This window comes from Hordeum vulgare, chromosome 6H (assembly GCF_904849725.1).
Source record: "Hordeum vulgare subsp. vulgare chromosome 6H, MorexV3_pseudomolecules_assembly, whole genome shotgun sequence".
In the NCBI taxonomy this organism is placed as follows: domain Eukaryota; kingdom Viridiplantae; phylum Streptophyta; class Magnoliopsida; order Poales; family Poaceae; genus Hordeum; species Hordeum vulgare.
The window spans coordinates 86,894,707-86,966,795 of NC_058523.1; the positions used below are offsets into that span (position 1 = coordinate 86,894,707).

Genomic DNA, 72,089 nt, shown 5'->3' on the forward strand with positions numbered 1-72,089 from the left:
AAAGGATTAGCCAGCAGTTTCTCAAGCATACCCGAAGGAAATTCAAAGCAAATATTTTCAGTAGGTGCAGCAACTTGAGGAGAAACTATTTGTGCTTCCGTTCGAGGTGAAGATACCCCGAACAAGCCCCTCAAAGGATTAGTATCCATAGTGACAAGTGACAATAAATTTCAGCACACTATATGAATGTTTCCTTACCAAGTTCCACTTACCAAAGGCGCTTCACTCCCCGGCAACGGTGCCAGAAAAGAGTCTTGATGACCCACAAGTATAGGGGATCAATCGTACTCCTTTCTATAAGTAAGAGTGTCGAACCCAACGAGGAGCAGAAAGATCTGACAAGTGGTTTTCAGCAAGGTAAAATCTGCAGGCACTGAAATTGTCGGTAACAAGTGATTGTGTTGTGAGATGATTCGTAGCAAGCAACAAGTAACAAAAGTAGCAATGGTGCAGCAAAGTGGACCAATCCCTTTTGTAGCAAGGGACAAGTCTTGATAAAGTCTTATAGGAGGAAAAACGCTCCCGAGGACACACGGGAATTTCTATCATGCTAGTTTTCATCATATTCATATGATTCGCGTTCGCTACTTTGATAGTTGGATATGTGGGTGGACCGGCGCTTGGGTACTGACCTTACATGGAAGAACATCCCACTTATTATTAACCCCTCTCGCAAGCATCTGCAACTACGAAAGAAGAATTAAGACAAAGTCTAACCATAGCATTAAACTAGTGTATCCAAATCAGCCCCTTAGGAAGCAACGCATAAACTAGGGTTTAAGCATCTGTCACTCTAGCAACCCACCATCTACTTAGTACTTCCCAATGCCTTCCTCTAGGCCCAAATAATGGTGAAGTGTTATGTAGTCGACGTTCACATAACACCACTAGAGGAAAAACAACATACAACATATCAAATTACCGAATGAATACCAAATTCACATGACTACTATTAGCATGACTTATTCCATGTCCTCAGGAACAAAAGTAACTGCTCACAAAGCATAATCATATTCATTACCAGAGAGGTAATGAGTAGCATCAAGGATCTGAACATAAACTCTTCCACCAAAAAATCCAACTAGCATCAACTACAAAGAGTAATCAACACTACTACCAACCTTACAAGTACCAATCGGAGTCGCGAGACGGAGATTGGTTACAAGTGATGAACTAGGGTTTGGAGATGAGATGGTGCTGATGAAGATGTTGATGGTGACGAGTCCCCTTGGATGAGAGGAGTGTTTGTGATGACGATGGCGACGATTTCCCCCTCCGGGAGGGAAGTTTCCCCGCCAGGATCGTCCTGCCGGAGCTCTAGATTGGTTCTGGTCAAGTTTCGCCTCGTGGCGGCAGCGAAACCAGGAAAAAGCTCCTCCCTGATTTTTTCGTGGATGAAACCCTTCATATAGCAAAAGAGGGGGGCAAGTGGGCCTGCAGGCTGCCCACAAGCCCTCATGGCGCGGCCTGGGGGGTGGCCGCGCCGTGCAGGCTTGTGGCCACCTACACGCCCCCCTCTCGCACTTCCTCGGCCCAGTATTTTTGATAAATCGGGAAAAAAATCCTCGTTGATATTTACGGCGTTTGGAGTTGCGCAGAATATGTATCTCAACTTTGCTCCACTTTCAGGCCAGAATTCCAGTTGCCGGCATTCTCCCTCTTCATGTAAACCTTGCAAAATAAAAGAGAAAAGGCATAAGAATTGTACCATGAAGTGAGATAACAACCCAAGAAGCGATAAATAACAACATGAAAACTTGATGCAAAATGGACGTATCACCAACATTCTCCCTCTTCATGTAAACCTTATAAAATAAGAGAGAAAATGCATAAGTATTGTACCGTAATGTGTAATAACAGCCCATAAAGTGATAAATATCAACATAAAAGCATGATGCAAAATGGACGTATCATGGGGTAGCCCAAGACCATGACTGCACTCTTATTGAAGTTAATTTTGAGACCGGACATCTGCTGGAAGGAGAGAGGAAGGAATTTTAGGTTCGAAGTGTCATCGTTCGATCCCTCAACCATGATGATCATTGCTACGACAACAGACAAGAGCGCCAGAAATTGACACGTTGACGGAGACTGGCCTTGCGTTGGTTTTTCCCTTGAAGAGGAAAAGGTCATGCAGCACAGGAGCAGTAAGTATTTCCCTCAGTTTGAGAACCAAGGTATCGATCCAGAAGGAGGGTCTCGTCAAGTCCAGAGTACCTGCGCAAACGCAAACAAGCTTGCACCCAACGCTTCAAAGGGGTTGTCAATCCATTCAAGATTGTTTGCAAAGGGAGATCTGAAGGCGGAAAGTGCAACGAAGTAAAAAGTGTAAGGATGAAAATATGGTGTGGAGTAGACCCGGGGGCCATAGTGTTCACTAGGGGCTTCTCTCAAAATAGCAAATATCACGGTGGGTGAATAAATTACTGTCGAGCAATTGATAGAACCGCGCAAAGTCATGACGATATCTAAGGCAATGATCATACATATAGGCATCACGTCCAAGACAAGTAGACCGATACTTTCTGCATCTACTACTATTACTCCACACATCGACCGCTATCCAGCATGCATCTAGTGTGTTGAGTTCATGACGAACAGAGTAATGCCTTAAGCAAGATGACATGATGTAGAGGGATAATCTCAAACCAATGATGAAAACCCCATCTTTTTACCCTTGATGGCAACAACATGATGCGTGCCTCGCTACCCCTTCTGTCACTGGGTGAGGTCACCGCACGGTATGAACCCAAAACCAAGCACTTCTCCCATTGCAAGAATCATAGATCTAGTTGGCCAGACAAAACCCACAACTCGAAGAGAATTACAAGGATATGAAATCATGCATAAGAGAGATCTGAAGAAACTCAAATAAGATTCATAGATAATCTGATCATAAATCCACAATTCATCGGATCTCGACAAACACACCGCAAAAGAAGATTACATCGGATAGATCTCCATGAAGATCATGGAGAACTTTGTATTGAAGATCCAAGAGAGAGAAGAAGCCATCTAGTTACTAGCTATGGACCCGTAGGTCTATGGTGAACTACTCACGCATCATCGGAGAGGTCATGGTGTTGATGAAGAAGCCCTCCGTATCCGAATCCCCCCTCCGACAGGGCACCAGAATGTGCCCCAGATGGGATCTTGCGGAGACAGAAGCTTGCGGCGGCGGAAAAGTACTTTGGATGATCTCCTGATTTTTTTTGGGATTTTTAGGGAATATATAGGCGCAACCCCTAGGGCAGAGGGCGTCCAGGGGGCCCACAAGCCTGTGGGTCGCGGCCTCCCCCTGGCCACGGGGTGAGGGCTTGTGGGGCCCCTGGGGGCCCCCTGCCTTGGCTCTCAAGTCTCCTGATCTTCTTCCGATACGGAAAAATTCTTTTCGGGGATTTTATTCCGTTTGGACTCCGTTTCAAAATCTCCTCTTAAAGGGGTCAAAAACATGGAAAAAAATAGGAACTGGCACTTGGCACTGAGTTAATAAGTTAGTCCCAAAAAATATATAAAAGTTATGCAAAACATCCAAAGTCTGACAAGATAATAGCATGAAACCATCAAAAATTATAGATACGTTTGAGACGTATCAAGCATCCCCAAGCTTAAGTCCTGCTCGTCCTCGAGTAGGGAAGTGATAAAGAATGAATTTTTGATGTGGAATGCTACCTAGCATAGTTGTCCTTTGCAACTTCTTTCACGTGACATGAATGTTCAGATCCGTAAGATTCAAAACAATAGTTTTCTATTGACATGAAAACAATAATACTTCAAGCAAACTAGCAAAGTAACCATGAACTTTCAAAATAACAAGGCCAAGGAAAGTTATCCCTACAAAATAATATAGTCTGGCTATGCTCCATCATCATCACACAACTAATGTAAATCATGCACAACCCCGGTATTGGCCAAGTAATTTTTTTCGCACTCTTACTTTCTCAAACTTTTTATAACTATCACGCAATACATGAGCGTGAGCCATGGATATAGCACTATAGGTGGAATAGAGTGTGGTGGTGGTTGTGAGACAAAAAGGAGGAGATGGTCACATTGACTCGGCGTATCAAAGGGCTATGGAGATGCCCATTGATAGATATCAATGTGAATGAGTAGGGATTGCCATACAAGAGATGCACTAGAGCTATAAGTATGTGAAAGCTCAAAAGGAAAACTAGTGGGTGTGCATCCAATTTGCTTGCTCACGAAGACCTAGGGCAATTTTGAGGAAGCCCATCATTGGAATATACAAGCCAAGTTATATAATGAAGATTCCCACTAGCATATGATAGTGACAAAGCAAGAAGCTCTCAATCATGAAGAACATGGTGCTATTATGGAGCACAAGTGTGGAAAAAGATAGTAGCATTGTCCCTTCTCTCTTTTTCTCTCTTTTTTTTCATTTGGGCTCTTAGGCATTTTTTTATTTTTTTATTTTTTATTTCCTCACATGGGACAATGCTCTAATAATGATGATCATCACACTTTTATTTACTCACAGCTCAAAACGATGATGACTCTATAGGAAATGCCTCCGGCAGTGTACCGGGATGTGCAACGATCTAGCATGGCGTATGACATTGAAACATCTCGCTAGCTATCTTACGATCATGCAATGACAATATGCGAGTGACGGCACAAGTCATGAGACGGAACGGTTGGAGTTTCATGGCAATATATCTCGAAATGGCTATGAAAATGCCATAGTAGGTAGGTATTGTGGCTGTTTTGAGGAAGGCATATGGTGGGTTTGTGCACCGGCGAGAATCGCGCGACATTAGAGAGGCTAGCAATGGTGGAAGGTGAAAGTGCATTTATACCATGGACTCACATTAGTCATGTAGAACTCACATACTTGTTGCGAAAGTTTTTATTAGTAATCAAAACAAAGTGCTAAATGCATACTCCTAAGGGAAGGGTTGGTAGGTGTTAACCATCGCGCGATCCCGACCTCAACACAAAGGATGACAATCAAAAGATCAATTATGCTCCGACTTCCTAACATAGAGGTTCACCATACTTGCATGCTACGAGAATCACTAACTTCAACACAAGTATTTCTAGATTCACAACACCCTACTAACATAGCTCTTAATATTACCAAATCCACGTCTCAAAACTAATTGAGAGGAATCAAAACTTCTCTTTCTACTCAATGCACATGAAGATGGAGGTTTTTGCATCCTCTTTGGGTACCTATCACATTTGGGACTACTTTCATAGCATAAGGAAACTACCAAATCACGCATCGCCGTGCTCTAAAAGATATAAGTGAAGCATAAAGAGCAAAAGTATCTAGCTCAAAAGATATAAGTGGACCACTATGAGCATTCTAGCAAAATCACGATGAGTGCATGTCTCTCTCTCTGAAAAAGGTGTGTAGCAAGGATGATTGTGACACAACAAAAAGAAAAGACTCCTAAGATACAAGACGCTCCAAAGAAAACACATATCATGTGGTGAATAAAAATATAGCTCCAAGTAATGTTACCGATGGATTGAAGACGAAAGAGGGGATGCCTTCCCGGGGGATCCCCAAGCTTAGGCTTTTTGGTGTCCTTGAATTTGGCTTGGTATGCCTTGGGCATCCCCAAGCTTGAGCTCTTTCCACTCCTTATCTCTTTGTCCATGAGAACATCACCCAAAACTTGAAAACTTCACAACACAAAACTTAAACAGAAACTCGTGATAACATTAGCACAAGAAAACAAACTACCACTTCTTTTGGTACTGTAGCAAACTTGAATTCTATCTATATTGGTGTTGGGATACTGTATTCTCACTTTTCCATGGGTAGTACCCCCCCCCCCCCGATACTAACCATACTTTCATCAAAACAAGCAACCAACTCAACAAAAAACAGAATCTGTCAAATACAGACAAGTGTGTAGCAATCTGTATACTTCTTATACTTCTGGTACCTCAAAAAATATGAAAAATTACGAAGGCCTGGGAAAAAGGCATATCAACCAGAAGTAAAAAGAATCAACTCAAAAGCTCTTTCTCAGTAAAAATGAAAAATCATCTTGTGAGCAAAAAGTTTCTGTCTTTTTCCAGCAGAATCAAACAACCATTACCAAGACTAGTCATAAAGGTTTTGCTTGGCTCAAACACAAAAATAAACACAAAAGACACAATCATAACAGAATTATGATAGTGTGGATGCAACAAAACAAAAAGAAAAAGAAAAATTGATTGGGTTGCCTCCCAACAAGCGCTATTGTTTAACGCCCTTAGCTAGGCATTGATAATTCAATGATGCTCACACAAAAGACAAGAATTGAAGCATAACGAGAGCATCATAAAGCATGTGAAAATCACATCTAAGTCTAACATACTTCCTATGAATAGGCATTTTATAGGAAAACAGATTGTCAAGACAACCAATAGTTACCAAATGCAAGGAAGAAGAAAGAGACAATAACAATCTCAACATAACGAGAGGTAATTTGGTAACATGAAAGTTTCTACCACAATATTTTCCTCTCTCATAGCAATTACATGTGGGATCATAATCAAATTCAACAATATAGCTATCCCATAGGATATTCTTTTCATGATCCACATGCATGCAAAATTGACGCTCTTCAAAAAATAGTGGGATTATCATCAACTAAAGTCATGACTTCTCCAAACCCACTTTCAATAATATTGCAAATATCATAATCATCATGAGACTTAAACAAATTTTCAAGATCATAAGAAAAATTGTCACCCCAATCACGATCATTGCAACAAGTAGTGGACAAAGCAAAACTAGCATCCCCAAGCTTAGGGTTTTGCATATTTTTAGCATGATTGTCACTAATAGAATTCATAGTAAAACCATTGCAATCATGCTTTTCATTCAAAGAGCCCTCGAGAATCACTTCATGAATTTCTTCATCACAATTTTCAGATTCACGCATCTCAAGCAAAACTCCATAAAGAAAGTCTAGTGCACAAAACACACTAGCAATTGGTTCAACATAGTTGGACCTCTTGAAAAGATTAGCAAGTGGATGAGGATCCATATCACTAGATTTTCAACAAGCGAAGAAGCAAGCATATTGAAGGCACATAGCACACAAGCAAACAGAAAGCAAGCGAGAGAACAGGGCGAACGAAAAAGGCAAACGAAAAAAGGCAAATTGGTGAAGTGGGGATGAGGAAAACGAGAGGCAACTGGCAAACAAAGTAAATGCAAGAGATGAGTTTGCGACACCTACTTGGACGAGTTCTTGACTTGATCTTCCTCCCTGGCAACAGCGCCAGATATCCTTCTGCTACGGCAACAGACAACAGCGCCAGAAATTGACACGTTGACGGAGACTGGGCTTGCGTTGGTTTTTCCCTTGAAGAGGAAAGGGTGATGCAGCACAGGAGCAGTAAGTATTTCCCTTAGTTTGAGAACCAAGGTATCGATCCAGAAGGAGGGTCTCGTCAAGTCCAGAGTACCTGCGCAAACACAAACAAGCTTGCACCCAACGCTGCAAAGGGGTTGTCAATCCCTTCAATATTCTTTGCAAAGTGAGATCTGAAGGCGGAAAGTGCAACGAAGTAAAAAGTGTAAGGCTAAAAATATGGTGTGGGGTAGACCCGGGGGCCATAGTGTTCACTAGAGGCTTCTCTCAAAATAGCAAATATCATTGTGGGTGAATAAATTACTGTTGATCAATTGATAGAACCACGCAAAGTCATGCGATATCTAAGCCAATGATCATACATATAGGCATCACGTCCGAGACAAGTAGACCGATACTTTCTGCATCTACTACTATTACTCCACACATCGACCGCTATCCAGCATGCATCTAGTGCATTGAGTTCACGACAAACAGAGTAACGCCTTAAGCAAGATGACATGATGTAGAGGGATAATCTCAAACCAATGATGAAAACCCCATGTTGTTACCCTTGATGGCAACAACACGATGCGTGCCTCACTACCCCTTCTATCACTGGGTGAGGTCACCGCACGGTATGAACCCAAAACCAAGCACTTCTCCCATTGCAAGAATGATAGATCTAGTTGGCCAGACAAAACCCACAACTCGAAGAGAATTACAAGGATATGAAATCATGCATAAGAGAGATCAGAAGAAACTCAAATAGGATTCATGGATAATCTGATCATAAATCCACAATTGATCGGATCTTGACAAACACACCGCAAAAGAAGATTACATCGGATAGATCTCCATGAAGATCATGGAGAACTTTGTATTGAAGATCCAAGAGTGAGAAGAAGCCATCTAGTTACTAGCTATGGACCCGTAGGTCTATGGTGAACTACTCACGCATCATCGGAGAGGTCATGGTGTTGATGAAGAAGCCCTTCGTATCCGAATCCCCCTCCGACAGGGCACTAGAACGTGCCACAGATGGGATCTTGCGGAGACAGAAGCTTGCGGCGGCGGAAAAGTACTTTCGATGATCTCCTGATTTTTTTGGGATTTTTAGGGAATATATAGGCGCAACCGCTAGGGCAGAGGCTGTCTAGGGGCCCCACAAGCCTGTGGGCCGAGGCTTCCCCCCTGGCCGCGGGGTGAGGGCTTGTGGGGCCCCTAGGGCCCCCTGCCTTGGCTCTGAAGTCTCTTGATCTTCTTCCGTTACGGAAAAATTCATTTCGGGGATTTTATTCCTTTTGGACTCTGTTTCAAAATCTTCTCTGAAAGGGGTCGAAAACATGGAAAAAACAGGGAGTGGCACTTGGCACTGAGTTAATAAGTTAGTCCCAAAAAATATATAAAAGGCATGAAAAACATCCAAAGTTTGACAAGATAATAGCATGAAACCATCAAAAATTATAGATACGTGGGAGACGTATCAATCATGTCATCTGCATACTACATAAGAGATACGCCAGGATCACCCATGAAGTGTGGGATGATGCCGCGTATGTGCTCGGCCTCCTTGGCCTTGTCCAGGATAGAGGTGAGCGCATCAACCACCATGTTGAACAAGAATGGGAAAAAGGATCGCCCTGTCGAACGCCACACAAGGTGGGGAAGTAGGGTCCGATCTCTCCATTGATGTTAAGAGCGGTACAACCAGAGGATACCATATGCATCACCCGCGTCACCCACCTATCGTCGAATCCCTTGCGTAGGAGAACTTCCCAAAGGAAATCCCAGCTAATAGTGTCGTAAGCCATATGAAAGTCTAGCTTGAGAAAGACTGCCTTAATGTTCCTAGAGCGGACCTCGTGCATTGTCTCATGGAGGACTAGCAACCCATCCAGGATGAATCGGCCGCGGATGAAGGCCGATTGATCAGGATGGGTGATCCTATCAGCGAGAAGGTTCACCCTATTGGCGTACCCCTTTGTGAGGATGCAAAAGATGACGTTGATCACCGTGCTCGGCCGGAATTGACTGATCTCAACGGCACCTAGAACTTTGGGAATGAGTGTGATAATCCCGAAGTTTAGGCGGGTGAGGTCAATAGAGCCCACAGCGAACTCGTCAAAGATGACCATGATCTCCGGTTTAATGGTTTTCCAGAAGGACTGGAAGAACTTGACCGGCTAGTCGTCAGGACCCGAAGCAGAGGTCGGGTTCATGCCCTTGATGGCTAACCACACTTCCTCCTCTAAGAATGGAGCTGTCAGGGCTAGGTTCTCTTCCGCAGTTACGCACCGATTGGACACCCCTCCCCGATGGGAGGGACAAAGCAAGGCTTTATAAAAGCCATGTACATGAGGGCGGACATTCGCAGACCACAGCAACAGAGCATCCCCATCCCAGAGCCAGGGAATGGAGTTCCGGCGGCGATGACGATTAGCTATGGCGTGTAAGTAAGTCGTAATGGCGTCGCCCTTGAGGACCCACTTTTGGGTGCCTCACATCCTCCAATACGCCTCCTCATCAGCATATATGACGGACAACTGGTCTTCAAGATCGTAACACAATAGCCATTCGTTGGCAAACAATCCCGAGCCATCAGCCCGAAGGTCAATAAGGTGGATGGATGACAGGAGAGTCTGCTTCCGCATCCGTAGATCCCGCCCGAGGATCGTGCCCCATACCTTCATGAATTGGCATGAGCGCTAGGCGCAAATCTGACAGGCATCTACAGCGGATGGAGTGCGAAGGGAGGTTAGATGGGCCTCCCTCCATTTATCGCCCACCGCCTCAACAAACCCATTCTGGTTGAGCCAGAATACCTCGAAACGGAACCGGGGAGGCTGCGGCGGCCGCTCGTCCTCGGAAGAAAGGAGGAGGGGGACATGGTCCGATACAATCCTAGTGGTCGCCTTCAGCGAGGCAAGGGGGCAGCGCAGCTCCCATTCAGGGGAGATGAGGACCCGACCGAGGATGGAGCAAGTTGGATAGGCCTGACGATTGGTCCAGGTAAACCTGTCGCCTACCCTATCGACTTCGCAAAGTCCCAAGTCCGCGATGTAGTCGTTGAACTGTTGCATCCGCGGAAATTGACCAAGTTGTTGCTTTTATCCGCGTCCAAACGAATGAGGTTAAAGTCGCCCTCGATGACCACCGGAAGCTGGGCCGCTTCCACTTTCCTCTTTAATTCTGCGAGGAAAGCCGTCGAGTGGTGGTGGTCAGCCGGACCATAGACGACGATCACATCCCACTTGAAGTTGAGGGCCCGCTTAAAGAGTTCCATGCTAATATAGAACTCTCTTGGGTCCATACTATCTATCTCAAAGGTGGCATGTGTCGTGGGAATGAACCTGACAGTAGAGGTGTAGGGTACGAATGGAGAGGGCAGAGTCCTAGTTACGGCAAGCTTGTACACAGGATGTATGAGTTCAGGCCCCTCTCTTAGAGGTAATAGCCCTACGTCTCAGTGCTCGGGAGCTCGTGCAGTGTGGATTGTGTATTACAGGGGGTGTGAACCCTTGTGCCAGAGGGGAGGGTGGCTTATTGTAATGCCCAAGATGCGATCCTATCCTTATTTTTGCACGAGGGCCTCGACAGGGATAGAAGTGCATCTTGTCGTTTCGCAAGAATGGATATCGTTACAAGTACATGTACTGAAGAGAATAGTATATGGAATTGGCTTACACTCGCCACAAGCTACATCAGAGTCACATCAGTACAATACATAAATATCACAAAGAAGCGCAGGGTTCGACTACAGATGAAAACAAACGAGAAAAGAACGACGTCCATCCTTGCTATCCCAGGCTGCCGGCTTGGAACCCATCCTAGATCGATGAAGAAGAACAAGAAACTCCAAATGAACAATCAACGCACTCGCGTCAAGTAACCTTTACCTGTACCTGCAACTGGTGTTGTAGTAATCTGTGAGCCACAGGGGACTCAGCAATCTCATTTCCAAATGTATCAAGACTAGCAAAGCTTATTAGGTGAGGTATGGTTAAGTGGTGAGGTTGCAGCAGCGACTAAGCATTTATTTGAGGTGGCTAACTTACGAGTACAAGAATAAAGAGGGGGATGATATACGCATTACAAACGTGTACTAATAGTGATCAAATGAATGATCCTGAACACCTACTTACGTCAGACATAACCCGCCGTGTCCTCGTCGAAGAATGATACGTCTCCAACGTATCTATAAATTTTGATGGTTCCATGCTATTATCTTGTCAAACTTTGGATGTTTTGTATGCCTTTTATATCTTTTTTTGGGACTAACTTATTAACTCAGTGCCAAGTGCCAGTTCCTATTTTTTCCGTGTTTTTGACCCTTTTCAGAGGAGAATTTTAAACGGTGTCCAAACGGAATAAAACTTCCGAAAAGATTTTTTCTGAAACAGAAGATACGCAGGGGACGTGAGAACCAAGGCACAGGCCACCAGGGGAGACCACAAGCCCCCTAGGCGCGGCCAGGGGGGCGCGCCTAGCAGGCTTGTGGTCCCCCTGTGACTCGTCTTCCCTACCTCTTCCGCCTATAAATTCCCAAAAAATCTAAAACTACGCGAGAGATCCACGAAAATACTTTTTCACCGCCGCAAGCTTCTGTCTCCGCAAGATCATATCTGGGGCACATTCTGCTGCCCTCCGGAGGGGGGATTCGGATACGGAGGGCTTCTTCATCAACAACATGGCCTCTTCGATGATGCGTAAGTAGTTCACCATAGACCTTCGGGTCCATAGCTAGTAGCTAGATGGCTTCTTCTCTCTATTAGATCTTCAAGACAAAGTTCTCCATGATCTTCATGGAGATCTATCCGATGTAATCTTCTTTTGCGGTGTGTTTGTCGAGATCCGATGAATTGTGGATCTATGATCAGATTATATATGAATCTTATTTGAGTTTCTTATGATCTCTTATATGCATGATTTCATATCCTTGTAATTCTCTTCGAGTTGTGGGTTTTGTTTGGCCGACTTGATCTATGATTCTTGCAATGGGAGAAGTGCTTGGTTTTGGGTTCATACCGTGCGGTGACCTCACCCAGTGACAGAAGGGTAGCGAGGCACGCATCGTGTTGTTGCCATCAAGGGTAAAAAGATGGGGTTTACATCATTGGTTTGAGTTCATCCCTCTACATCATATCATCTTGCTTAAGGCGTTACTCTGTTCGTCATGAGCTCAATACACTAGATGCATGTTGGATAGCGGTCGATGTGTGGAGTAATAGTAGTAGATGCAGACAGTATCGGTCTACTTGTCTCGGACGTGATGCCTATATGTATGATCATTGCCTTAGATATCGTCATGACTTTGCGCGGTTCTATCAATTGCTCGACAGTAATTTGTGTTGGAATTATGCCCTAGAGGCAATAATAAATGTATAGTTATTATTATAATTCCTGTATCAAGATAATAGTTTATTATCCATGCTATAATTGTATTGAATGAAGACTCGTTTACATGTGTGGATACATAGACAAAACACCGTCCCTAGCATGCCTCTAGTTGGCTAGCCAGTTGATCGATGATAGTCAGTGTCTTCTGATTATGAACAAGGTGTTGTTGCTCGATAACTGGATCAGTTCATTGGGAGAATCACGTGATGGACTAGACCCAAACTAATAGACGTAGCATGTTGATCGTGTCATTTTGTTGCTACTGTTTTCTGCGTGTCAAGTATTTATTCCTATGACCATGAGATCATATAACTCACTGACACCGGAGGAATGCTTTGTGTGTATCAAACGTCGCAACGTAACTGGGTGACTATAAAGATGCTCTACAGGTATCTCCGAAGGTGTTAGTTGAGTTAGTATGGATCAAGACTGGGATTTGTCACTCCGTGTGACGGAGAGGTATCTCGGGCCCACTCGGTAATACAACATCACACACAAGCCTTGCAAGCAATGTAACTTAGTGTAAGTTGCGGGATCTTGTATTACGGATCGAGTAAAGAGACTTGCCGGTAAACGAGATTGAAATAGGTATGCGGATACCGACGATCGAATCTCGGGCAAGTAACATACCGAAGGACAAAGGGAATGACATACGGGATTATACGAATCCTTGGCACTGAGGTTCAAACGATAAGATCTTCGTAGAATATGTAGGATCCAATATGGGCATCCAGGTCCCGCTATTGGATATTGACCGAGGAGTCTCTCGGGTCATGTCTACATAGTTCTCGAACCCGCAGGGTCTGCACACTTAAGGTTCGACGTTGTTTTATGCGTATTTGAGTTATATGGTTGGTTGCCGAATGTTGTTCGGAGTCCCGGATGAGATCACGGACGTCACGAGGGTTTCCGGAATGGTCCGGAAACGAAGATTGATATATAGGATGACCTCATTTGATTACCGGAAGGTTTTCGGAGTTACCGGGAATGTACCGGGAATGACGAATGGGTTCCGGGAGTTCACCGGGTGGGCAACCCACCCCGGGGAAGCCCATAGGCTTTGGGGAGACACACCAGCCCTTAGTGGGCTGGTGGGACAGCCCCAAAGGGGCCTATGCGCCAAGAGAAGAAAATCAAAGGAAAAGAAAAAAAAAAGAGGGAAGAAGTGGGAAGGGAGGGGGACTCCTCCCACCAAACCAAGTCCAACTCGGTTTGGGGGGGGAGTCCTCCCCCCCTTGGCTCAGCCGACCCCTTGGGAGTCCCTTGGACCCCAAGGCAAGGTCCCCCTCCCTCCTCCTATATATATGGGGCTTTTAGGGCAGATTTGAGACGACTTTCTCACGGCTGCCCGACCACATACCTCCATAGTTTTTCCTCTAGATCGCGTTTCTGCGGAGCTCGGGCGGAGCCCTGCTGAGACGAGATCATCATCAACCTCCGGAGCGCCATCACGCTGCCGGAGAAATCTTCTACCTCTCCGTCTCTCTTGCTGGATCAAGAAGGCCGAGATCATCGTCGAGCTGTACGTGTGCTGAACGCGGAGGTGCCGTCCGTTCGGTACTAGATCGTGGGACTGATCGCGGGATTGTTCGCGGGGCAGATCGAGGGACGTGAGGACGTTCCACTACATCAACCGCGTTCTCTAACGCTTCTGCTGTACGATCTACAAGGGTACGTAGATCACTCATCCCCTCTCGTAGATGGACATCACCATGATAGGTCTTTGTGCGCGTAGGAAAATTTTTGTTTCCCATGCGACGTTCCCCAACAGTGGCATCATGAGCTAGGTTCATGCGTAGATGTCTTCTCGAGTAGAACACAAAAGGTTTTGTGGGCGGTGATGTGCGTTTTGCTGCCCTCCTTAGTCTTTTCTTGATTCCGCGGTATTGTTGGATTGAAGCGGCTTGGACCGACATTACTCGTACGCTTACGAGAGACTGGTTTCATCGTTACGAGTAACCCCCTTTGCTCAAAGATGACTGGCAAGTGTCGGTTTCTCCAACTTTAGTTGAATCGGATTTGACCGAGGAGGTCCTTGGATGAGGTTAAATAGCAACTCATATATCTCTGTTGTGGTGTTTGCGTAAGTAAGATGCGATCCTACTAGATACCCTTGGTCACCACGTAAAACATGCAACAACAAAATTAGAGGACGTCTAACTTGTTCTTGCAGGGTATGATTGTGATGTGATATGGCCAACGATGTGATGTGATATATTGGATGTATGAGATGATCATGTTGTAATAGAAATATCGACTTGCACGTCGATGGTACGGCAACCGGCAGGAGCCATAGGGTTGTCTTTATACTAACATATGTGCTTGCAGATGCGTTTACTATTTTGCTAGGATGTAGCTTTAGTAGTAATAGCATAAGTAGCACGACAACCATGATGGCAACACGTTGATGGATGATCATGGTGTGGCGCCGGTGACAAGAAGATCGTGCCGGTGCTTTGGTGATGGAGATCAAGAAGCACGTGATGATGGCCATATCATGTCACTTATGAATTGCATGTGATGTTAATCCTTTGATGCACCTTATTTTTCTTAGAACGACGGTAGCATTATGAGGTGATCTCTCACTAAAATTTCAAGACGAAATTGTGTTCTCCCCGACTGTGCACCGTTGCTACAGTTCGTCGTTTCGAGACACCACGTGATGATCGGGTGTGATAGACTCAACGTTCACATACAACGGGTGCAAAACAGTTGCGCACGCGGAACACTCGGGTTAAGCTTGACGAGCCTAGCATGTGCAGACATGGCCTCGGAACACATGAGACCGAAAGGTCGATCATGAATCATATAGTTGATATGATTAGCATAGGGATGCTTACCACTGAAACTATACTCAACTCACGTGATGATCGGACTTGGGATAGTGTAAGTGGATCATGAACCACTCAAATGACTAGAGAGATGTACTTTTTGAGTGGGAGTTTAGCATATAATTTGATTAAGTTGAACTCTAATTATCTTGAACATAGTCTAAGTCCACTTTGAATATATTTGTGTTGTAGATCATGGCTCACGCAAGTGTCATCCTGAATTTTAATACGTTCCTAGAGAAAGCTAAGTTGAAAGATGATGGAAGCAACTTTGTAGACTGGGCTCGTAATCTTAAGCTAATCTTACAAGCTAGAAAGAAGGATTATGTCCTTAATGCTGCGCTAGGAGATGAACCACCCACTACGGCTGATCAGGATGTTAAGAACGCTTGGTTAGCACGTAAGGAGGACTACTCAATAGTTCAATGTGCAGTCTTGTGTGGCTTGAAACCGGGACTTCAACGTCGCTTTGAGCATCATGGAGCATTTGAGATGTTCCAGGAGTTGAAGTTTATCTTTCAGAAGAACGCCCGGATCGAGAGGTATGAGACCTCCGATAAATTCTATGCTTGCAAGATGGAGGAAAACTCGTCTGTCAGTGAACATGTGCTCAAAATGTCTGGGTACTCAAACCGTCTAGCTGAACTGGGGATTGAACTCCCGCAAGAAGCTATCACTGACAGAATCCTTCAATCACTGCCACCAAGCTATAAAGGCTTTGTGTTGAACTACAACATGCAAGGGATGAACAAGTCTCCCGGCGAGTTGTTTGCGATGCTGAAAGTCACAGAGTCTGAACTCCGTAAAGAGCATCAAGTGTTGATGGTGAGCAAGACCACAAGTTTCAAGAGAAACGGCAAAGGCAAGAAGGGCAATTCGAAGAAGAGCGGCAAGCCTGTTGCCAATCCGTCGAAGAAACCCAAAGCCGGACCTAAGCCTGAAACAGAGTGCTTCTATTGCAAGGGTATGGGTCACTGGAAGCGCAATTGCCCCAAGTATCTGGCAGATAAGAAGGCGGGCAAAGAGAAATCAGGTATATTTGATATACATGTTATTGATGTGTACTTAACCGTCTCTCGTAGTAGTGCCTGGGTATTTGATACCGGTTCTGTTGCTCACATTTGCAACTCGAAGCAGGAACTGCGGAATAGACGAAGGCTGGCGAAAGACGAAGTGACGATGCGCGTAGGAAACGGTTCCAAGGTTGATGCAATCGCCGTCGGCACAGTGTCACTTCAACTACCATCGGGGTTAGTGATGAACTTAAATCATTGTTATTTAGTGCCTGCGTTGAGCATGAACATTATATCTGGATCTTGTTTATTGCGAGACGGTTACTCTTTTAAGTCTGAGAATAATGGTTGTTCTATTTCTATGAGTAACATCTTTTATGGTCATGCACCGAATGTGAGAGGATTGTTCATATTGAATCTTGATAGCGACACGCATATACATAACATTGAGACCAAAAGAGTTAGAGTAAACAATGATAGCGCCATATTTTTGTGGCACTGCCGGTTGGGTCATATTGGTGTAAAGCGCATGAAGAAACTCCATGCTGATGGACTTTTGGAGTCACTTGACTTTGATTCACTTGACACGTGCGAACCATGCCTCATGGGCAAGATGACTAAGACTCCGTTCTCCGGAACAATGGAGCGTGCAAGTGACTTGTTGGAAATCATACATACCGATGTGTGTGGTCCAATGAGCGTGGAGGCACGCGGCGGATATCGTTATTTTCTCACCTTCACTAACGATTTAAGTAGATATGGTTATGTCTACTTGATGAAGCACAAGTCTGAAACATTTGAAAAGTTCAAGTAATTTCAGAGTGAAGTGGAAAATCATCGTAACAAGAAGATCAAGTTCCTACGGTCTGATCGTGGGGGTGAATATCTGAGTTTCGAGTTTGGTACTCACTTAAGACAATGTGGAATTGTTTCGCAGTTAACACCGCCTGGAACACCACAGCGTAATGGTGTGTCCGAACGTCGTAATCGTACTTTGTTAGAGATGGTGCGATCTATGATGTCTCTTACTGATTTGCCGTTATCATTTTGGGGTTATGCATTAGAAACAGCTGCATTCACTTTAAATAGGGCACCATCGAAATCCGTTGAGACGACACCATACGAACTGTGGTATGGCAAAAGGCCAAAGTTGTCGTTTCTTAAAGTTTGGGGATGTGATGCTTATGTCAAAAAGCTTCAGCCTGAAAAGCTGGAACCCAAAGCGGAAAGGTGAGTCTTCATAGGTTACCCAAAAGAGACAGTTGGGTACACCTTCTATCTCAAATCCGAGGGCAAAGTGTTTGTTGCTAAGAACGGAACTTTTCTCGAGAAGGAGTTTCTCTCGAGAGAATTGAGTGGGAGGAAAATAGAACTTGACGAGGTTGTCGAACCTCTCATCCCTCTGAATGGTGGCGCAGGGCAAGGGGAAACCTCTGTCGTTGCAACGCCGGTTGAGGAGGAAGTTAATGATGATGATCATGAAACTCCAGTTCAAGTTTCTGTTGAACCACGCAGGTCGACGAGATCACGCACTGCTCCAGAGTGGTACGGTAATCCCGTCTTGTCAATCATGTTGTTAGACAACAATGAACCTGCAAATTATGAAGAAGCAATGGTGGGCCCAGATTCCAACAAATGGCTAGAAGCCATGAAATCCGAGATAGGATCCATGTATGAGAACAAAGTGTGGACTTTGGAGATACTGCCTGAGGGCCGCAAGGCTATTCAGAACAAATGGATCTTTAAGAAGAAGACAGATGCTGACGGTAATGTGACAGTTTATAAAGCTCGACTTGTGGCAAAGGGTTTTTCACAAGTTCCAGGAGTTGACTACGATGAGACCTTCTCACCCGTAGCGATGCTTAAGTCCGTCAGAATCATGTTAGCAATAGCTGCATTTTTCGATTATGAAATCTGGCAGATGGATGTCAAAACGGCGTTCCTTAACGGTTTCCTTAAGGAAGAGTTGTATATGATGCAGCCCGAAGGTTTTGTCGATCCTAAAAATGCTGACAAGGTATGCAAGCTCCAGCGATCCATTTATGGACTGGTGCAAGCATCTCGGAGTTGGAACAAACGCTTTGATGAGGTGATCAAAGCACTTGGAATCTTGTATTTACAAGAAAGTGAGTGGGAGCTCTGTGGCGTTTCTAATATTATATGTGGATGACATATTACTGATTGGAAACAACGTAGAGCTTTTGGAGAGCATAAAAGGTTACTTGAATAAAAGTTTCTCTATGAAGGACCTAGGAGAAGCTGCTTACATACTAGGCATTAAGATCTATAGGGATAGATCAAAACGCCTGATAGGACTTTCACAAAGCACATACCTTGATAAAGTTTTGAAGAGGTTCAAAATGGAACAGTCCAAAAAGGGTTCTTGCCAGTGTTACAAGGTACGAGATTGAGTAAGACTCAGTGCCCAGCAACTAATGAAGCTAGAGAGCATATGCGCTCCGTCCCCTATGCTTCAGCCATAGGCTCTATCATGTATGCAATGATGTGCACTAGACCGGATGTTAGCCTGGCCATAAGTATGGCAGGTAGGTTCCAGAGTAATCCAGGAGTGGATCACTGGACGGCGGTCAAGAATATCCTGAAGTACCTGAAAAGGACTAAGGAGATGTTTCTCGTGTATGGAGGTGACGAAGAGCTCGCCGTAAAAGGTTACGTCGATGCAAGCTTTGACACAGATCCGGACGACTCTAAGTCACAAACCGGATACGTATTTATTCTTAATGGGGGTGCAGTAAGCTGGTGCAGTTCCAAGCAAAGCGTCGTAGCAGATTCTACATGTGAAGCAGAGTACATGGCTACCTCGGAGGCGGCTAAGGAGGGTGTCTGGATGAAGCAGTTCATGACGGATCTTGGAGTGGTGCCAAGTGCACTGGATCCAATAACCTTATTCTTGACAACACTGGTGCCATTGCCTTAGCAAAGGAACCAAGGTTTCACAAGAAGACCAGACACATCAAACGACGCTTCAACCTCATCCGCGACTACGTCGAGGAGGAGGACGTAAATATATGCAAAGTGCACACGGATCTGAATGTAGCAGACCCGCTGACTAAACCTCTTCCACGGCCAAAACATGATCGACACCAGAACTGTATGGGTGTTAGATTTATTACAATGTAATTCACATGGTGATGTGAGGGATAGATTATTGACTCTAGTGCAAGTGGGAGACTGTTGGAATTATGCCCTAGAGGCAATAATAAATGTATAGTTATTATTATAATTCTTGTATCAAGATAATAGTTTATTATCCATGCTATAATTGTATTGAATGAAGACTCATTTACATGTGTGGATACATAGACAAAACACCGTCCCTAGCATGCCTCTAGTTGGCTAGCCAGTTGATCGATGATAGTCAGTGTCTTCTGATTATGAACAAGGTGTTGTTGCTCGATAACTGGATCACGTCATTGGGAGAATCACGTGATGGACTAGACCCAAACTAATAGACGTAGCATGTTGATCGTGTCATTTTGTTGCTACTGTTTTCTGCGTGTCAAGTATTTATTCCTATGACCATGAGATCATATAACTCACTGACACCGAGGAATGCTTTGTGTGTATCAAACGTCGCAACGTAACTGGGTGACTATAAAGATGCTCTACAGGTATCTCCGAAGGTGTTAGTTGAGTTAGTATGGATCAAGACTGGGATTTGTCACTCCGTGTGACGGAGAGGTATCTCGGGGCCCACTCGGTAATACAACATCACACACAAGCCTTGCAAGCAATGTAACTTAGTGTAAGTTGCGGGATCTTGTATTACGGATCGAGTAAAGAGACTTGCCGGTAAACGAGATTGAAATAGGTATGCGGATACCGACGATCGAATCTCGGGCAAGTAACATACCGAAGGACAAAGGGAATGACATACGGGATTATACGAATCCTTGGCACTGAGGTTCAAACGATAAGATCTTCGTAGAATATGTAGGATCCAATATGGGCATCCAGGTCCCGCTATTGGATATTGACCGAGGAGTCTCTCGGGTCATGTCTACATAGTTCTCGAACCCGCAGGGTCTGCACACTTAAGGTTCGACGTTGTTTTATGCGTATTTGAGTTATATGGTTGGTTGCCGAATGTTGTTCGGAGTCCCGGATGAGATCACGGACGTCACGAGGGTTTCCGGAATGGTCCGGAAACGAAGATTGATATATAGGATGACCTCATTTGATTACCGGAAGGTTTTCGGAGTTACCGGGAATGTACCGGGAATGACGAATGGGTTCCGGGAGTTCACCGGGGGGGGGGGGGCAACCCACCCCGGGGAAGCCCATAGGCTTTGGGGAGACACACCAGCCCTTAGTGGGCTGGTGGGACAGCCCCAAAGGGGCCTATGCGCCAAGAGAAGAAAATCAAAGGAAAAGAAAAAAAAAGAGGGAAGAAGTGGGAAGGGAGGGGGACTCCTCCCACCAAACCAAGTCCAACTCGGTTTGGGGGGGGGGAGTCCTCCCCCCCTTGGCTCGGCCGACCCCTTGGGAGTCCCTTGGACCCCAAGGCAAGGTCCCCCTCCCTCCTCCTATATATATGGGGCTTTTAGGGCAGATTTGAGACGACTTTCTCACGGCTGCCCGACCACATACCTCCATAGTTTTTCCTCTAGATCGCGTTTCTGCGGAGCTCGGGCGGAGCCCTGCTGAGACGAGATCATCACCAACCTCCGGAGCGCCGTCACGCTGCCGGAGAACTCTTCTACCTCTCCGTCTCTCTTGCTGGATCAAGAAGGCCGAGATCATCGTCGAGCTGTACGTGTGCTGAACGCGGAGGTGCCGTCCGTTCGGTACTAGATCGTGGGACTGATCGCGGGATTGTTCGCGGGGCGGATCGAGGGACGTGAGGACGTTCCACTACATCAACCGCGTTCTCTAACGCTTCTGCTGTACGATCTACAAGGGTACGTAGATCACTCATCCCCTCTCGTAGATGGACATCACCATGATAGGTCTTCGTGCGCATAGGAAAATTTTTGTTTCCCATGCGACGTTCCCCAACAATTTGTTCACCCACCGTAATATTTGCTATTTTGAGAGAAGCCTCTAGTGAACACTATGGCCCCCGGGTCTACTTCACACCATATTTTCAGCCTTACACTTTTAGTTCGTTGCACTTTCCACCTTCAGATCTCACTTTGCAATCAATCTTGAAGGGATTGACAACCCCTTTATAGCGTTGGGTGCAAGCTTGTTTGTGTTTGCGCAGGTACTCTGGACACTTGGCTTGATTCTCCTACTGGATTGATACCTTGGTTCTCAAAACTGAGGGAAATACTTACTGCTACTATGCTGCATCACCCCTTCCTCTTCAAGGGAAAAACCAACGCAAGCTCAAGAGGTAGCAGAGAAGAGCTCACGAAAGAGACAGTCATGGTTACACACTCAGTTGGCATATTTTAATTAAGTTAATTTCAAGTTATCTAGAACGAGTGTTAAATAAAGTTTCCATGTTGCCACATAACCGCGGGCATGGCTTTCCGAAAGATTTAATCCTGCAGGGGTGCTCCAACTAGTCCATCACAAATTATCACAAGCCGCATAGAAATCCTTGATCACGAAACTTGCGATCTCGTCGGACTCCTTAGTGGAAAACCTCAACTCTGAGATTACCCAAAGCTTCACTGGAATCCCGATGGACAACATATTTCGTAAAAGGTAAAACTAATCCAGCAAGGCCGCCTGACGTGTCGACGAACCCGATAGGAGCCGCGTATAGGACACGACCGGATGGGAAAGCCTACATGTACCAAACCTCGAGTTGCCCCGTGGTGGCCCCGCAGTCTGCCCTTTTTGGACCAGCACTCATGAGGAGCACTGGCCCGGGGGTTGATTAATTACTCCACGGGTGCCGGCGGGTCATATGCATTTATTAGTTATTAGGCAAATGTAAAAGCAAAGTTGGGCCTTGCCAGACCAGCTTTAATCTAAAACGAATTATCAAGGGGGTCCCCATAACAACCCCGATCGTGTTAGGAGCGCTCAATTATGGAACATAACACCGGTAGCCAAAACTAAGGGGGAAAAGGTGGAACAAAACACCAGGCTAGAAAGGTCGAGCCTTCCACCTTTTACCAAGTATATAGGTGCATTAAATTAATTAGCAATAATATGGTGATATAACAAGGAACCCATGTTATCACATGGAAGCAACTGGACCTGCAACTAGCAATGCTAACACATGGTTAAGCAAGCGGTAACATAGCCAATCAGTGGTTTGCTAGGTTGTGAACAAGTTGAAGGTTTTCATGGCAATGTTGGGAGGTTGATATTTAACAGGTGGTAGGCCACGAGACATAACGATAGAGACGGTAAAACTAGGATGGCAATGATAGTAATGGTATCTGGGGAAATGGTCATCTTGCCTGAGATCCCGCTTGGAAGAACAATGACTCCGTGAAGCAGACGAACCGATGTAGTCGAACGGATCCTCACACTCCGAAGCGGTCGGAACTCTATCGAGACGAAGAAACCCGGAAACAAGAATCAATCACGCGATATTCACCATGGCACATGCACGACAAGATGCAATCCACACATGATGCATGATCAGTTGAATACATGCAAGACATGGCATGACAATTCACAACAATCAAACACTACACATTAAGTGAAGTTCAATATGCAACGAGTTGCATATTGACGAAACTCCACATACGAATTATTTAGTTCTATCCTGATTAGGTACACGACAATATTAATTATGGTTAACCATGGCAAGAGGTGAAGCGTAATTAATCTACCTATCTAGGCATTTTAAATGAGGCCGGAAACGATTTATAGCATCTCCAGACTGACCTCATGCGTTGATTTATAATTTTGTCCAGATCTGAACTAACACGTTTTAATAATTGTTAAACAGCAAAAACAAACAGGTTCACATGATTCTACGCATCGTTCCAATCAATTTACACATAGAGAACATCTCCAACGGAGCTACGGTTCAAAAGATATGGTCACCGCAAGGTATGATGGCATGAATGCAATATGTATGCAATGACAGTCACAAGCACCCCAAAACATACAAACAGCAATATAATATGAACCTACACAAGATTCTAAGCAAGTTTCATATAGGACACTGATGACCCACAAGTATAGGGGATCTATCGTAGTCCTTTCGATAAGTAAGAGTGTCGAACCCAACGAGGAGCAGAAGGATCTGACAAGTGGTTTTCAGCAAGGTAATCTCTGCAAGCACTGAAATTATCGGTAACAAGTAGTTGTGTGGTGAGATGATTCGTAGAAAGTAGCAAGTAGAAAGGGTAACAAAGGTGCAGAAAAATGGCCCAATCCCTTTTGTAGCAAGGGACAAGCCTGGACAAACTCTTATAGGAGGTAAAACGCTCCCGAGGACACATGGGAAATTCTGTCAAGCTAGTTTTCATCATGTTCATATGATTCGCGTTCGCTACTTTGATAGTTTGATACGTGGGTGGACCGGCGCTTGGGTACTGCCCTTACTTGGACAAGCATCCCACTTATGATTAACCCCTCTCGCAAGCAGCCGCAACTTCGAAAGAAGAATTAAGACAAACTCTAACCCTAGCATTAAACTAGTGGATCCAAATCAGCCCCTTACCGCATAAACTAGGGTTTAAGCTTCTGTCACTCTAGCAACCCATCATCTACTTACTACTTCCCAATGCCTTCCTCTAGGCCCAAATAATGGTGAAGTGTTATGTAGTCGACGTTCAAATAACACCACTAGAGGAAAAACAACATACAACACATCAAATTATCGAACAAATACCAAATTCACATGACTACTTATAGCATGACTTATCCCATGTCCTCAGGAACAAAAGTAACTACTCACAAAGCATAATCATATTCATGGCCAGAGAGTTAATGAGTAGCATCAAAGATCTGAACATATAATCTTCCACCAAGTAATCCAACTAGCATCAACTACAAAGAGTAATTAACACTACTAGCAACCTTACAAGTACAAATCGGAGTCGCGAGACGGAGATTGGTTACAAGAGATGAACTAGGGTTTGGAGATGAGATGGTGCTGATGAAGATGTTGATGGTGACGAGTCCCCTCCGATGAGAGGAGTGTTGATGATGACGATTGCGACGATTTCCCCCTCCGGGAGGGAAGTTTCCCCGGCAGGATCGTCCTGTCGGAGCTCTAGATTGGATATGCTCAAGTTCCGCCTCGTGACGGCGGAGAATCCTCCGAAAAGCCTCCTCCTGATTTTTCTAGATCGAAACCCTTCTTGTAGCAAAAGAGAAGAGCCAGAGGGCCACCAGGGAGTCCACAAGCCCCCTAGGCGCGGCCAGGGGGGAGGCCGCGCCTAGCAGACTTGTGGCCTCCTGCTGGCTCCCCTCTGGTACTTTTTCGGCCCAGTATTTTTTATAAAGTCCAAAATAAATCCTCGTTGATTTCACGGCTTTTGGAGTTGCGGAGAATAGGTATCTCAAACTTGCTCCTTTTTCAAGCCAGAATTCCAGATGCCGGCATTCTCGCTCTTCATATAAACCTTGCAAAATAAGAGAGAAAAGGCATAAGTATTGTACCGTGAAGTGTAATAACAGCCCAAAAAGTGATAAATATCAACATGAAAGCATGATGCAAAATGGGCGTACCAGACACGACCAAAACGGAGCAACGGTTCAACAAATACAAGGTACACAAGAAATAGTCATAATCTGTCAAAAACAGCAACATGGCATTTTCCACACCCTAAAACAACAAGCTACATAAATCTAAAATGCTCAAACAAGGCATGAGCCAATAGTGGTCCAGATGCACTACAACATTCTACTAATAACATCTATCATGGCAGCATGGATCACTAGGAAAAGAACTCTCAAAATGGCATCTCACACACGACCCCCTGTGGGTCCGCTCGACATCAATCGCGTCAGGCCGACGAGGCCGGGTATCCCATGGCCACGTGTAGCCTGAACCCATCCGCTATTCCCGGAATTCCTTATTTGACGCTCTGTGCGTTGCCGTGTCGAGGCTTCGCACAGGGCACCCAACTAGCGTTTGGTAATGGGTCAGCCCGTTTACATGCCAGCACCTCCGGTTTTGGGAACCTTCTAGAGGTTTTCATCCGGTTTTGGGAACTTTATGGAAGATTCCCTAAACCGGTTTTTTATGTTTTCTTTTTTCTTTACTCTTTTTTCTTTAGTTTCTGTTTTAAAAAGGTTCTGGATTTGCAAAAAATGTTTTGAATTTTTCTAAAAAATCGGAATTTGAAAAAATCTTTCGGAATTTGCAAAATGTTCTGAAATTTAAAAAATGTGCCAGAATTTTAAAAATGTCCAGGAACTTTTAAAAATGTTCCAGAATTCATAAAAATGTTCTGAATTTGAAAAAATCTTCCAGAATTTTAAAAAATGTTCTGATATTTTTAATAAAATGTTTCGAATTTGTCAAAAGAAATGTTCCGAAATTTGAAAAATCTTTGAAAACTTTATAAATTTTATGGAATTTGAAAAACGTTCCAGAGTTTGAAAAAATGTTCCGGAATTTGAAAAATGTTCCGTAATTTAAAAAATGTTTCAGAATTTGAAAAAATGTTCTAGAATTTTAAAAATCTTCAGGATTTCGAAAAAATGTTCCAGATTTTAAAAAATGTTCCAAAATTTGAAAAGCGATACGGAATTTAGAAAACATGTTATGATATTTTTTATTGAAATGTTTCAGATTTTTCAACTGCTCGTCGCTAAATTTTTTTTTTTCCAGATTCGCTACTGGTCGCTAACTCGGCCGGCCGAGTCGGGGCGACCCCCTGTGCGTCCGCTCGGCATGAGTCGTGTTGGGCCAGCGGGGCCGGGTATCCCATGGCCACGTGTAGCGTGAACCCATCCGCTATTCCCGGAATTCCTTATTTGTCACTCTCTGCGTCGCCGTGTCGAGGCTTCGTACAGGGCACCCAGCTAGCGTTTGGTAATGGGTCATCCCGTTTACATGCCAACACCTCCGGTTTTGGGAACCTTCTAGAGGTTTTCAGTCGGTTTTTGGGAACTTTATAGAAGATTCCCTGAACCAGTTTTTTTTGTTTTCTTTTTTTCTTTACTCTTTTTTTCTGTTTATGTTCTAAAAAGGTACTGGATTTGCAAAAAATGTTCCAATTTTTTTTAAAAAAAATCAGAATTTGAAAAAATGTTTCAGAATTTAAAAACTATTCTGAAATTTGAAAAATGTGCCAGAATTTTTAAAATGTTCAGGAATTTTTAAAAATGTTCCAGAATTCAAAACAATGTTCTGAATTTGAAAAAGTATTTCGGAATTTTAAAAAATGTTCTGATATTTTTAATAAAATGTTTCGAATTTTTCAAAAGAAATGTTCCGAAATTTGAAAAAATATTTGAAACTTTTATAAATGTTCCAGAATTTGAAAAAATGTTCTAGAATTTAAAAAATGTTCAGGAATTCGAAAAAATGTTCCAAAATTTAAAAAATGTTTTGGAATTTGAAAAAGCGTTACGGAATTTAGAAAAAATATTATTATATTTTTGTTGAAATGTTTCAGATTTTTCAAGTGCTGGTTGTTAATTTTTTTTTGTGTTTTCCAGATTCGCTACTGATCGCTAACTTGGCCGGCCGTGTCGGGGCGACCCCGTGTGGGTCCGCTCGGCAGTTGCCGCAACTAGCGGCGCATAGGAGGTCCCGCGATTCCCCTCTTCCGCCTCTCCCACTCTGCCGCCTCCTCCCACTCTTCCAATCTGAGCTCGCCGTCAGCCGCCGCCCGCCTGTCTCCGTGATCCACTCCTCGCCGGCCACTTGCCGTCGCCGCATCCAACCCTTCGCGTCTCTGTCCCTCCGTGCCTGGATGCGCCCTTCCCAGCACTCTGCTGCCGTGCCCGCGCAGTCCACTGCCCCTAGCGGCCAGTCGCCCAGTCCGCGGATCAATGACCGGAATTGTGAAGGTGTGACCACGTGAGGCGTGCACCCTGCCCTGCAACTACAGCAATAGCCTGCAGCCACCAGCCAGCCCTCCGACCATCCAACGACTGAACACAACACATAGGTACAGCCGTACAGTTAGCTCCATTCCCCAATTTTCTGATTCAAACTTTATATTGACCAATTCATTTGTCCTTGTCCAATTATATGATTGATACTTGATAGAATGCAGGGACTGATAGAACGTAATCATTTTTGTAGAATTGTTCAAGAATGCAGGGGATACGAGACATTGCTTCTCTTTTCCGGAAACATGTTGCGGAGAAGGCTATGCCTAACCCAAATTTCGTTGAAGGGCAAACCAAACAACCTGCACATATTCTTAAAGGTCCACTCAAATCTATGTGCATGAATTTGAAAAATAATATAAATAGGAATAGAGTTCGGAAATTCAGTCTGTTTTGGTTTCACAAACATACTTGGATGAAACTTAAATAACATGCTTGGATCGAATATATTACCAAGGATGAAGCTGCATTTTGCCTTTTATGCTATTTTTCCAAAAAAAAAAAGGCGGACCACCCTGTTTTAAAACCATATGTCTGCCAGTTGTCTGTCTTATTAGTGTTCTCGCTTAGAAGTTGGGGTAGAGTTAACCGCAAGAAGAGGTCCAATTTTTATACCAGCAGCCATATTCGTACATCTCTTAACAAACCTGCTGGCTAGAGAAACATACATCATGTACCTGTATTATTCAGCAAGGTACCAATGTGCAAACTACCTTATCCATGGCATACATCATACTAGACTATATTACAGTTGAAGTGGGCTTAGCCAAAATATCTGAAAAATACTAACTGATCATATAGCACTCCAACCCCAAAGAAAACACCAAATGCAATCACGAATATGACCTTATTGCTGCATTGTTGTGCAGAGATGATGGAGACATGAGCTGCTTCAACTGAACTGCAATGGTTAATAAGCACGGAGCCGCACAGCTTTGGGTTCCCGTGAAAGCTAGACGTCTGAAAGGTGCTCAGCTGGCCTTTTGCTGGAATATATCCTTCTAGATCATTGTTAGAAACGTTGAATCGCGAAAGGAAGTTAAGATTCTCCAATGCCACAGGGATTGCACCCGTGAGATGGTTATTAGACAAATCTAGCCCCTGGAGGTTCGTGAGGCTGCAGATTGATTGTGGGATCTCTCCATAAAAGTTGTTGAAACTCAAGTTCAGGTAAAGGAGTGCTTTCAGATGACCAATCTCTTGTGGGATCACACCTGTGAATTTATTTTTACCGAGATTCAGCACTTTAGGCCAATAACTGCCCATGCGGTACTGAAGTGAGGGGTACATATAAATTGGTAGATCAGGGAGGCTTGGGTCCAAATAGATGGCAGGCTTGTCTGATTTTAGCATTGCCATCTCCATCAGGGCGATTGGGATTTCCCCAGAAAGACTGTTGTTTGATACATCCAGATGGAAGAGGTGGTTTATGGAGTTGTTCCAGCTTGGCATTGGTCCAGCGAGTTGATTATTAGATAACACTAGTATCTTCAGATTTGTGAGCTTTGATAACCAAGTAGGTATCCTTCCAGTAAACGAGCACTGGTGCATGGACAGAAACTGAAGATTCTGAAAACCGTCAATGGTTTCATCTTGTGGCATGGCCTCATCCATGAAGTTTGTGCCAATAAGCAGAGTGCTGATGCTCCTGCAGTTCTTAAGGGCATGCAAAGCTTTTGTGATGTTTGTGAAGGAGTTTCTAACAAGTGATAGGAAGGACAGGTGCTTCAGATTGCCTATTCTCGGTGAGATCTCACCATGGAAATGGTTGGCCGACAGCCGCAGTGCAGTCAAATTGCTGCATGAGTAAATGCTTTCTGGAATTATGCCACTGAAATTATTCCTCATGAGATCTAAACTTCTTAGATTCTGCAGGGCGGAGAAGTTTACCTTGCCTAGATCTCCACTGAAATTGTTGATCTTCAGATCGATGGTTTTGAGATTTGTACAGTTGCCCAGAGTTGATGGCAGCTCCCCAGACATGTTATTGCTACCTAAATGCAGCTCCTCCAGCCTCTTGAGCAGGGCTATCGACTCCGGAATCTTGCCACTGAAGTGATTCCCCCCAAGGTCAAGAGTAGCTAGATTACTGACTTTGACAATATGTGCTCCATCAAGTTCTCCTTGTAAACCATTGTTGGGGAAGGAGAGGTACTCCAGCGAGGTAGCACGGAAGGTTTCAGCAGGGAGAATCCCACTTAGGTTGTTGTTGCCAGCCTTGAGCACTTTGAGGTTGGAACAATTACCCAACGTGTTTGGTATGTCACCACTCAATTGGTTGTAACAGAGGTCAAGCAATGCTAAATATGGTGACCCAAGGCAGAGAGAAGATGGTATGTTCCCAGTGAAGCTGTTATTGCTGGCGTTGAGGGCGATCAGATTGTTCATCACCTTCCATGTGGCTGATGGAAATTGTGAGCTGAACTGGTTGCTTGAGATGTTGAGTACCTGCAGAGGCCGGTCGGTGGTAACCAAAGGCGGAAGCTCGGGCAGCGGTCCGTTGAGCCGGTTGAAGCTGACATCGAGGACGATGATGCTTCCGGAGAACATGAGCTCCGCCGGAAGACCACTGGAGAACGAGTTGTGCGAGAGGTTGATGCGCAGCAGGCTGGTGAGGTTACTGAGGAGCGGCGAGATGGGCCCTTCAAGTCCTTTAGACTCCAGGGAGACCCCAGTGACGGCCCCATCTCCATTGCAGGAGATGCCTTCCCACTCGCAGCAGTCTGCACCGTTGTTACGCCACGACGTGGTGAGGCCACCATCACATGACAGCCCGTCAAGGAACCGGAGGAGGTTGTGCTTCTCCTGCTCGGTGCATGCGGTGGCGGGAGAGGCCAAGAAGAGCAGCAGGAACAGCTGCAGCACGACCGGAGGAACAGTGAATGAACACATTGGTTAGTGTTCCTTCCCCCTTCTTTGTTTGCTATTGCTTGGATAATGTATGCAGTGCTCAATACGTTATCACCTAGCAGTGGATTTAGTTGCACATCGGAGCTACTGAACACCATTCATAAGATTCTCTATTTCTTGTCATGGGTGCACCTCAGGGCCCGGGGCCACGGTCGGTCGGTCCACAAAAGGACAGTGCCACCAGCATAGGAAAGCAACATCCGTGACTATCCATTATAGCTATAATAAAACCCTATAAACAAGTTTATAAAGATTTCACTTAGTTATGTATGGATTAAATAATAACCAATTAGTCCAAAAATTTCAAGTAGCAAGAAATCAATCTATTATCTCACTGCCCAAGTTTCATGTTTAAGCGTAAATGCCTGAAGAGAGTAAGGTTAATTACTACATTAGTCATCTTGCCTGACCTATTCATTGCATTGCTACGCAAGAGTGTATAGATATAGGTGGTGGTCTTCCTCCAGACTTATTACCACGTGTCTATGGCATGTGCTAGTGACAGCTGGCATTGGTACCAAGGGCCCAGGGGCAACGAACCTAGTTTTTGGCCCAGGGGGTACCACCAACCTAGTTTTGGCCAGGGGGTACCAACCTAAATTTTGAAACATGTTTCATGTGTATGGGAGATATTCTGCTCGACAATTATTATGTGAGGTTGTTTTCTGTCAGCTGTATGAATTAATACCCATCATTTCAGTTTGAAAACTCCTTTATGGTTGTATTTTTTCTCATGCTTATTTATGTTAATTCCTTGGGAGATGTCCTGGAACAAAAGCAAGGCATTTATGCATCATCCATATATTTCAGATGCACAAAGAGTGCCCATGGATTACTCATCTGTTCTTTTGTGGCAAAGAAGCTTTGAGCTTCAACTCCCTATGTATGTTTTTCCTCTTTTTATTTTTCTTTTTGGACAAAAAAAAAATACTGCATGCAGATGTCTGCACATGAGATAGACATTCCTGCTTTCACTACTTGTCAGCTCCAGTTCACCTGTTAAACAACTGTTCTTGATTAAGTCCTTTTCAGGACATTGTAATGACAATTCCTTTTCTTTAATTTGCTTCATGCACTGCCTACCTCTCTTGCTAGCTAATTATTTTCAGGCGGCTAATTTGGCCTCAGATGCAGTCTTCAGCACTCATGGTCGACGAGTCGACATGCGACGAGTTCGACGTGAGTTAAGCAGCAGCAACCAGGAGAGGAGGCGATGAGCAGACCAGCAGCAGCAACAACTAGGGGAGGAGGAGACGAGCAGCAGCAGCAACCAGGGGAGGGGACAAGCAGCAAACCAGGGGTGGCGGCGGCTGGCAAGGAGAGGGTTGGGTCGCGGCGGCGGGGGGTGGGGGTGGGGGGGGATGGGTTGGGGTGTGTGGCTGGTTCAATCTAGGTTTCGGGGGGGGGGGGGGGGGGTGGGCAAGCAAATACAGTAAGAAAAACATATGACAGGTGGGGCTAAAAAAATAAATCGTTCGTCCCGAGAATCGAGTCGACCTTGGAAGTGCGACTCATCGTCCCAAGAGTCGAGTCGAGAGGTTGAGTCGACCTTGGAAGTGCGACTCACTCATCGACTAGTCGACGACTAGTCGCAACTAGTCGAGCGACTCAAAAATAGAGATTGCCGTGTTGGCATACCAAAGAGTTGGTTCCCAACCAACAAAGACCAGCATTTTGATCATGGCAAAAAAAAAAAAAAAAGATAAGGGTACACTTTGATCGCAATCAAAAGTTCCACACATACCTTAAAACTAGTTAGAACGCCAAAACAGGGTTGTTTTACTCCGCCGTGTTGTTCACATGGATGTGAACTTGAGTGTAAAGCTACATGGGTGTTTAGTTAGGCTTTGGTTGTGACTTTCCGTCCGGGTTTATTGGTCACCTTCGTATTTTGTGCCCAATTTTGATCATATATTTGACTAACAAAATATAAGTTGTATGTCATAAAACTTATGTTGTCGGATTCATATTTAAAAGTGGTTTCCAATGATATTAACTTATATTTTGGTAGTTAAATCAAAGGTCAAAGTCTGATCCAAAATACAATGGGGGCTAAGGCCAACTCCAACGTGGCAACCCAAACGGACGTTGATTTTGTCCGTTTCGGCCGGCTAGGCAGACGCCGATGTCCATTTTTGTGCGTCGAACGTGGACGGATGCATTTCACATTTGCACTCGCGTATGGGCACATTTCATTTTTTTTAAATAAAACAGCCAGCAGATAAAAACATAAAAACAGCCCGCAGAAACTCAAGTTCAGGTAAAGGAGTGCTTTTAGCTGACCAATTTCTTGTGGAATCACACATGTGAATTTATTGTTACCGAGATTCGAATTCAGCCCTTCGGCCCAAGCAATGACTATGGCCCTGTTTGGAACCAATCAGATTATATAATCCAGTTTTTATAATCTATTATGTCTTCAAACAAGACAGATTATGGTGTAGATTATAAAAACTAGATGGGCAGATTATCAAAAACTCACAATCTACTCTACCCGAGCTAAAATCAAATTATGAATTGCTAATGACCCATTACCCTTGTAAAGTTGGAGATAATTACATTTCTGTCACCGCCACCCTCCTTTTTCTTTAAAAAACAATGGGCAGATAGGTCATTATGCAATGTAAAATCTGAATTACAGTTTATATAATCTAACTTCCAAACATGTTCATCTAGATTATTTTAATAAACCAGATTATATAATCTATCTTCATAATCCAGATTATTATAATCTATTGTGGTTCCAAACAGGGCCTATGTGGTATTGAAGTGTTGATGGATCCACAGCATAAATAAGTATACCAAGGTCAAGGAGGCTTGGATACCAACAAATGGCGGGCTGGTCTGATTTTAGTATTGCGGTTCCATCAAAGTGACTGGGATTTTTCCTATAAGGCTTCGTTCGGTTACGCCCACCCCCGCCGGAATCGAAGCTGAAACCCGGTCAAACCCCGGGGTTTTTGCCCCGACCGGGATTAAATCCCCGTGAACCAGTTAACTGTCTTCGGTTAAACCCGACCGGGGTTAAATCCCGTCCGATCCCTTCCAAAACCATGGGATTTACGCGGGGAATCAACCCCCACCTCTCCTCCCGTGGAATCAACCCCCGCCTCTCCTCCCAAAAAAAGAAGGCGCCTCTCCTCTCCTCTCCTCGCGGCCGTCGCCGCCGCCGCCAACCCCGCTCCCCGCAAGGCTCCGGGGCGATGGCGTCCTCGATCCTCTCCGACTGCTCCTCCTGAGCCACATCCCGCCTCCTTCCCCTCCGCCGCGCCCTCCACACGCCGCCGCCCTGCTTCCGCCCGTCCCCCGGTCCGGCGCAGAGGCCTCTCCTCGCCGCCGCCGCCCCGCTTCCGCCCGTCCCCCGGTTCGGCGCAGAGGCCTCTCCTCGCATGGTCGCGCTCCCCGCCGCTGCCTCCTCCGCCGCGGAAGCGGCTGTGTGGTCCTTGTGTATTAGTCAGCAGGGAAGAAACCGAACGGAAGCGATTTTATATGGATGTGGGAATGGTGGGGATTGGGTGACAGATCGGGATCACCAATTCCCTGGGAGGTTAGAAACCACAGGTGGATTCTACCATGAGACAACCGAACGAAGCCTAAGACTGTTGTTAGACACATCCAGACGGAAGAGGTGGTTTAGGGAGTTGATCCAGCTTGGCATTGATCCGGTGTCTATTGCGGAATAAGTCTAGGATCTTAAGATTTGTGACTTTGATAACCAAATAGTTATCCTTTCAGTCAACAAACAATGGTCAATGGAGAGATATTGAAGATTCTTGAAACCGTCAATGGTTTTTCATCGCGTGGCATGACACTGATGTTCCTACAGCTCTTATGGGCATGCAAAGTTTTTGTGATGTTCATGAAGAAGTTTCTAACAAGTGATAGGAAGGACAGGTGCTTCAGATTGCCTATTCTTGGTGAGATCTCACCATGGAAATTATTGACTGACAGCCGGAGTGCAGTCAGATTACTGCATGAGCAAATGCTTTCTGGAACTATGCCACTCAGATTATTCATCATGAGATCTAAAGTTTTTTTATTGTGTAGGGTAACGAAGCTTACCTTGCCTAGATCTCCACTGAAGTTATTGATCTTCAGATCAATGGTTTTGAGATTTGTGCAGTTACCCAGAGTTGATGGCAGCTCCGAGACATGTTATTACTACCCGGATGGAGCTCCTCCAGCCTCCTGAGCTGACCTATGGACTCTAGGATGTTGCCGCTAAAATGGTTCCCTCCAAGGTCAAGAGTAGCTAGATTACTGAGTTTGACCATTTGTGCTCCATCAAGTTCTCCTTGCAAAACCATTGCTGGGGAAGGAGAGGTACTCCAGCAAGGCAGCGCGGAAGATTTCAACAGGGAGAATCCCACTTAGGCCTCGTTCGGTTACGCCCAGCCCCGCGTGGTTTTGAGTCGAATCCATGGGGTCCACGCGGATTACCCTCGCTGGGGAATAAACCTTGCCTGACCATATTCCTTCGTTCGTTTAAGCCCCGCGTGTTCTTTCCCCGACCGAAACCTCTTCAAATTCACGCGGAACTAATCACCGTCTAGCACCCCATGGAAGGAATCCCCAGCGAAGCGCAACTCTCCTCTCTCCCATCTCTGCAGAGCGAGGCGACAAAAACGAACGCGTATTTGTAGCAGTGGGTGTCTGCGGAAGGGGATAACAGGGATTAGCAGGGAAGGGGTTCACCCAATCCCTGCAGGGATTGGACCCCCTAGTGGATTAAATTCATAAGAACCGAACAAGGCGTTAGGTGGTTGTTGCCAGCCTTGAGCACTTTGAGCTGGGAGCAATTACCCAGTTTGTTTGGAATGTCGCCGCTCAATAGAGATCAAGCAAAGCTAAAGATGTTAAGCCAATGCAAAGAGAAGACGGTATGTGCCCAGTGAAGCTGTTATTGCTGGCGTTGAGCGTGATCAGATTCTTCATCACCTTCCATGTGGCTGTTGGAAATTCTGAGCCGAACTGGTTGCTTGAGATGTCGTGTACCTGCAGAGGCCGCTCGGTAGTAAACAAATATGACAACTCGGGCAGCAGTCCGTTGAGACGGTTGAAGCTGGCATCAAGGACGATGCTCCCGGAGTGCACGAGCTCCGGCAGAAGGCCACCAGAGAAGGAGTTGTGCGAGAGGTTGACATGCAGCAGGCTGGTGAGGTCGGCAAGGGACGGCGAGATGCTCCCTTCGAATCCTCTAGATGCCAGGGAGATCTCAGTGACGGCCCCATCTCCATTGCAAATAATGCCTTCCCACTCCAGCAGTCCGCCTCATGGCGCCACGACACAGCGAGGGCGCCATCTCCCGACATCCCAACGAGGAACTGGAGAATTGCATGCAGGACCAGCTGCAGCATGGCCAGAAGAACGGTGAAGGCACCCATTTTCTCCACTTGTTGTTTTGCTGTTGCTTGAAGAATGCATGCAGTGCTGGTACTATTTAGAGCATCTCCAACATAAACAAGCATCGCGCCGAAAGTTAGGCCATTTTAGCGCCCGCAACCCGGAGGGTGGCTCCAGCGGGCGCGCAATAACCGCGCGTGCGTTATAAGGAGTTAGACGAGCGGTCGGATTCGCTATCTCGCGCGGTGTATTTGGGGCGCCCGCTTTCGTGCGCGCCACACTCGAGCGCTCGCGCCGCACTCTCTCCTCTCCGCCTCCTACGTCCTGCGCGCGCCGGCGCCGGCAAACTGCACCCATGGACGTACGCGCCGGCACCCCGCTCACCCCACTGTACAGCCGCGGCCCCTCCCCCGCCGCCGCCGCCGCCGGAAACCCTAGCGCGGGGAGCGGTGGCCTCGCCACCGCCAGAGCTCCGCCGAGCATCGGCCTCGCGCGCAGCCTCTTCTTGCCGCCGCGGATGACCACGGCGACGGGTGGCATGGGTGCACCTCCGGCCGCCATGGGCGGAACGTCTTTCGATGTGCCTCCTAAAACACATTCCCATGAAAATGCCGTTGAAAATCTTGCCAACAGCGTCAGAACTTCACGTGATGCGGTGCGTGATGAGGTGAGGGAGGAAGATTCATCTTCGTAGACGGAAGAATAGTCTTCGGAAGATGAGGACGAAGACGAGGAAGAGGATTGATGTGTCTTTCATTTGTGTCTTGAACTGTAGTTTGTATTTTGAACTTGGTTGGATGAACTTGTGGGCATGATTTTGAACTTGCGGGCATGAACTTTTATTCATCAACTTGTTTGTGTCAACTTTCACATGTTCATTGCATTTTGATGAATGTTTCAAACTCATTTTGTGTCCAAAATGCCATATATGTGAAATGCCAGGCGAGTCGCGCGCGCTGTATTATTTGCGCGCTGCTGGAGCGGCGCGCGCTGCATTTTAGCGCGGCTGTTGGAGCCAGCGCTGGCGGCCGCGCTAAACCGGCCGAAGCGCGCGCGGCAAACAAGTTTTTTGCCGGCGACGCGAAGCGCGGCTGTTGGAGATGCTCTTATATCATGTAGCATTTTTTATTTTTTTTGCAGGAGTACACCATTCAGAAAATTCTGCATGTCATGGATGCAGCCGGCTGCACAAAAGACGGGGACACTAGTGTTAGAGTAAAACGAGATTGAATAAAAATGAATGGACGATTAGTCCTGTTTCTATTGATTCTCAAGTATATATACATCTTGAAGAGGTGCGAAGAAGAGGTGTTTGTTCGGAGGCATCCCTCCAGAACAGGTGCCTGTTGGCAATAGAGAGAGAGAGAGGAGACACGGATGTTCGGGGTTGTACACATCCCTTTGCTAATTAGGTAATCTACTAATTAGTTTCTAACACTCCCCCTTGTACAACATCGCTCCTTGAATGTTTCATCGTTGAAAGCTTCTTGTATATAGATCTTCCATCTTGAAAAATCTTTCAGATAATCTTGAGAGTCTCCCCCAAAAACCCTGTGGAAAAAATATGAGGAGAATAGAGTAGATATGTTGCTAAAACTCTTTAAACCCAATAGGAAAAATAAGAAGAAAATGATGCAACATATGATGATCATTGTCTCTTGATAACTCATATGAGAAAATCTTTGAAGAAGGAGAAAACTCATTGATAAGTTTACAGAACAATTAATATGTCTTGAGTACTTCCTTAAAAAATCCCGGTAGGGAAAATAGAAAGTATGACATATGATCTTGGAGAAGATATTGCCTCACTAAAAAACCATTATGGTAAACTTGAGAGAAAACTCATAAGGGAAAAGAGTGCAATCGTATATGCCATTGAAAACTCCTTTAAAACCCAGTGGGAAAATACAAGGAGAAAATGATATGGCATATAAAGACATTTGTGTTTATATTATCTCGTTAAAAACCTTTCATGAGAAACCGTTAGGGAAAACTCATCAAGAAAAAAGAGTACAATATATGCAATCTGATGATTATTAATAGGTTATAGGTTGGGAGATTACTCCCCGTGAACTTTGCAAATATGGAGGATGTCTCATACCAATTCCATTGACATGAACATGAGATTGTGTATAATCTGTTGGATTATAACAATATTTTGTTTGCAAATTATTTCCTCATTTTTCTATAATCCGTGAGGATAAGTAATTTCCGAGCAATGTGATTTATGATATTGCTCTTCATATATATAACCTACAGGTATTGAGTAACACAAGTGGAAGTATCTTGATAAATCAAGTTATGTGATTCTCATGAATCTCAACCACATGATTTTGAGTGTGGCTAATCATTCTACTAAGTTATGCATATTTTGCAATGCTTTTAGATAAATCAATTATGTTAGAGTGATAACTGAAAATAACCATTAAAATCCGTTTAGATGACTTCCATGTGAAGGTTGTTCCAGCAAATTCAGTCATTGATATGGCATTGTTGGGATCAAATAAAGAGCCAATATCATTACATAATATCATGGTCATATCTTCTATTTCATCATGGAAATATTCAAGATTTACTGTAATTTTAGATGTAAGATGATATTACTTATATCAACCATATACCTTTTGTTGGGGGTTGCACTCCGAATAAAGATAGCAAATATAGTGCCAGGCCTGACGTAGTTTGCAAGTATATGAGTGCTTTGGCATTAGTGAGATATAGAACTTCAGGTCCTAGTATCACTTCATTATTACCCCTAGGTATAAATGGATTTGTACCTTATCAAAGGTAGTATGATCATACATGTCTTTTGTTGTTATGATATATCCACAATGAACTTCTCGTATATGTTTTGTATATATGTAGACTGATTTGTATTCTTGAGAGAATGCTCAAGTTGTAAACTTAAGCTAAATTTGGTTGAATCCAAATTTTCCGTCTTGAGATGATTTTGTGTATGTTTATGTCTTCTAGAGACATTGATGATGAAATCATCGATATTCACTGAGGTGATGTAAGGAAATCAATTTTTTTGGGATTCCTTTATTAACACATAAAAAATATTATCACCCTTTGAGTAATCTTTTAAAGAAGGGACGCATTTAGTCGGTAGTACCATATGATTTCCGACTATTTTAAGCCATAGAGTGACTTCTAAAATTTTACACAAATATGTTGCGATTTATTGTGGATTCAGAATTGTAAGCCCTTCAGGGACTTCGTTATAAATTTCCGAAAGAGTGACCCATATGAGTATGTAGTCACTGCATCCATTAACTGCATGGATAATATTATTTCTACTACCAATGATATTTATTATCCAAAATTAATTACACTCATACCAAGAGTGTATGTTACATCATAATTTGATGTCGGGTTTCTACGTGAACCCTTTTGCTACAAGCCTAGCTTTCTCACCACCTCATTGACTTTGTCTATAAATGAGAAGTTTTTAATATTCCTTATGGGAGATACTTATGAGGAGTAGGTATTATTGTGGTAAATATCACTCGTTTGTAGAGCGAGACTATTCTTCATTACTTGCTTCCTTTTATGTGAACCAATATGAGTGCAAGAGACACTCTACCATGGATTTTGGTTCAGGGCCTAAAAGGTTTTAGCAATTTTGTGAAGAAATATATGTCGATAAATGTAGTCTTTATTTTATATGATTCTGATGGAATCGATGAAATTTGTGGAAATGTATTTATTCCTTTTAACTCCTTGTGATTTCCTACAACAATGGAGTCAAGGTGTTTCGATATCCCGACACCAAAACATTTGTGCACATTTATGTCGGGCTTTGGATGATGAGCATCGAGTGAGGTGTCTTTCAACTTGATGTCGAATTACATTTACTGGTTGAGGATCTAATTTCCTTTGTTTCCGCGGAAGCATATGCGAGATTATATTTCATGTGGTCGGATTTGTCCCCCTATTGCTCTTATTTGGGAACAAGAGTGGTTTATCAGGTATCTCCACTCTTTCTGACACTTTACTGCAGGAATGTAAAATTGAGTGACACCTTTGTCATCAGTAAACATATGTGGCAGATTTGTAATGAGTTGCAAATATGTGATTCTAAACTTCTAGTTCAGATTCTTTGAGTACGTGGATATAAGGACTGAATGTAAATAACATTTCTAATTTATTTCTCGGCATTCATTGTGGTACTAATCTCCCCCTAATGCCAGAAATGTCTTTATTGCTGATGCAATCAGCATATGGGCTATGAATAATTTCGATTGATGGATAAATTGTTATCCTCACATAGTTCCCTAATTTTCTGTGAGAGCCCATTGATGTATGCTGGAGTGGTGATATCGGTATGTAACCGAATTATCACAGATAGGAAATACTTTGTTGATTTCCAGGTAATTACTAAAAGAGTAAAGTAGTATGCTATGTAGTTGATATGATTTATATCATACTTACGGTGTGTAATGTCGTATTTGTCTAGCATGAGGCTAGTAAATTACGATTATATAAGTTTGGTCATATTATTAATTCACTATCTTTAATAAGATATTGAACTAAACCATTATGTGTATGTACATAAAGTATTATGTATAATCAGACATTGCTTGTGAAATGAGTTCAACGAAGTTGTCCATTCGAATGGATTTATCCCTTGTTTAGGATAACTTGCTCTTACTTTGAGAATTTGAGCAACTAATTTAGTTATATCATTCATGGTTTGTGTGACAAGAGACACACTGGAAACCATTTTATAAATGTTTCCATGAGTACCATGAAGTATCTATATAATACCACATAATGATTGAGCAAACCACATATCTTCTGAATGTGTTCAAAGAAGAATGAGTTGGCTCATTTAGAATTGTAAGGTGAGAGTTCTTAAATTAATTCCCCGTATGGCATATGTGGTTAATACATTTAAAATTTATCAAATATAATGTCCAAGAAATAGGATATTGGGCATTGGAGTACATGTAATAGTACAAGCATATGCAAACAATATTTTGGAAATAATCGGGATATTACATGAGGTCTCCCATATTACTGAAAATGAATTACACAAACATATCATAGGCGCAAAAGAATTGATCATTCTTTTATTGCACTATATTTTTGGTTCTCCTTCTAATGAAGATTCGAGAACATTATTTACCAGAATAGTTTCTGGTCGTATGTTTGCAAATTTTCAAATATCCCAACGAATTTATTTGCCTTTTAATAAATTCATGGTGTGGTTTGACCATATGTTTGAGGGTTTGATATTCATATGTACGACATTTATGTAACCACACATTTGACAAACTTGAGAGTTGTCTTTGTAATCATTTGAAAATGATCAATTAGCAATTAAAAGGTAATTATGTCATTGGTTGTCTTTGTCCTCCACTTTACTTTGAATTCCTCATGGTTCTATTCTGTGACCACTAACTTGCATAGTGTTCTCAACGCTAGCAAATATTTGAAGCACCCGTTGGGTGAATATGATGATTTTAAGAAATAACATGTTTCTTTGTCATGGAAATGGTAATACCATCATAAGGAGATGTAAAGTGTATCAAGAGCTTTTCAACCCGGTCTGCATATGAAAATGTCAGATCATGAGATCTCAACTTCAAGTTGATTTTATAATTACCAAAATTTTAAGTTGCGATAGACTTGAGGCCTTGAAAAATTATTGGGTGATCATTCCAAATGTGCTCATGGCAGCATGTTTCTCTTAAGGGAAATATTCAAGGTGAATAAATATTCGTCCATTATGTACTTAGTTTGAGAACTAAGTGAAGTTGGTGACAAACGAAATACATATGAACATACTTAGCTATTAAGAGAATAGCCATGACACATATTCCAAAGGTGGAGTTATAGTGGCCACAAATGCCGCATGTGGATACAATGACTCATGTCATGAATCATCTTACAATAAATACTCCCACCAAATCATGCATTTACTGTATTTGGAAATGTCAGACGTGTATTACATGAAAATTCTCATGCATTTATTCAATTTACTTTTAAGAGTAAACGATATATATGGATAAAATGATTTGTTTGAGAACAATCATGACCAAGGTGATCCTTAGTGAACCTGGTTGTATCATTCAATATAACGCATGTGATGAAATCTGCGCTTACATTTTGGACTTTATTCTCTAGGAAATATGTAACTTTAGAGTCACTCCCAAAAACATAGGCATTGCATATTTAACATTGGTTAGCCACTATGAAAGTAAACCACAATGTGATGTGGACATTGCGACGTTGTTTGAGACACTTGCTATAAATTATGGTATCCATCTTGATTGATGGATGACGCTGTAATTATTAATAGTGACATAGACTCCACTGCCATGTATTCTACTAATGTAATAGAAGGTAATCATTGGAGTATGCAAATATTTGGATAATTTTCCAAGACCGATTCAAGCAAATTGAGGCTTGATACGTCTCAAACGTATCTATAATTTTTGATGGTTTCACACTGTTATCTTATCTTCTTTGGTTGTTTTATGTACCTTTTATATCTTTTTTGGGACTAACTTATTAATTCAGTGCCAAGTGCCAGTTCCTGTTTTTTCCTTGTTTTTGACTCTTTTCATATCTGATTTTGGAGCGGAGTCCAAACGGAATAAAAACCCCGAAATGATTTTTTCCCGACCAGAAGAAGACCAAGGGGCCTTTGAGCCAAGCCAGGTGGGCTCCAGGGAGCCCACAAGCTCCCACCACGCCACCAGGGGGAGGCGGCGGTGGGCAAGCTTGTGGCCACCCTGGGCGCCCCCTGACCTAGGTCTTTGGCCTATAAATTCCCAAATATTCTGCAAAAAATCAGGGGAGCCTCGAAAATACTTTTTCGCCGCCGCAAGCTTCCGTTTCCGCGAGATCTCATCTGGAGACCCTTCCCGGCACCCTGCCGGAGGGGACTTTGGAGTTGGAGGGCTTCTTCATCATCATCATCGCCCCTCCAATGACTCGTGAGTAGTTCACTTCAGACCTACGGGTCCGTAGTTAGTAGCTAGATGGCTTCTTCTCTCTCTTGGATCTTCAATACAAAGTTCTCCATGATCTTCATGGAGATCTATCCGATGTAATCTTCTTTGGCGGTGTGTTTGTCGAGATCCGATGAATTGTGGATTTGTGATCAGATTATCTATGAATCTTGAGTTTCTTCTGATCTCTCTTATATGCATGATTTCATATCCTTGTAATTCTCTTCGAGTTGTGGGTTTTGTTTGGCCAACTAGATCTATGATTCTTGCAATGGGAGAAGTGCTTGGTTTTGGGTTCTGCCATGTGGTGACCTTTCCCAGTGACAGAAGGGGTGGCGAGGCACACATCAAGTAGTTGCCATTAAGGGTAAAAAGATGGGGTTTTTATCATTGGTTTGAGATTATCCCTCTACATCATGTCATCTTGCTTAAGGCGTTACTCTCTTCTTATGGACTTAATACACTAGACGCATGCTGGATAGCGGTCGACGTGTGGAGTAATAGTAGTAAACTAGTGGGGACAGGGCCTATAGCCCCGACCCGTAAGGGGCTTTAGTCCCGGTTCACCAACCGGGACTAAAGGGGCGGGACTAAAGGCCTAACCTTTAGTCCCGGCCCTGTTCCAAGCCGGGACCAAAGGTGCTCCATGTGGGCGCCTCGGAGCGCCCTCAGGGGCAGGCCCTTTAGTCCCGGGTCTTAACACGGACCGGGACTAAAGAGTTTCTGCAGATTTTGTTTATTTTTGGGTTTTAGGGTTTTAAGGTTTAGGTGTTCGGGAGATTAACGTGATGCCTCGTTTGGTGTTCGGGAATTAGTTTTCATATAATTCTAAATAGAAATAATTATGCATATATATATAAGATTAACTTATCTTACAAGCGAGCATATATATACAATTATATGGAGATCTGAATTATCGGGACTAGAGCCCGTCTATTCGATTACATGGACCAACATCAGTAATGGCCCCTAGCTACACTAAATCGTCATTTATCATCTATAGCTTCCGTCCTCAGAAAGGTTGCAAGCTCCTCTGCAACAGCAATCGTGTGTTGCTCTGGTAGGGACTTCTCCCTCATGGCCATGTACTATATAAGAAGAGGAGATGAATATGAATATCAATCATGATAACAAAGAATGACGGGTAAAAATAGAGGTGTGAATGTTCATTGCTTACGTCGTATCTGTGATCCTTGTGCTCAGAGGTAAACGTGTGAATGGTCTCGCAAACATAGTATCCGCATAGATGCGTCCCCCGTGGCTGCTGGTCGCACTTTACGAAAATAGAATATATATAATCAAAATAATAATCTAGCATCATAAATGTATTGAAAATAGAAGTATATCATACTACTACTTACCTGAGCCGCTCTAAAGGTCAGCTTCTCAGGCTCGATACTGGGAGTCACGCACTTGAACTGCTTCCAAACCCTGCCCGACAAGGAAAATGATTTGCTAAGTTTTTCATTAATTGATATATCATAAAATCATCGAAAGAGACCGATAGAGCGCAAGAATGATTGAAATTACCCTTGGAGCATGTCGTGCAGGCTTTGGAACTATTCCAAGGGTCTCGATAATGGGTCGAAGGCATCAACTCTTCCCTTATCAATTTGAATGTCCAACAGAATCCAATGGAAGCTGCACATGTATATATATATATATATATATATATATATATATATATGTATATATGTGTCAGTAACTTATCAATTACACTTATAAGTGAATGGACACAACAGAGTAAAGACCCTCACCTGAAGTTGTATGGAAACAGTATGTGGTCACAGAAATTTTGATATGTTAGAAACCTTAGAAGGTTTTCCTCCGTCTCCTTGGGTTTATCAGTTAGCGTCGCTATATGTATTTTATCTGGGTCAATAAACCCAATATTTAGGATGTTCCTATTTTTACAATCCAGAATCTTCATTCTGCATAATAGAGTACAAGTTATATGTAGACAATGAATTGAAATAACTAAACAAGTTATATGTAGACAACGAATTGAAAAACTTACAGACAATAGCAACTCATAAGCGATTTGTCGAGGGCGTCGGCATTGTACATCTGGAAGAGTTCATCAAAGTCGATATGGATTTCTTCGGGGCGGTCGTAGTACTCCCGTGGGACACTCACCACGATCATCGTTCTCCCATTCTTTGATTCACTTAAGTACCATGTATGCAAGTAACGCATATTTGTTGGGAGATCATCTTTGCTGACCAAAGGCGCTCCCATGACAAACTGTGGCTTAGGGGCTACCACAGCCTTGGGTAACCTGTCGTCTTGGGAAGCCAGAACGTCTTCAACCGGGATACCCCATTCATCCGCCCACTTCTTTGCTAATTTCAAATCTTGCCCCTGCACCAGAGGGGGGACATTCTCGGGTAACATCCTGAGGGGTGGGATCGACAGTTTAGCCTGTTGTGCAAGCTGAGGAACGTCTGATCTTTTTTTGCTTGTAGTTGAACTTGATTTGCTCCCACTTGCACTTGCACGTGATCTGCTCTTTTTCACTTCCTTCTGCAATGTGCGTGTATAGTCATCAGGCTTATGGTGTAAGTCATACTGTGATGGAAGGTTCGTGAAGTATTTTGCAAATGCTATTTGCTTCTCGGTGTATTCCGGGCGGGGCTCGGGTTCCTTCTTTTTCATCTGCGCATCATGATTTTCCTTTGCTATCCTGGTGTTTTCCTCGGCGGTACGATCATAAGGTCTGATAGGAAGATTAGCATGAGGTACCTTTGGGAGGGGCGACAGTTTGTGCTTTGGGGAGCTCCATCGCTTAGAAATCATCGGCGGAGCGTTCTTGCTGGCACGCTTCCGCTTAGTATCCGGAGCGGGCGGCGGCGGAGACGGACGACCCAAGTCCCGCGGCGGTGATCAAGATGGACTCGTGTTGTGCTGGCCGTCGTCATGTGGAGGGCTTGGAGGTGATGAGGTGTAGGTGACCTGCGATGACTCAGAGGCGGTGTTGTCCTTGGGGCCGAGCCTGGAAGCTTGATGTAGTTCTTGTCCCATAGGATGACTCCACCGAGTACTTCTCCGAGTGTCCTCTCATCTTCGGGTCCAGCTATGTCGAGCTCCATATCATGAAACCCCGCCATGATTTCATCCACCCCGACTTTAGCAAAGCCAGCTGGAATCTCACGGTCATGCCAGCGTGCATCAGGGCCAGAAGGTAAAGCTTGTCCGACGGCCACCTTCATGGATATGTTCTTGAATTTTTGATGGAGTTCACATGATGTTGACTCCTTGATTCCATCCACGGGGTAGCCGGGACCGCCCTCTATCATTCTTCGTGCATCGTCGGGCGGGGCCTCAAATTCAGCCACGCTGCTTTTCCGCTTAGATGGGGCGCCGGTAATATCGAGTGCAGGATCTTCCTGGCGCGCTACTCCTCTAAGCTCATCAATCTGCTTCTGTTGCTCGTTAATCCTGGCAAGCAACTGGTTGAACTTGTCATTCTCCTCATCCTGCTGTCGCTTCTTTGCTCTCGCTCGACTTCTGTAAGTGTCTTGGTCTCTGGCAAACCCAAGCCACCACGGGTAAGAAGGACCGAAGCCTCGCGTTCGTCCTCCATGTTCGTCATTGCCGAGGACCAGTGTGAGCAAATCTTTCTCTCTATCTGCAGTGAACTGTCTTTTTCCCTCCTTAATTTCTTTCACTATCTTTTTCCAATTCTCCCTGGGTATCCTAAGACCGTCACTGCAGATGAGGTCCCCTGTTTCTTCGTCGTACAAACCACCATGTGCAAAAAACCAATTTCTTGCTCTCAATTCCCACTCATCATGGAGTGGTTCAGGTATGATGCCTTTAGCTAGCAGATCTTGCTCTTTCTTATCCCACTTTGGGATGGCAGTCTCATAGCCCCCTGGCCCAGCTTGTGGTGATATTTCTTCTTGTCGGCATTTTTCTTGTTCTTTTCTGATAATGCCTGGGCATCTTCTGACTCCTTGTACTCTTGAAATGCCTTCCAGTGATTCGCCTGCTTGGCTAGATACCCCTCGAATACTGGCACTTTCTTTGTCTTCAGATAGTTTTTCCATAGCTTCTTCTTCCAGCTACACAACAGTTTGGCCATTTTCTTTAGAGTCCTCTGCTTGACTTTGGCCCTCAGTTTTTTTGCGGCGTCTTCATTCTCACATTCTGGCAGGTTGAAATGTGACATGAGATCATTCCAAAGATTATTTTTGTACCTTTCGGCGACATAGTCACTATCGGCTGCCCTTTGCGCTTGTTCCACTCCCGAACGCTGATCGGGACGTGATACCTAACGAGAACTCCGCATTGCTTCTTGAATGTGTCAGCAGCATTCTTAGGAAGCTTGGGTTCGCCCGTAGGCAATATCACCTCAAAGGTGTAATGCGTCCGTGCATCCAACTTTCTAGTCGGGCCTCGTTTCATAGCTTTGCTCGATGTGGAGGCCTAAGAGGGAGAAACATTCGTCAAATGAATGTATATGTATACAATATAGAGCTATCTCCAATATTTTTCACATATTACAAGTGATTGTCGAACTTCATATGTATACCTCGCCGGACTTTATTATTTCTCCACCGGCTTCTCCACCGGCTTCTCCATCAGTGGAGCTATCACCTTCAACGTCATTGGACCTATCTCCTGCCCCATCGGCTTCATCTTCGTGTCGGTCGACCTCCATTCCATATCCGGAGGGGTTTAGATATGACGACGGAGATTCAGCTGGTTCAACATCGGGGCCGTCTTTGATTATATCTTCGAGAAGTTCTTCCTCTTCGAGGTTCCTGATATGTGGATCCATAGTTCTGCAAAAAACGGACATTTGATTAACTAATAAACTAACAAACTATATAAGAGGGGTTGGAAACTTCGAAGTGTCGTTTTATATAGGAGGAGCTTTAGTCCCGGGTCTTGGCTAGAACCTAAACTCTAAAATACGTCTAACGGATTCTCTTAACCTTTAAGGATTTAACAAAATGGCGACATTCTAGATGTGTAGAAAATGATCCTATTTTTCCTGATCTCATCTACCCTTCTATATGTCATATTGTCTAGTGTCAAAGGACTTTGTTGAACTTTGTACCAAAAAAGAATTACTCTATCAGGAACTCTGTTCCAAAACAACTTTAGTCCCGGGTCGTGGCTCCACCCAGGACTCCTAGATTTCTGCATAGTATTCAAAGTAGGAGTACTTTTCCAATTTGAGCATTCAATAAGGAAAACCAAATCGTAAAATAAAGTAGTATTCAAATTAGCATGCATTCAATTATAAGCAAAACTAAATCATCTCTTTTGTCCGTACATCGTCGAATATTATCACTAATACTCCTCGAATACTATCATACATATAGCATCACTGATACAGCTAGAACCGTAGCGCCCGACGGGTATCGTCGCGGGCGGTGGACACCCAAAGAGAAGGAATCATCACAGGATCATAGCTCCAGTGAGATCCCTCAAGAACCTGCCAGGTATGCTCGAACCTGCCCTCCAACGCAACCATGTAGCGAAGGACGTGCTCATCCTCCTCGCTGACACGGTGACGTACCACCTCCGCGGTGTCCGGAAGCCTCGGCACCGTCACTGGCCCACACGACCGCCACCAAACAAGGATCGGGTCAACAACGGGCTGACTCCTCACCAACCTACGCCCCCCGGAAGGTAGCACCTCCCAATACCAGCCGGGCGGAGCCCAGTCCCGGACATGGCCCCTCTGATCAAGCAAGTGTCCTCCGCCGAGTCGACGACGAGGATGCGGGATAGGCATCGTAAAATGAACTAAAAAAATAAACTAGTTCTATTAATTTTCTTGCTAAAAATAAACTAATTGTATATATAGTAAAATAAACTGTTAACACTTAAGCATATACAATAGCAAAATTAAGCAATAATCTAAGAAACACTAATTAAGCATCTATATACGTAGAAATGTCTTCTTCTTCTTCTTCTTCTTCTTCTTCTTCTTCTTCTTCTTCTTTCTTATTTTCTTCTCCCCTTCTTCTTCAACTTCTCTTCTTCAACTTCTCTTCTTCTACTTCTCCTCTTCTTCTATTTTTCCTCTTCTTCTCCTCTCCTCCTCTTCTTATTCTCCTTATTCTTCTTTTCTTCTCCTCCTCTTATTATTTTCCTTTTTCCTAATCTTATTTTTGTTCATCTTTCTTCTTCTTGTAACCCTAACCTAATTCTAAATATTACTAACCCTAATAATCTAGCACAAACCTAATAAAAATAGGAATTAAATGACAAAAAAAATCTTTTCTTCTCCTTTTTCTTCTTTTCTTCTCCTTTTTCTTCTTTTCTTCCCTTTTTATTCTTTTCTTCTTTTCTTCCCTTTTTATTCTTTTCTTCTCCTTTTTCTTCTTTTCTTCTCCTTTTTCTTCTTTTCTTCTCCTTTTTCTTCTTTTCTTCTACCGGCCGGAGTGTTGGGGAGGAGGGGGCGGGGGGCTTACCGGCCGGAGTGGGAGGGGAGGGCGTCGACGACGGCGAGGAGGACGGCAGGCGGCAAGGAGGACGACGGCGATGGCGAGGAGGACGGCAGGCGGCGGCGGGCAGCCTGGCGGCGTCGAGTTCGTCGGTGCCGCGCCGGGCAGGAGAGTCCGAGGAAGAAGAACGAAATGGTGATTTGGGTTGGAAATTTCCAACTCCCGCTTATATAGTAGGATATTTGGTCCCGGTTCGGGGCTCGAACCGGGACTAAAGACACCCTTTAGTCCTGGGTGGAGCCACGACCCGGGACTAAAGGCCCTTTTTCGGCAGACCAAAAGGCGGGAAGCAGGGGCCTTTAGTCCCGGGTCGGGGCTCGAGCCGGGACTAAAGACACCCTTTAGTCCCGGGTGGAGCCACGACCCGGGACTAAAGGCCCGTGCTCGGCAGGCGGCAGGCGAGGGGCTTTAGTCCCGGGTCGTGGCTCCACCCGGGACTAAAGCCCCTCCGCTGGCTGCACTATAAGTTTAGTCCCACCTCGCCCAGCGAGGGGGACTAACACTAGTTTATAAGCCCCGTCGCAGCATCTCCATCGAGCTCCTCTCTAAAGCAGGCTTACGGGCCTAAACTGACTGTAAATTTAAAAATTGAAACTATATTTGAAATTATGGAGAAAATTAAACCTGAACTCAAAGTGAGGTCACTTTGAATTTAGGTTTAATTTTCTATATAAATTCTCATATAGTTTCAATTTTTTTCTATTTTCAAAATTAACTATTTTGTTATTTTCAATTAAAAACTATGTTTATTAAAATTCTTTTTGCATATTTGAGAATTTGACAAAACTATGATAATGAAAAGTGTTTGAAATTGAATATATAATTGAAAACTATTTTCTATTTTCAAAATTAATTATTTTGACTATCCAAACTATTAACTATTTTGTTATTTTCAATTAAAAACTATGTTTATTAAAATTCTTTTTGCATACTTGAGAATTTGACAAAACTATGATAATGAAAAGTGTTTGAAATTGAATAAATAATTCAAAACTATTTTCTATTTCAAAATTAATTATTTTGACTATCCAAACTATTAACTATTTTGTTATTTTCAATTAAAAACTATGTTTATTAAAATTCTTTTTGCATATTTGAGAATTTGACAAAACTATGATAATGAAAAGTGTTTGAAATTGAATAAATAATTCAAAACTATTTTCTATTTTCAAAATTAATTATTTTGACTATCCAAACTATTAACTATTTTGTTATTTTCAATTAAAAACTATGTTTATTAAAATTCTTTTTGCATATTTGAGAATTTGACAAATCTATGATAATGAACTCCATATTTTGTGTGTGTTCAAAATGCACCATTCAAAGGCACATCACAAAATTTCAACAATTTCTCACTTCATTTGGTATTCTTCGTGCATTTACTTATTTTTTTTGAGCTAGTTGACCCTGAAATTGAAAAGCACTACAAATGAACTCTGCAAATGTTGAAAGTTGGCATGCTATCATCATTTCACCCACATAGCATGTGTTAAAAAGTTGAGAGGGGTACGACAAAAACTGGATGCACTTCGTGTACAAAACGGACAATCTCTCTCGAAGTATCAGGGTTTCGAACGAGAACTCATCTCTTACAAAAGGGATTTCATTTTTTTTGAACTTATTTGAACTCCATACTTTTTGTGTGTTCAAAATGCACCATTCAAAGGCACATCACAAAATTTCAACAATTTTTGACTTCATTTGGTATTCTTCGTGCATTTACTTATTTTTTTTGAGCTAGTTGACCCTGAAATTGAAAAGCACTACAAATGAACTCTGAAAATGTTGAAAGTTGGCATGCTATCATCATTTCACCCACATAGCATGTGTTAAAAAGTTGAGAGGGCTACGACAAAAACTGGATGCACTTCGTGTACAAAACGGACAATCTCTCTCGAAGTATCAGAGTTTCGAACGAGAACTCATCTCTTACAAAGGGATTTCATTTTTTTTAACTTATTTGAACTCCATACTTTTTGTGTGTTCAAAATGCACCATTAAAAGGCACATCACAAAATTTCAACAATTTCTGACTTCATTTGGTATTCTTCGTGCATTTACTTATTTTTTTGAGCTAGTTGACCCTGAAATTGAAAAGCACTACAAATGAACTCTGAAAATGTTGAAAGTTGGCATGATATCATCATTTCACCCACATAGCATGTGTTAAAAAGTTGAGAGGGCTACGACAAAAACTGGATGCACTTCGTGTACAGAACGGACAATCTCTCTCGAAGTATCAGGGTTTCGAACGAGAACTCATCTCTTACAAAAGGGATTTCATTTTTTTTGAACTTATTTGAACTCCATACTTTTTGTGTGTTCAAAATGCACCATTCAAAGGCACATCACAAAATTTCAACAATTTTTGACTTCATTTGGTATTCTTCGTGCATTTACTTATTTTTTTTGAGCTAGTTGACCCTGAAATTGAAAAGCACTACAAATGAACTCTGAAAATGTTGAAAGTTGGCATGCTATCATCATTTCACCCACATAGCATGTGTTAAAAAGTTGAGAGGGCTACGACAAAAACTGGATGCACTTCGTGTACAAAACGGACAATCTCTCTCGAAGTATCAGGGTTTCGAACGAGAACTCATCTCTTACAAAGGGATTTCATTTTTTTGAACTTATTTGAACTCCATACTTTTTGTGTGTTCAAAATGCACCATTCAAAGGCACATCACAAAATTTCAACAATTTCTGACTTCATTTGGTATTCTTCGTGCATTTACTTTTTTTTTTGAGCTAGTTGACCCTGAAATTGAAAAGCACTACAAATGAACTTTGAAAATGTTGAAAGTTGGCATGCTATCATCATTTCACCCACATAGCATGTGTTAAAAAGTTGAGAGGGCTACGACATTATTACATTATTGCACCAATATTCCTATCTATTATTTCTATTTTCTTCTGGGTCGTAGCCATGGAGAATCTTCATCATTCAGTAGGATGCTTGGGTCAGTTTTCACTTTGAAGGGCGGATTTCATGAAACTTATTATAATCTACTGACATGTCTGTCTTGTCATCTACTCCCACGATGTTTCTTTTCCCTGAAAGAACTATGTGGCGTTTTGGCTCATCGGACGATATCTTCTTTTGCTGATTTCTTTTTCTCGTTTTTGTAGACATGTCCTTCACATAGAAAACCTGAGCGACATCATTGGCTAGGACAAATGGTTCGTCCATGTACTCAAGATTGTTGAGATCCACCATTGTCATGCCGTACTTTTGGTCTACAACTACCCCGCCTCCTGTCAGCTTCACCCATTTGCACCGAAACAAAGGGATCTTAAAAGTAGGTCCATAGTCAAGTTCCCATATCTCCTCTATGTACCCGTAATATGTTTCCAAACAGTGACCATTCTCGTCTGTTGCATCAAAGCGGACACCACTATTTTGGTTGGTGCTCTTTTTATCTTGGGCAACCGTGTAAAATGTATTCCCATTTATCTTATACCCTTGGAAAGTACATATAGTCGAAGATGGTGGCCTGGCCAAATAGTACAACTGATCTCCAACGGTGTCGTCATTCATGAGATGTGTCTGCAACCAACTGCCTAAAGTCTTCTCGTGTTCCCCTTTAATCCAAGAGTCAGCCTTCCCCGGGTTTTCGGAGCGTAGAATATTCTTGTGTCTCACGATATACGGAGCCACCACGGTGGAATTGTGTAGAACTGTGTAGTGTGCTTGAGAGAAAGAATGCCCGTCCATACATACTTTTGCTTTCCTTCCTAGTGTGCCTTTTCCTATCAGCCTACCCTCATACCGAGATTCAGGAACACCAATCGGCTTAAGGTTAGGAAGAAAGTCCACACAAAACTCAATGACCTCCTCTGTTCCATAGCCCTTGGAGATGCTTCCTTCTGGCCTAGCACGGTTACGAACATATTTCTTTAAGACTCCCATGAACCTCTCGAAGGGGAACATATTGTGTAGAAACACAGGACCGAGAATTCTAATCTCTTCGACTAGGTGAACTAGGAGGTGTGTCATTATATTGAAGAAGGATGGCGGGAACAACAACTCAAAGCTGACCAGACATTGGACCACATCAATCTGTAATCCTGATAGACTTTCTCGATCGATTACCTTCTGAGAAATTGCATTGAGGAATGCACATACCTTCACAATTGCCAGGAGAACATTTTCCGGTAGAATTCCCCTCAATGCAACCGGAAGCAATTGCGTCATAAGCACGTGGCAGTCATGAGACTTTAGGTTTTGGAATTTTTTGTCTTTCATATTTACGATTCCCTTTATATTCGACGAGAAGCTAGTCGGGACCTTGATACTGAAAAGGACTTCAAAGAAGATTTCCTTCTCTTCCTTAGTAAGAGCGTAGCTTGCACGCCCTTGAAACTGCCCTGGATGCATGCCATCTCTTCCTTTATGACGTTCCTGGTCCTCCCGTGCTTCTGGTGTATCTTTTGACTTCCCATACAAGCCCAGGAAGCCTAGAATATTCACGCAGAGATTCTTCGTCAGGTGCATCACGTCGATTGCCGAGCGGACCTCATGGACTTCCCAGTAGGGTAGCTCCCAAAATATAGATTTCTTCTTCCACATGGGTACGCGCTTATCAGGGCCGTTAGGAACAGGTTGGCTGCCAGGACCCTTTCCAAAGATTACTTTTAAATCTTTGACCATATCAAATACTTCAGCACCAGTACGGATGACAGGCTTCCTCCGGGGTTCTGCCTTGCCATTGAAATGCTTGCCTTTTTTCTTTAAGGGATGCTTGGGCGGAAGAAAACGACGATTGTACGGGTACACATTCTTCCTACATTTGTCCAGATATATACTTTCTGTCTGATCCAAACAGTGCGTGCATGCATTGTATCCCTTGTTTGACTGTCGTGAAATGTTACTAAGAGCAGGCCAATCATTGATGGTTACGAAAAGCAACGCTCGAAGGCCAAATTCCTCTTGTTTGTGCTCGTCCCACACACGTACACCTGGTTCGGCCCACAGCTGTAAAAGTTCATCAACTAATGGCCTTAGGTACACATCAATATCGTTGCCGGGTTGCTTTGGACCTTGGATAAGCACTGGCATCATAATGAACTTCCGCTTCATGCACAACCAAGGAGGAAGGTTGTAGATACATAGAGTAACGGGCCAGGTGTTGTGACTGCAACTCTGCTCCCCAAAAGGATTCATGCCATCTGTACTCAGACCTAACCATAAGTTCCTTGCGTCAGCTGCAAATCTCGGGAACTCTCTCTCGATTTTTCTCCACTGCCGACCATCAGCGGTGTGCCTCAACTTATCATCTTTCATACGATCTTCTATGTGCCATCGCAACAACTTCGCGTGATCTTTATTTCTGAACAGACGTTTCAACCATGGTATTATAGGAGCATACCACATCACCTTGGCAGGAACCCTCTTCCTGGGTGGCTCGCCCTCAATTTCACCAGGGTCATCTTTTCTGATCTTATACCGCAATGCAGTGCATACCGGGCATTTATCCATATTCTCGTACTTCTCATCGCGGTAGAGGATGCAGTCATTAGGGCATGCATGTATCTTCTGCACGTCTAATCCTAGAGGGCAGACAAGCTTCTTTGCTTCATACGTGCTGGCGGGCAATTCGTTCTTTCTTGGAAGCATCTTCTTCATCAGTACCAGCAACTTTTCGAATGACGAGTCAGTCACACAGGTCTCTGCCTTCCACTTCAGCAATTCCAGTGTGCTACCCAGCTTCTTCTGGCCATCTTCACAAGTTGGGTACAACAATTTGTTGTGGTCCTGTAACATCTGCTCGAACTGCAACCTCTCCTTTTCTGTGTCGCAACCTCGCCGTGCATCAGAAATGACCCGACCAAGATCATCAGCGGGCTCATCTGGTTCCCGTTCTTCATCCTGATCTTCTTCTTCATTGTCTTCCATTGCGGTATCAGCATACTCAGGGAACATAGATCGGTAGTTGTCATCATCGTTCTCTTCTTCTTCATCGTCGTCTTCCATCATAACCCCTCTTTCTCCATGCTTGGTCCAAACATTATAGCCCGACATAAAACCGGACCGAAGCAGGTGGCTCTGAATGACTCTTGAGGAAGTGTAATTCTTCTCATTCCGACATTCAACACATGGACAAAATATATAGCCACCACCATGCTTGTTCGCATCGGCTGCATCTCGAAAAGAATGCACGCCTTCTCTGTAAGCGGCTGTGCGTCGATCACCGTACATCCATGGATGGCTCATCTGCATTATACGACAATATATCAAATACAATCACGATCCTAAAAATTAGTACCGCACGATCTAAACGAGAAAATATAGTTGCTAACCTTTTAGAATAAGTAGAAATAAAGAGGAAGAGGTTTAAGCGTGGCTCGGGCATCTCATATCGTAGTTGTGTTCGGTGAACTGAAGCGGCATCGCTCTAACACACATTTCAACAAACACCTCTAGTGCATAAAAAAAATGGAGAGCTAGCACACACCCACACTCTTCCATCCAAGAAAAATGCAAGGAAGAGGGGAGAGGGGGGCTGTGCTATATATAGGCAGAGGACTTTAGTCCCGGTTTGAGACACAAACCGGGATTAAAGGTGGCGCACATGCGGGCTGCACACTGCGTAGCCCTTTAGTCCCAGTTTGAGACACAAACCGGGACTAAAGGCTCCTTACGGGCCGGGACCAAAGCATCGTGGGCGGCATTGCGATTTGGGGCGACGTGGCCGGGCCTTTAGTCTCGGCCCAGAGGGAGGCCGGGACTAAAGGGTCCAGGCCAAAGGTCCGTTTTCCACTAGTGGTAGATGCAGAAAGTATCGGTCTACTTGTTTCGGACGTGATGACTATAGAAACAATCATTGCATAGATATCGTCACGACTTTGCGCGGTTCTATCATTTGCTCGACAGTAATTTGTTCACCCACCGTCTACTTGCTTTCATGAGAGAAGCCACTAGTAAACACTACGGTCCCGGGGTCTATTCACACCCATCGTTTACACCTCCGCTTTTACTTTGCTTTGTTACTTTGTTGCTTTCAGTTCTCACTTGACAAACAATCTATAAGGGATTGACAACCCCTTCATAGCATCGGGAGCAAGTTTTGTGTTTGTGCAGGATCTTGAGATACTCCTCCACTGGATTGATACCTTGGTTCTCAAACTAAGGGAAGTACTTACCACCGCTACGCTACATCACCCTTTCCGCTTCGAGGGAATACCAATGCAAGGCTCCAAGGCCACGGGGGAAATCCTTTGCATACTTGCCCAGGAAGTCCCTTAAGGCGTAGCCGCAGCAGAAAGATCAAGCCAAGTATTCTCCCATCGACGTGCCTATTTCTGGCGCCATTGGAAGGTCTTTTGTTGTAGTAGCAAGGCTTGAATAATTCATACTGGCACAAAAATACCATTTTAGCATATAACAAATGTGCAAGAGCAATATTTACTATGAGAGTAAATATTTTAGTGAACAACGACAGTAAATGCTTCGGAGGAGCAAATTCTAGTACAGCTGATGCCATATAGCCATATGTGTAGACCTCAATATATATAGGATAACACTTTGAAGATAATCGTGAATATGGCGTAGATCTCGTAGTAATAGAAAACATAGTCTGACATTTGTTGGTAGATGTTCATAATTCTATTACCTTATGTTATGCTATATTTAAAAAAATCACTTTGAAGATAATCATCTGTCAGAGGGACATGATATAGACCTCGCAGTAATAGTGGATAATTTGTAAAATTTACAGTAGATCCCAGTATTACCTTATGATATTTTGAGGTAGTCACATCAAATATTAATATTTGAAAGAGCACGTTGAAGGTAACCATCTTATCAAATAATAAAAATGTAGACCTTACAACAATGATGATTAATCTGCAAATTATGCAGTAGATGTCATCAATACCTTGTGATTCGTAAATAAATTTTGATGACGATGCTCATTATGAAACTTGTAACTCAATGTGAGTTACATATAAATCATAAAAGGAAATTAAAATCCGTTGGAGATATATAGTTGTTGTATTAAAAATCCAAAGTGCATAATGCCTGATGGCTTGATTACAAAATACAGTAATCTAGTGAGACGCCAAGTTTGATAGCCTGAAGGCTTGCCCAAAATTAGAGAAACTTATACGCGATTAGCATATATAAGGGGAGGGAGATCAAACATGACGAAAAACTTGAGGGATGTATTAGTATTTCATGGACTTATATATAATTCGGATGAATTTGGATAACTCAGTCGCAAAATAGACCAAGGGATAGGATTGCCCGTGCGTGCGTTCGTGGGAGCCATGGAAACCGTCGCCGCTCGTGTTGGAGGGGCTCGTCGCGTCGCGGGCCGGACGACACTGTTGTTGCCGCCTCTTTATCTTGCGCCTCGTAACATGTCTCCGCGCCAGCTGAGACCGCGCTGTCGGCCGAGGGTTCGCTGCTCGCCTGGCCGCCAGGAGGGACAACGAAGAGTCGAGGGCCGTCGGCCTGCTTGCCACTCACCGCGCCGCGCCGGCCTCTCTGAACCCTGTGCTGGTCGTTGTCTGTCTTCGCGTCCTTAGGGATGTCGAGCAAGCCGCACGACGGTCGTTTCTCGCTGACACTATGCCTGAGGGCATCGTCGGTCGAGCCACCGTTGGTGGTCGAGCCGTCGAGGCCGCGCGTCGGCAGGGTGTTGTGTACTGGCTGACCGCGGGTTGGTGCCGCTTCCACGACGAGGCCGGAGGCCATGGCTGCGCCGTGCCCCTTGGGCGTCGCCTTCCGCCGTGGGCTGGTACAGTGCCGGTGATGCGTTGACGTGCGTGAGCGCCTCCGCCTTCTCACAGTTCCTGGTCTCCATGAACAATGCATAAAACAGCTGGTACGGTTCCTTTTTCTGGTAAAAAGCAATTTGTGTCAGTGCATAGATGTACGTGAAAAATAATCAATTGAGTGATTACGGGATGATGATGAGGAGTAAATTTTTGATTTATTTCCCTTCTTATCAGATGTCAAATTGTTTTGACCATTCGGTGCCGCATCATGCAGATCTTGGAGATGTTTACCTACATTGATCTTGGAGATGTTTACCTACATTGAACTTGCATGATCTTGGAGAAACTTGTAAACCGGACTTGCAGTTTGTAAACAAGTTTGGCTTGGTTATCTACATTTTCTTTTTTTGAAACAAATAAATCTAACATTCTACTACCCTGTAGGGCTCATCTCTTGAAGGCTAATGGTTTTCAGTGCTTGCCAGTTTTGAAATTGAATGTACATGGTTTTGTAGATGTTTACTTTGGTTCGCGGACATGCGGTCTCACGACCAGTAGCACATGATGTATCTTAACAACAGGATATGTGAATAGTCATCTTATTTTATTTAGCCCTGTTATTGGAGGCGCAGATGGCGTCATGTATCTCCTTTTTCTTTTTGTTCCTTTTTTGTTGACCATTTGTTGAACTTGTACGGTACTATTTTGCTTTTAATAAAGGGCCGTATGCATCCCTCGATGCAGAGGCCAGGGCAAGGCATCCTTTTTTTAAAAAAAAGTAGCACATGATGTATGCATTTTTAAACGTGAAGATGTCCCCAGAGTTTGTATCAACGTCATATGCACACCTCCAAGTTACATCGTCTGTCTCGGAAAACCTCGCACTCCTCCACGGCCCCTCCACCACCTTCGCCATGTCTGTGGATCGATCCCGGAGAAAATAATAACGCTGAGAAAAACGATCAGAATATTATCATACATATGCTACGTTGCTAACTTTACTAGTGCGATTCTATCATATGGAGGAGGTACAACAATTTTACTCCTACATGGGAAATAATTTGTTTGGAGGAAACGTACCTGACGATAGAAGTAGAACCACAAGGTCAAGGATCAATAAGAAAATGCAGGGAGTCCTCATCATGGTCTCGTTAGAAAATGTGACTAGTGATCGCCCGGCTAATGGCTTCTTAACATGTTCAGATGTTGGCGTGCTCTCACACTCACTAGGAGCAGGTTGGCTGACTGGGCCGAATTCATGTAGTCTGGAAACACTGTATTTATTGCTCCCTCCGTTTTAATCACGGCAAGTATTTTGAAATGGAGAGAGTATATGTTATAATTTTAACATCGAAGATAAGCTGCACGAACTAAGAGCAGTAAATGGGTTGGGATGTTTCTCAAACGCAGGCATACACTTTAGTAAAAGCGCCATAATTTTTGCATGGAAGGAGGAACATATCATGGGAATAATAAAGAGGTAACAACATCCCAAGTCCTAAAACTTGTTCAGGATGTGATGGTTTGATCATACAACTTGCAAATTAATCCTATCCAGTCCCACAACTTGCAGTTGATGTGCACATTTGGTCCTTAGCCAATCAAAGCCCGCCAATTGGAGCCAGCGGGACCGGTGGGTCAGCTTGCGTCTTTTTGCGGAAACCCCCTCCCCTCTCTTCCTAATTAATGCATCATGGAACACACAATCGTTGGTCATATGCATGTTAGATTCCAGTTTTTCATTGAGGTAGAGCTACGTCTCGGCCCGTCAGGCAGCGGCGGCGGCAACGCGGTGTTCGGCGCTGGCGGGACGCAGAAGAAGCGGTCGTCGTCGACAGCGGCGACGACAACGAGCGAGGCCTTCAGGATCGACGACCACGACGCCGCACAGGCTTCCAATTAAACGCACCGCCGGACGCCACAAGGCCAAGGCCTACGTGCATAGCATATGCACTGGGTGTGCGGGATTCTGGTGCTGGGGTTCAGGTGGTGGGGTTCACTCTTTATTCCTTTGGTTTTGCAGCATGTTCATCTTCTCCCCTCATGATCAGAATCGGACACACGCATGGGCCAGACGCATGATCAGGCAGAGTTAATTACATAGAAGTATCACAATTGGGGCAGTACGTGCAGATTGGTACCAAGATACCTAATTTTTTCATGTCAGTATCAACATTGTGTCAGAAACTTGCAAATAAGTCTAAACTCGTATTTTATACGTATTGACGTTGGAACTGACCGGTAGGTCCCGCCCGTCGGGTGCCACGGTGTCGGACCAGCTCATTCTCTCGCGCTCACCCGGTTGCTCCCGAACCGGTCACTCATTCACCCTGGTCGGCCTCTCCGTTCCTTCCCACTCCTCCCCGCCCGACCACTCTCCTCGCCGACGGTCCCGAGCACCACATGTCTGTAGCAGCTCGCCACCGCCGCCGCCGCCATGGTTTTTGAGGACCAGAGCAACGGCGACCAGTCGAGCCTCCCGTACATTCACTCCTCCAACTCCTCTACCGAATGGATTTACCAGGTGAGCTCATTCGAGCTAGGGTTAGGGTTTAGTGTTAGAATATTTGGGGATTTTTCTGTTTAGTTACCTTTTAACTTGGGGATTTATTGGGATGAACCTTTATCTTACTGCAAATATAATTACTTCATTTCATATGTGTGATGCCCAAGTTCTTACTGCATATTAGGCTTAAAAAGTGCATGAGTGAAGCTAAAAAACATACCAGAAGATGTTGGTGAAGCCTAAAAAAGATACCAGAAGATGACATTAGTTGTATGATTCTGGCCAATAGCCACTATCACTCCAATTTAATTTAGCTTTACATAGCATGTAGGCAGCACTATGTTTTATATTCAGCCAGATTATTGTTTATTGACAGCTACAAGTGTGAGAGAAAAGAAAAGAAAATATCAATGCTAGCAAACCAGGAAAGTTCTTCGTCACTAATGTGCTTTGGATATCAATGTGAGAGTGATGTGTATTAGTTTGTGGAGGTTCCAGCTTCAGTTGAGGACCCTGATTACCATGGGCTTGAGCTTGATACCATGGTGTTCTGTGAGAAGCATGGCAAAGCATCGATGAGGCATGTTGCATTTGAAGGAACATACACAGGGAGAAGGTTCTTAGCATGTGCAGAGCCTATAAGTTTTCTTCTTATTTGATAAGTAGTAATTACTTTGCTTGAGAGTGGCATTTATATTGTTTGTTTGCTGTGAAGGAATGATAGTTTCATTGATGCTAGTTTCATATGCTTTTGTTGTTGACCAAAGAATAGCAGAATTTGAGAAATATAGTTGTTGTCAGAGTAATTGATGTACTTATGTTCTAATAGCATAATTGTTGAATATCAGAGTAATTGATGTACTTATGCTTAAATGGTTGACTTTGATCTATAATTGCAGGAAGGTGATAATTGTGGTTTTGTTGAATGGGTTGATCAGGAGTGGCCCATACCAATGCGGAATGCATTGTTGAAGCTTTGGACAATGTTTGAAGATACCAAGAATGCTAGGCTGACTGATAATCTTGAGAGTGCTCTAACTATTTATCATCTAAAAGAAGAGAAGAATAATGTGGATGCCAACTATGAAAAGTTAGTTAAAGATGTGCATGAACTGATGGATCACCAGGAGGAAAGGGTGATTGATTTCAGTTATCTGCACGCTAACCTAACCTATCAGCAGAAATGCAGAAGTGAAATTGTTGCTGATTTGAAAGGACGGATGGCAAAGAAAGATGAAGATCACAAGAATCTAAATGACAAATATGAACTCCTGGTTAACCTGACCAGAGCTCAAGCAGCTGTCATCCAAAACTTGAAGTTGAAGCACATGAAAGAGAAACAAGTGCACTATGAAGCTATGGAGAAATTGGAGTTGAAGAATGCAGAGCTCACAAAGTGTGAGGAGAAGCTTACCCAAGAGAAGCTGGAGTTGAAGTTTCATATTGCTGATCTGTTAAAGGGAAAGGAAGTGCAGAGTGAAGAGAGGGCACAGCTGGAGCTTCAGATTGCTGAGCTGATGAAAGGAGAGGAGGAGCTCAAGCTAAAACTCAAGTGCATCCTCGCCATCTTACAGAAATGATCAAGATGAATATGAGAGTAGTGGGCATTGCTGACCTTTTGGGTAGGATGGTTGTGTAGTGACCTACCTAGTTGGCTATGGTTGTGTAATGTATGGGCATCTAAGACTTTGAACTCCACTATGTATGGGCATCTAAGACTTTGAACTCCACTATGTAATGTTGGGTAGGATGGTTGTGCATTGAACTCCACTATGTATTTGTGAACTGATGAGGTTTATGCCAATTGTGATGTTTATGTTAATGTTTAATTGTCAATTGTGAGTCTCTATACTGGTGGATTTGTTCACATTTTTGAGTCTGTATGATGAGGTTTATGCCAATTGTGATCTTTATGTTAATGTTTAATTGTGAATTGTGAGTCTCTATACTGGTGAATTTGATCGCATTTTTGAGTCAATTAAAACAACATATGTATAAAACAGCACATAGCATCAAATGCTCATCAATTAAAACACCATATGGATAAAATAGCAGCATCAAACAACACATAGCATCAAATGCTCATCAATTAAAACAACATATGGATAAAATAGCAGCATCAAACAGCACATAACATCAAACAACACCATCAAATTCTAGTTGTAGACATTGACATAACCACATTGTACCATCAAACAGTGGCATTAAACAGCACATTGTACCATGATCAGAATAACAACAAATTCTAGTTGAACATTACATGCCAGCTCCTCCAGCACCACTTGAAGTGAAGTAGGCCATCCATCCAGTGTGTGTACCATGACTAGGAATAACATCAGATTGCCTAGGGGCAGTGAATGGCCTTGGAGCACCTCTCCCATCTCCTCCTCTCCCAGCTCCTCTGAAAGGACGTGGATGTCGCCTAGAGGGGGGTGAATAGGCGCTTTAAAATAATTACGGTTTAGGCTTGAACAAATGCGGAATAAAACTAAAGTTTAATTTTTCAAGCACAAAACCTAAAACAACTAGGCTCAACTATGTGCACCAACAACTTATGCTAAGCGAGATAAACAACTAAGTGATAGCAAGATATATGACAAGGAACAATATGGCTATCACAAAGTAAAGTGCATAAGTAAAGGGTTCGGTTAAGAGATAACCGAGGCACGCATAGACGATGATGTATCCCGAAGTTCACACCCTTGCGGATGCTAATCTCCGTTGGAGCGGTGTGGAGGCACAATGCTCCCCAAGATGCCACTAAGGCCACCGTAATCTCCTCACGCCCTCGCACAATGCAAGATGTTGTGATTCCACTAAGGGACCCTTGAGGGCGGTCACTGAACCCGCACAAACAAGGTTGGGGCAATCTCCACAACTTAATTGGAGGCTGCCAACAACACCACGAAGCTTCACCATAATGGCATATGGCTTTGAGGTGACCACAAATGCTCAGGGCAATCTCCACAACTTAATTGGAGACCCCGACGCTTACCCGGAGCTTTACACCACAATGATTGTGCTCCGAGGCACCACCAAGCTTCTAGGGGTACCAAGTTGTCACGCCCAAGATGCGACCCTATCCTCAATTTGGCACGAAGGCCTCGTCAGGGATAGAAGTGCATCTCGTCGTGTCGCAAGAATGGATATCGTTACAAGTACATGTACTAAAAAGAAGATATATATATATATATATATATATATATATATATATATAGAATTGGCTTACACTCGCCACAAGCTACATTAGAGTCACAACAGTACAATACATAAACATCATGAAGAAGAGCAGGGTCCGACTACGGACGAAAACAAACGAGAAAATAAGAACGACGTCCATCCTTGATATCCCAGGCTGCCGGCCTGGAACCCATCCTAGATCGATGAAGAAGAAGAAGAAGCAACTCCAAATGAACAATCAACGCGCTCGCGTCATATAACCTTAACATGTACCTGCAACTAGTGTTGTAGTAATCTGTGAGCCACAGGGGACTCAGCAATCTCATTTCCAAAGGTATCAAGACTAGCAAAGCTTATTAGGTGAGGTATGGTTAAGTGGTGAGGTTGCAGCAGTGGCTAAGCATATATTTGGTGGCTAAACTTACGAGTACAAGAAATAAGAGGGGGAAGATCTACGCATAACGGACGTGAACTACAGATGATCAAATGAATGATCCTGAACACCTACCTACGTAAAACTTGGAAATATTTCAGCATCTCTAAAACATCACTATTTCTAGCAACTTGAGAGCAAGCGAACCACACCTAAACATGCATTTCTATTGCAACCAAAAATACCCGGGTCTAGACTAAACGCCCAAGAACAACTCCCTAGTTGACAACTTAATCAAACGAAGCACGAAATAAATCCTACGAAATAGACAAGAGGGCAACATGGCAAAATATCGCGCGAACTAACTTGCTCAAAAGCTAAAACTAATTGCACAGAAAAATCCTATGGTTCCGATCCGACTAACGGTTAAAAAGATACAGACGTTTTATTATACGTTTATTTCCTGAAAAGAATTAAATCCTAAAAAACTAAAATTCGCTAACGGGCCGAAGGGCATGCACAACACTCTAAACGGCTCCTGGGGCGGGGGATAGGGAGGCTCACCTTGGGGCCTGGCCCGGTTGGTGGAACTGGTGGACCTGGGCGCTGAAGAGGCCGAAGTGGGCCGAGAGGACCAACAGTGGCGGCCTGGTGCAGCTAGGCCGGCTTGACAGGAGGGCCACGCGGCCTAGGCGACCGACAGGTTGGAGCTGGGCCGGCTGCTCGGCGTGGCTCCTCATGGCGGCCGCTGGCGCTGCCTCGCACGTGGCCTCGTGGGACGATGCGAGCCTGGGGAGGCTTCGGTCAACACGGTGGAGCGCTGGGATCGAGCCACCGCTCGATCTGGCAGCCGCTGCGCGCTGGTGCTTGCGTAGGGAAGAGGCGGGGTGACGCGGGAAGGAGCCCCCCGGCGGCGACTCCAGCTGGAACCAGGCGGCGGCGGGCCATTCCGGCTGGCAGGGGTCGGCGACCGGCTGGCGGCGGGATCCGGCGACCGGCTGCGGGGGCTTGGGCGCATGCGGGAGGGGCTGGGCATGGCATGGATCTCGGGGCAGCTCGGGGAGGTCACGGGAAGAGCTGGGGTCTCCCGGACATGTCCGATTTGACCACGGACATGTACGGTAGGTGGGGATTTGGGCGAATCTGAGCCCCATATCTCAGATCCGAAGGCTGAGAAAGGCTATGGAGCTTGGGGCTGTGGGATTTGAAGGGTGTGGGCTAGCAGGTGGGGATTTCTAGGGGGGTGGCTGCAAAAACGACCAGGGGGAACCCTAGTGAATCGAGAGGGCTCTCTCTAGGGGGGTGTTACTTATATAGGGTTGGTCTCTGGTGGGGTGGACCTCGTCCATCCGATCGCGATCTGATGACCACGAACGGAGGAAGTGGCTAGGTGGAACTAGTGGGCTGTGTAGAGCGGTTATCCGGAGACGAGAGGGAAACGGGCAGCGCAGCAACGCGATTTGAAACACCGATAACCGTCCGACGGTAGACCGAATATGGTGCTGCTACGGTCGACCGTTCGGGCACCAGACGGACTCCGATCGCGACGAAACTTGACAGGCGACCTACCTATATTGAAATAAGACCGCACCTCAAATTCCAACCCAAGCAGAGAAAGTTTTCAACACACTTTTAAAAACAAGATTCGAACGATGCCGCGGGCGCGTGCGCGTGCGGTCGGGCTCAGAACGGACAATGACGAGAACCGGCAACTAACAATGGATGCAAGTTTGAAAACTGGCGGCAACGGGATGCCGATGCAATGCAGATGATGTGAATGATGCGATGATGACGCGACAAAAGAAAATAGACACACGACGAAAACGGAATAGAAGGGGAATCTTCTGGGACGTCGGCATCGGGCTGTCACACAAGTACCCAAGGGTAATAAGCTTCTCAACTTCTCACTTCCATGTATCACCGTGGAGAACTCAAACCGATGCACCAAATGCAATGGCAAGGGCACACGGAGTGCCCAAGTCCTTCTCTCCCAAATCCCACCAAAGCAACTAATGCTAGGGAGGAAAATGAGAGGAAGAACAAAGAAGAACCCGAAGAACTCCAAGATCTAGACCCAAGGGGTTCCCCTCACTTAGAGGAGAAAGTGATTGGTGGAAATGTGGACCTAGATCTCCTCTCTCTTTTCCCTCAAGAACTAGCAAGAATCATTGGAGGGATTGAGAGTTAGCAAGCTCGAAGAAGGTCAACAATGGGGGAAGAACACGAGCTAAAGAGATAAGGTTCAATGGGGAAGAAGACCCCCCTTTTATAGGTGAGGAAAAATCCAACCGTTATGCTTCACAGCTCGCACAGAGCGGTACTACCGCTCATGGGACCAGTACTACTGCTCGGTAGGTTCACCATCCATGCCGAGGCAAAAAGGATGCACAAATAAATTTCGACGGAGCGGTACTACCGCTCGTGGGGTTTACCAGCTATGCCGAGGCAAAAAGGATGCGCAAATAAAGTCCGACGGAGCGGTACTACTGCTCGGCACAAGCGGTACTACCGGTCGCCACAGAAACTGCCTTAACTTTCGCATATGGACTCCGAATTCAACGAAACCAAGTTTGTTCGAAAGCTAACGACACAGGCTAACAGAATCTTGATATAAATATCAATAAGAAGCAAGTGAGAAAAGACCCATAAGAAAATGGTGAGAACCCTTCCTCGAATAAGACCGGTTAAAACTCCCAACGAAAACATCATAGAACATGCATATGGACTCCGTTTTCGATGAACTCGAGCTTGTCATGAAGATGACCATAAGCTCTAAAACTAAAAAAGAGAAACACCAAACAAGAACCAAGAAGTATGATGCAAGGATGCAAATGGTTTGAGCTCTCAACGAACGATACGATCAAGCTACTCACTTGAGAGCCCCCCTTGATAGTACGGCAATCTACCCTAAAATAGAAGACCTATCAAGGGCAAACCTATACCTTGCACCTAGTCCTCTTGATCTAGATGATGTTGATCTTGGCTTCCTCAAGATGGACCACCTTTCTTGATTGCCTTGGTTTGACGAAGACTAGTTGATTGCTCCCCCATACTCACTATGGGTGAGCCACTCTTGAGGACATCTTCACAAGTCCATTGCCAACACAATGGACGGAAAGCTTCAAGCATGATATCTTCATGATGCTCCACTTTAACTTGCACAAAGCAATCTTGATGGTGATCACCACTTGATGTCCATGAATGAGATCTTCCTATTGATGCAAACCCATGGAAACACACCTAACCCCACATAGAACTCTCGCAAGGACCATGGGTTAGTACACAAAAGCGTTATGGACAATGCTTACCATACCATGGGATCACTTGATCCCTCTCGGTACATCTTGTACACTTTGTGTGTTGATCATCTTGATTTACTCTTTGCTTAGTCTTGATCAACCTTGTGTCTTTATGACCAATCCTTGGATAATACCTTAAATACCACCTTGGTCATCATATAAACTCCTTGACACCAACAGATGGACTTCAAGAAGTGCCTATGGACAAATCCTTCGAATATAACTTAAGGCAACCAGTAGTCCATAGGGATTGTCATCAATTACCAAAACCACATATGGAGAAATATGCTCTAACATCCTCCTCTGCCAGCTCCTCCTGTGCTGTCACCTTCTCTCCAAGCTCCACCTCTGTCAGCTTCTCCTGTGCTAGCACCTCTCCCAGCTTGTCCTCTCCTAGCTCCTCCTGTGCCAGCAGCATCTCTTGGCTGTGATGGTGTTGTAGTAGCCTTGCATACACAGGGAAAAAGTAAATAATACTTAAAGGAAAGAAATATACAACAAAGGCAAAAGTAGTATTACCACATGTTTGTTCTTCCTCAAAGCTAGCTCAGGCTTTAGCTTTTTTAGACAGTTTGTGTACCTATGCCTTTGAAGACCACAATTTCGACATGTTATAGTCCTCATTCTTGAACTGTCTTTTGGCTTTGGTACTTCGAATTTGCCCTTGATCCTCTTTTCTTTCTTTCTTCCTCTCTTCACTTTAAATTCAAGTGGTTCTATATCTGGACCAGGGGTCCTTGTCCAATCATGCTCACCAGGAAGAGGAAAGATCATTGGTTCATAAGCTGCCAAATAAAATTCTTTCTTGAAGAACGTGTTGAAAAAATCCTCTAGAAACCTTTTAGCCTTGTTAATTGCAGAGATGGCATGGTCGCATGGGATGCCAGTAAGGTTCCACCTCCTACATCCACAAGTCTGAAGTTCCAAGTTGACAGCATGTGTTTGCTGCCCACTTGTAACTTGCCATAGGTTCACCTCAGCTTGTATTGGCTTGCAATATTTGGCCCTCTCCTTCTCAATCTCTAGCTTATCACTGTAATGAGGTGTTATCCTCCATCTTGCTGCCCTTCCACTCTCTCTGTTCCTGTGCCACCTCACCATCTGCTTATCTTTTATCCCATCACACATTGTCCTTATAGGTTTTCTCCTAACATCTAGAATGTACTTGTTGAACACCTGAGACAAGTTGTTCACTACCAAGTCAGTCTTGCCGTTTGTGTCAAATGCATGCCTAGCCCATGTTTTTTTGGTATTGCATTAAGCCACTTCCAAGCTTCCAAACTTTCAGCTCTGAGATCCATCATTGCAATATTAAATTTGTGTTCATTGTAGGCATAGCTAGCATTAAACATGTACTTCTTAAGATCTTCCCCGCTAAACCCAACAGTCTGGAAATTTGCATATATATATACATGTCTAAAGCAGAATCTTTGGTTGCAGTTTGGAAACACAGCATTCACTGCATTCAATAACCACTGATACACATAATTTAACAAGTCTAAGCTACAATCTAGAATATATAAAACAAATTTAAGTGTTGCATACACATACCTGTTGGAAATATGCCCTAGAGGCAATAATAAAATGGTTATTATCATATTTCCTTGTTCATCATAATCGTCTATTGTTCATGCCATAATTGTATTAACAGGAAACAGTAATACATGTGTGAGTAAATAGATCACAATGTGTCCCTAGCAAGCCTCTAGTTGGCTAGCTCGTTAGTCAATAGATGATCATGGTTTCCTGGTCATGGGCATTAGATGTCATTGATAACGGGATCACATCATTGAGAGAATGATGTGATGGACAAGACCCAATCCTGAGCATAGCACTAGATCGTATTGTTCGTATGCTAAAGCTTTTCTAATGTCAAGTGTCTTTTCCTTCGACCGTGAGATTGTGCAACTCCCGGATACCGTAGGAGTGCTTTGGGTGTATCAAACGTCACAACGTAACTGGGTGACTATAAAGGTGCACTACGGGTATCTCTGAAAGTGTCTGTTGGGTTGGTACGAATCGAGATCGGGATTTGTCACTCCGTGTGACGGAGAGGTATCTCTGGGCCCACTCGGTAGAACATCATCATGAGCTCAATGTGACTAAGGAGTTAGTCACACGATGACGTGCTACGGAACGAGTAAAGAGACTTACCGGTAACGAGATTGAATAAGGTATAGGTATACCGACGATCGAATCTCGGGCAAGTTCTATACCGACAGACAAAGGGAATTGTATACGGGATTGATTGAATCCTTGACATCGTGGTTCATCCGATGAGATCATCGTGGAGCAAGTGGGATCCACCATGGGTATCCAGACCCCGCTGATGGTTATTGGCCAGAGAGGTGTCTCGGTCATGTCTACCTGTCTCCCGAACCCGTAGGGTCTACACACATAAGGTTCGATGACGCTAGGGTTATAGGGAATTGTTAAACGAGGTTATCGAAAGTTTTTCGGAGCCCCGTATGAGATCCAGGACGTCACGAGGAGCTCCGGAATGGTCTGGAGGTAAAGATTGATATATAGGACGGATGGTTTCGGACACCGGAAGTGTTTCGGGCATCACCTGTAACGTACCGGGACCACCGGAGGTGGCCCCAGGGGTCCACCGAAGGGGGGCAACGACCTCGGGAGGTTAGATGGGCCAAGTGGGGGAGGGAACCAGCCCCTAGGTGGGCTGGTGCGCCCCCCACTCAGCCCAAGGCGCAGGGGAGAGGGAAGGGGGCAAACCCTAAGCCAGGTGGGCCTAAGGCCCACCAGGGGTGCGCCACACCCCTCCTCCCCTCCTGGCCGCCACCTCCTGGCGCAGATGGGGCTGCCGCACCCCTTGGGGGTGGGAACCCTAAGGTTTGCGCCCCTCCCTCTCCCCCTATATATAGTTGAGGTTTCGGGGCTGTTTTGGGACACGGTTTTCTCTCTCTCTCGGCGCAGCCCTGCCCTTCTTTCTCCTCCTCTCTGTCGGTGCTTGGCGAAGCCCTGCCGGGAGACCTCGTCTCTCCATCGACACCACGCCGTCGTGCTGCTGGAGTTCTCCCCCAACCTCTCCCTCCTCCTTTCTGGATCAAGGTGCGGGAGACGTCACCTGGCTGCATGTGTGTTGAACGCGGAGGTGCCGTAGTTCGGCACTAGATCGGAATCACACCGCGATCTGAATCGCCGCGAGTACGACTCCATCAACCGCATTCTATTAACGCTTCCGCTTAGCGATCTTCAAAGGTATGAAGATGCTCTTACCCCTCTCTCGTTGCTGGTCTCTCCATAGGAAGATCTGAATATGCGTAGGAATTTTTTTGAATTTATGCTACGTTACCCAACAGTGGTATCAGAGCCAGGCTGTCTATGCGTAGATTCTATGCATGAATAGAACACAAAGGTTGTGGGCGATGATTTGTCAATTGCTTGCCGCTACTAGTCTTATTCTTTTCCGGCGGTATTGTGGGATGAAGCGGCTCGGACCGACTTTACACGTACGCTTACATGAGACTGGTTCCACCGACAGACATGCACACCGTGCATAAAGGTGGCTAGCGGGTGTCTGTCTCTCCTACTCTAGTTGGATTGGATTTGATGAGAAGGGTCCTTATGAAGGGTAAATAGATTTGGCATATCATCGTTGTGGCTGTCACGTAGGTAAGAAAGCGTTCCTGCTAGAAACCCAAATCAGCCACGTAAAACTTGCAACAACAATTAGAGGACGTCTAACTTGTTTTTGGAGGGTTTGACATGTGATGTGATATGGACAAAGTTGTGATGTTGCATGTATGATGTATGAGATGATCATGTTATTGTAATAGGTTTCACGACTTGCATGTCGATGAGTATGACAACCGGCAGGAGCCATAGGAGTTGTCTTAATTTATTGTATGAGATGCAACGCCATGTGCTTACTACTTTTACTGCATTGCTAACGGTTAGCTATAGTAGTAGTGATAGTAGTAGTTGGTGTGATGACTTCACGGAGACACGATGATGGAGATCATGATGATGGAGATCATGGTGTCACGCCGGTGACGATGATGATCATGCGATGCCTGAAGATGGAGATCGAAAGAGCAAAGGTGATAATGGCCATATCATGTCACTATATGATTGCATTGTGATGTTTATCATGTTTTTCATCTTATTGCTTAGAACGACGGTAGCATCATAAGATGATCCCTCTGAAAATTTCGAGAATGTATTCCCCTAAGTGTGCACTGTTGCGAAGGATCGTTGTCTCGAAGCACCACGTGATGATCGGGTGTGATAGATTCTAACGTTCACATACAACGGGTGTAAGCCAGATTTACACACGCGAAACACCTAGGTTGACTCGACAAGCTTAGCATGTACAGGCATGACCTCGAACACAAGAGACCGAAAGGTTGAACATGAGTCTTATGGTTGAATACGACCAGCATGAAGTTGCTCACCATGGTGACTAGTCTGTCTCACGTGATGATCGGACACGGGTTATTCAACATGGATCATGTATCACTTAGATGACTAGAGGGATGTCGATTTAAGTGGGAGTTCATACTTAATTTGATTAAATGAACTTAATTGTCATAAACTTAGTCTAAAAAGTTGGCTTTATAAATATTGTAGATGGCCAACGTCAACCTCAATTTCAACGCATTCCTAGAGAAAAACAAGCTGAAAGATGATGGTAGCAACTATGCGGACTTGGTTCGCAACTTGAAGCTCATCCTTGAAGCAGCTAAAAAGGCTTATGTCCTTGATGAGCCGCTAGGTGAGCCTCCCGCTCCCGCAGCAGCCCAGGACATTCTGAACGTCTGGCAAACGCGGAGTGATGACTACTCTCTG

At 44.2% G+C, this 72,089-nt stretch overlaps 2 long non-coding RNA genes and 2 pseudogenes across 2 annotated transcripts; 2 read left to right on the forward strand and 2 right to left on the reverse strand.

Annotated features, from left to right (window-relative positions):
• Nucleotides 1–27,183: 27,183 nt before the first annotated feature.
• Nucleotides 27,184–28,668, forward strand: LOC123404220. The gene is made up of 4 exons (XR_006611687.1): nt 27,184–27,575; nt 27,713–27,839; nt 28,389–28,486; nt 28,581–28,668. It is a non-coding gene; the product is annotated as an uncharacterized LOC123404220 (long non-coding RNA).
• LOC123404217 lies at nt 28,185–31,246 on the reverse strand (annotated as a pseudogene).
• LOC123404219 lies at nt 30,325–31,491 on the forward strand. Its single transcript, XR_006611686.1, has 2 exons — nt 30,325–30,413; nt 31,240–31,491. It is a non-coding gene; the product is annotated as an uncharacterized LOC123404219 (long non-coding RNA).
• Nucleotides 31,492–34,300: 2,809 nt separating this feature from the next.
• LOC123405135 lies at nt 34,301–35,897 on the reverse strand (annotated as a pseudogene).
• Nucleotides 35,898–72,089: the final 36,192 nt, after the last annotated feature.